General features: G+C 49.6%; 1 protein-coding gene across 1 annotated transcript; it reads left to right on the top strand.

Moving 5' to 3' along the window:
* The first annotated feature begins 45282 nt into the window (after positions 1 to 45282).
* Positions 45283 to 53582, top strand: LOC542244 (homologue of Arabidopsis gene AGAMOUS). Its single transcript, NM_001111851.2, has 9 exons — positions 45283 to 45463; positions 45570 to 45856; positions 51144 to 51228; positions 51975 to 52036; positions 52111 to 52210; positions 52316 to 52357; positions 52450 to 52491; positions 52634 to 52814; positions 53333 to 53582. The coding sequence occupies exons 1-9, from the start codon at positions 45413 to 45415 to the stop codon at positions 53341 to 53343; spliced, it is 861 nt and encodes a 286-aa protein (NP_001105321.1). The 5' UTR covers positions 45283 to 45412; the 3' UTR covers positions 53344 to 53582.
* Positions 53583 to 71690: the final 18108 nt, after the last annotated feature.

Here is a 71690-nt window from a genome sequence, read left to right on the forward strand (position 1 = left end):
ATGATTTGCACTAGGTGTAAGGATTTTGATATTGATGCTTGTAGTGAACACCTAGTTTCAATTTCTAGATTAAATGATGAAATAGCTAGTCTTAATGACCAACTTAAGACTAGCAAAAGTGATTTCGATAAGCTAAAATTTGCAAGGGATGCCTACACGATTGGTAGACACCCCTCAATTAAGGATGGACTTGGCTTCAAGAGGGAAGCCAAGGACTTAACAAGCCATAAGGCTCCCATCTCCACCAAGGAGAAAGGGAAGGCCCCTATGGCTATTAGTGCTAAAAAGAACCATGCTTTTATGTATCATGACAAGAGGCAATATAGAAATGCTTATAGGAGTTATAATGCATATGATGCTTTTGATTCTTATGCCATGTTTGCTTTTAGTTCTTCCTATGTGCATGATAGAAATGTTGGTAGGAAAAATGTTGTTCATAATATGCCTAGGAGAAATGTTGCTAATGTTCCTAGGAAAGTTAATGAACCGTCTACAATTTATCATGCTTTAAATGCTTCCTTTGCTATTTGTAGAAAGGATAGGAAGATAGTTGCTAGGAAATTAGGGGCAAAATGCAAGGGTGATAAAACTTGCATTTGGGTCCCTAAGACAATTTTGACTAACCTTGTAGGACCCAACAAGAGTTGGGTACCTAAGACCCAAGCCTAAATTTGCCTTGCAGGTTTATGCATCCGGGGGTTCAAGCTGGATTATCGACAGCGGATGCACAAACCATATGACAGGGGAGAAGAAGATGTTCACCTCCTACGTCAAGAATAAGGATCCCCAAGATTCAATCATATTCGGTGATGGGAACCAAGGCAAGGTGAAAGGTTTAGGCAAGATTGCAATATCTAATGAGCACTCTATCTCTAATGTGTTTTTAGTTGAGTCTCTTGGATATAATTTACTATCTGTTAGTCAATTATGTAATATGGGATACAATTGTCTATTTACAAATGTAGATGTGTCTGTCTTTAGAAGATGTGATGGTTCACTAGCTTTTAAGGGTGTACTAGACGACAAACTTTATTTAGTTGATTTTGCAAAAGAGGAGGCCGGTCTAGATGCATGCTTAATGGCTAATACTTGCATGTGCTGGTTGTGGCATCGCCGCTTAGCACATGTGGGGATGAAGAACCTCCACAAGCTTCTAAAGGGAGAACACATGATAGGTCTAACCAATGTACAATTCGAAAAAGATAGACCTTGTGCAGCTTGTCAAGCAGGTAAACAAGTGGGAGGAGCACATCACAGCAAGAATGTGATGACCACTTCAAGACCTCTGGAGCTGTTGCATATGGACCTCTTCGGACCCGTCGCCTATCTGAGCATAGGAGGAAGTATGGTCTAGTTATTGTTGATGACTTTTCCCGCTTCACTTGGGTGTTCTTTTTGCAGGATAAGTCTGAAACCCAAGGGACCCTCAAGCGCTTCCTCAGGAGAGCTCAAAATGAGTTTGAGCTCAAGGTGAAGAAGATAAGGAGCGACAACGGGTCCGAATTCAAGAATCTTCAAGTGGAGGAGTTCCTTGAGGAGGAAGGGATCAAGCACGAGTTCTCCTCTCCCTACACACCTCAGCAAAATGGTGTGGTAGAGAGGAAGAACAGGACGCTCATTGATATGGCGAGGACTATGCTTGGAGAATTCAAGCCCCCCGAGCGTTTTTGGTCGGAAGCCGTGAACACGGCTTGTCACGCCATCAACAGGGTCTATCTTCACCGCCTCCTCAAGAAGACCTCATACGAGCTGCTAACTGGTAACAAACCCAATGTATCGTACTTTCGTGTATTTGGGAGTAAATGCTACATTCTAGTGAAGAAGGGTAGGAACTCTAAATTTGCTCCCAAAGCTGTAGAAGGGTTTTTATTAGGTTATGATTCAAATACAAAGGCGTATAGGGTCTTCAACAAATCATCCGGTTTGGTTGAAGTCTCTAGCGACGTTGTATTTGATGAGACTAATGGCTCTCCAAGAGAGCAAGTTGTTGATCTTGATGATGTAGATGAAGAAGATGTTCCAACGGCCGTGATACGCACCATGGCAATTGGAGATGTACGGCCTCAGGAACAATTAGAGCAAGATCAACCGTCTTCCTCAACTATGGTGAATCCCCCAACCCAAGATGACGAACAGGTACCTCAAGTGGAGGCGCATGATCAAGGGGGAGCACAGGATGTTCAAGTTGAGGAGGAAGAAGCACCTCAGGCACCTCCAACCCAAGTTCGAGTGACGATCCAAAGGGATCATCCCGTCGACCAAATATTGGGAGATATTAGCAAGGGAGTAACTACTCGATCTCGATTAGTTAATTTTTGTGAGCATTACTCCTTTGTCTCTTCTATTGAGCCTTTCAGGGTAGAAGAGGCCTTGCTAAATTCGAACTGGGTGTTGGCCATGCAAGAGGAGCTCAACAACTTCAAGAGGAATGAAGTTTGGACGCTGGTGCCTCGTCCTAAGCAAAATGTTGTGGGAACCAAATGGGTGTTCCGCAACAAACAAGACGAGCACGGGGTGGTAACAAGGAACAAGGCTCGACTTGTGGCAAAAGGTTATGCCCAAGTCGCAGGTTTGGACTTTGAGGAGACTTTTGCTCCTGTGGCTAGGCTAGAGTCCATTCGTATTTTGCTAGCATATGCCGCTCACCATTCTTTCAGGTTGTACCAAATGGATGTGAAGAGCGCTTTCCTCAACGGGCCAATCAAGGAGGAGGTGTACGTGGAGCAACCCCCTGGCTTCGAGGATGAACGGTACCCCGACCACGCGTGTAAGCTCTCTAAGGCGCTCTATGGACTTAAGCAAGCCCCAAGAGCGTGGTATGAATGCATTAGAGACTTTTTAATTTCTAATGCTTTCAAGGTTGGAAAAGCCGATCCAACTCTTTTTACTAAGACTTGCGATGGTGATCTCTTTGTGTGCCAAATTTATGTCGATGACATAATATTTGGTTCTACTAATCAAAAGTCTTGTGAAGAGTTTAGCAGGATGATGACGCAGAAATTCGAAATGTCGATGATGGGCGAGTTGAACTACTTCCTTGGGTTCCAAGTGAAGCAACTCAAGGACGGCACTTTCATCTCCCAAACGAAGTACACGCAAGACTTGCTAAAGCGGTTTGGGATGAAGGACGCCAAGCCCGCAAAGACGCCAATGGGAACTGACGGACACACCGACCTCAACAAAGGAGGTAAGTCCGTTGATCAAAAAGCATACCGGTCCATGATAGGTTCTTTGCTTTATTTATGTGCTAGTAGACCGGATATTATGCTTAGCGTATGCATGTGTGCTAGATTTCAATCCGATCCTAAGGAGTGTCACTTAGTAGCAGTGAAGCGAATTCTTAGATATTTGGTTGCTACGCCTTGCTTCGGGATCTGGTATCCAAAGGGGTCTACCTTTGACTTGATTGGATATTCAGATTCTGACTATGCTGGATGTAAGGTCGATAGGAAGAGTAGATCGGGGACGTGCCAATTTTTAGGAAGGTCCCTGGTGTCATGGAATTCTAAGAAACAAACTTCAGTTGCCCTATCCACCGCTGAGGCCGAGTACGTTGCCGTAGGACAGTGTTGCGCGCAACTACTTTGGATGAGGCAAACCCTCCGGGACTTTGGCTACAATCTGAGCAAAGTCCCACTCCTATGTGATAATGAGAGTGCTATCCGAATAGCGGAAAATCCTGTTGAGCACAGCCGCACAAAGCACATTGACATCCGGCATCACTTTTTGAGAGACCACCAGCAAAAGGGAGATATCGAAGTGTTTCATGTTAGCACCGAGAACCAGCTAGCCGATATCTTTACCAAGCCTCTAGATGAGAAGACCTTTTGCAGGCTGCGTAGTGAGCTAAATGTCTTAGATTCGCGGAACTTGGATTGAATTGTAGCATACATGTGTTTATGGCTTTGATCATGTTCATTCTGCATTTTGTTGCTTATTGTGGTGCTCAAGTTGTACAAACACTCTCTGGACCTCACAAGTCCTTTTTGCAAGTGATGCACATATTTAGGGGGAGCTGTGCTACAACTTGACCCTTTGAGACTAACCCTATGCTTGAGTTTGCTTGTTTTAGTCTCAAAGGAGGTTTGAAAGGGAAAAGGTGGACTTGGACCATGAAAGACTTCCACTGCACTCCGATGAGAGGGTAACTTATTCCAAGTTCATCTCATGTACTCTTATTGCCTTTGTGTTCTTATTTGAAGATTTTGGTGAGGCAATGGGGTTAAAGGGCCAAGATTGATCCCGTTTTGGTGCTTGATGCCAAAGGGGGAGAAAATAAAGACCAAAGCGATAAATGGATCAGCTACCACTTGAGAGATTTTGAAAATAGTAGAATAAAGCTTTTGGTTTATCAAAACTCTTTTAGTGTCTCTCTTGTCAAAAGTTGGCTTCTTGTGGGGAGAAGTATTGATTATGGGAAAAGGGGAGTTTTTGAAATCTTGAATCAATTTCTCTTGGAATGACTCTCTTTATGTCTTAACATGTGTGGTTGACTTAGAGATAGAAATTTGAGTTTGATTTACAAAAACAAACCAAGTGGTGGCATAGAGTGATCCATATATGTCAAATTTGAATCAAAACAATTTTGAGTTCTTAGTTGAATTGATTTTGTACTTGTTCTACTTGCTTTATGTTGTGTTGGCATAAATCACCAAAAAGGGGGAGATTGAAAGGGAAATGTGCCCTTGGGCCATTTCTAAGTATTTTGGTGATTTAGTGTCCAACACAAGTGCCTAAGTGTAAAAAGGTGGACAAAGTACAAATCAAGGATAAAGGTATGTTTCTCAGACTTAGTACATTGTTTTATGGACTAATGTATTGTGTCTAAGTGCTGGAAACAGGAAAAATCCAATTGTAAATGTCTTCGCTCGAGCAGCCAAGACTCTGCTGAGTCTGGGAGCACCGGACTGTCCGGTGGTGCACCGGACAGTGTCCGGTGCGCCAGGCTAGGCTCGAGCGAAGTGGCCGCTCTCGGGAATTCACCAGCGACGTACGGCTATAATTCACCGGACTGTCCGGTGTGCACCGGACTGTCCGGTGAGCCAACGGTCGGTCGGGCCAACGGTCGGCCGCGCGATCGGCGTGGGACACGTGACCAAGCCAACGGCTAGAAGGGGGCACCGGACTGTCCGGTGTGCACCGGACATGTCCGGTGCGCCAACGGCTCTCAGGCTGCCAACGGTCGACTGCGCCATTTATGGAAGGAAATCGGGCACCGGACAGTGTCCGGTGTGCACCGGACTGTCCGGTGCGCCAGTCGACAGAAGGCAAGATCAGCCTTCCTAGATTGCTCTCAACGGCTCCTAGCTGCCTTGGGGCTATAAAAGGGACCCCTAGGCGCATGGAGGAAAACACCAAGCATTCCTACAACATTCCTAAGCACCAAGACATCGATTTCGCGCATTCGTTTCATTGTGACAGCATATAGAGCTCTAGTGGAGTTGTGAACTCATTGAGTTGTGTTGCGAGCTCTTGTTGCGACTTGTGTGCGTGTTGACACTCTGATTCTTGTGTCTTGTGTGCGTTGCTAATCCCTCCCTTGCTCCGTGTTCTTTGTGAACTTCAAGTGTAAGGGCGAGAGGCTCCAAGTTGTGGAGATTCCTCGCAAACGGGATTGAGAAAAAGCAAGCAAAACACCGTGGTATTCAAGTGGGTCTTTGGACCGCTTGAGAGGGGTTGATTGCAACCCTCGTCCATTGGGACGCCACAACGTGGAGTAGGCAAGCGTTGGTCTTGGCCGAACCACGGGATAACCACCGTGCCATCTCTGTGATTGATCCTTGTTGGTTATTGTGTTTTGTTGAGACTTCTCTCTAGCCACTTGGCATTTACTGTGCTAACGCTTAACCAAGTTTTTGTGGCTTAAGTTAATCAAGTTTTACAGGATCACCTATTCACCCCCCCCCCTCTAGGTGCTCTCAGGGACGTCGGTCTTGTTTCCCGTAGCCTGAGTCAGCTTGGGGTAGGGTAATGATGGCGCCTCTTGTTGACGTGGCCGGTCCGCGCCCTAGGTTGGGCGATGTGGAGGCTCCTCCGAGGTCGAGGTCGAGTCTGTCTTCCGAGGCCGAGGTCGAGTCCGAGCCCCTAGGTCGGGCGAGGCGGAGACCGTCGGCTGAGGCTAGGGCTGAGTCCGTGCCCTGGGGTCGGGCGAAGCGGAGTTTGCCGTCTTCCAGGGCTTAGCCTGAGTCCGAGCCCTGGGTCGGGCGAAGCGGAGTTCGCCGTCTTCCGGGGATTAGCCCGAGTCCGAGCCCTGGGTCGGGCGAAGCGGAGTTCGCCGTCTTCCGGGGCTTAGCCCGAGTCCGAGCCCTGGGTCGGGCGGAGCGGAGTTCGCCGTCTTCCGGGGCTTAGCCTGAGTCCGAGCCCTGGGTCGGTCGGACCGGAGTTCGCCGTCTTCCGGGGCTTAGCCCGAGTCCGAGCCCTAGGTCGGGCGGAGCGGAGTTCGCCGTCTTCTGAGGCTTAGCCCGAGTCCGAGCCCTAGGTCGGGTGGAGCGGAGTTCGCCGTCTTCCGGGGCTTAGCCCGAGTCCGAGCCCTGGGTCGGGCGAAGCGGAGTTTCCTATGGTGCCTGAGGCCGGGCCTGGCTGCCTGTCAGCCTCGCTCTGTCGAGTGGCATAGCAGTCAGAGCGGCGCAGGCGGCGCTGTCCTTCTGTCAGGCCGGTCAGTGGAGCGGCGAAGTGACTGCGGTCACTTCGGCTCTGTCGACTGAAGGGTGCGCGTCAGGATAAAGGTGTCAGGCCACCTTTGCATTAAATGCTCCTGCGATTTGGTCGGTTGGCGCGGCGATTTGGTCAGGGTTGCTTCTTAGCGAAGACAGGGCCTCGGGCGAGCCGGAAGTATGTTCGTCGCTGGAGGGGGGCCTCGGGCGAGACGGAGATCCTCCGGGGTCGGCTGCCCTTGCCCGAGGCTAGGCTCGGGCGAGGCGTGATCGAGTCCCTCGAATGGACCGATCCCTGACTTAATCGCACCCATCAGGCCTTCGCAGCTTTGTGCCGATGGGGGTTACCAGCTGAGAATTAGGAGTCTTGAGGGTACCCCTAATTATGGTCCCCGACAGTAGCCCCCGAGCCTTGAAGGGAGTGTTAACACTCGCTTGGAGGCTTTTGTCGCACTTTTTTGCAAGGGGACCAGCCTTTCTCGGTTGCGTTTTGTTCCGGTGGGTGCGCGCGAGCGCACCCGCCGGGTGTAGCCCCCGAGGCCTCGGAGGAGTGGTTTGACTCCTCCGAGGGCTTAATGCCTCGTGCAATGCTTCGGCTGGCCTGGTTATTCCCTCATGCGAGCTGGCCGTAGCCCGGGCGCACGGTCGGGTCCCAAGTTCTCGGGCTGGTATGTTGACGCTGTCAACGGTTTGGCCGGAGCCGGGTTTGCGAGAGCAGCCCCCGAGCCTCCGCACAGGGCGAGAGGACGGTCAGGGACAGACTCGACTTTTTGACATACGCCCCTGCGTCGCCTTTTCGCAAGGAGGAGGGGGGAAGCGCCATGTTGCCCTCGGAGGGCGCCGAACATGGTGTCTCCGGTGAGCTACTGGCGGGTAATCCGAGCGGACGTCCATGCCCCATTTGTTAGGGGTCGGCTAGAGGCCTAGAGGCGCGCCCAAAAGTACCTGCGGGTGATCTGCCGGACCCGGTCCCCTATCGACAGGGTCCGAGGGCTCGATGCCTCCCTCTGATGGGATTCCATTACAAGATCGTTCCCGCTGGTCTCGGAAATGTCCTAGGGTACCTCAGGAGCGTAGCCCGAGCCTTGGTTATGTATCGAACGTACCCAGGGTCATCCCTCGCTCTATGTCTGAGGCGGCTGTGAACCCTTCGAGGGCCAGCCTTCGAACCCCTGATCAGTAGTGGGCGCGGAGCCCGAGTGGCCTGAGGCGGCCGTTGAACCCTTCCGAGGGGCCGGCCTTCGAACCTCTGACCAGTAGTGGGTGTGCAGCCCACGCGCTCTGAGGCGGCTGTTAAACCCCTCCGAGGGGCCAGCCTTCGAACCTCTGATCAGTAGGGAGGCTCGGAGCCTATTTCCTTCACGGAGAAGGATCCTTTTCGGGGTATCCCCCTTTCCCGGTCCCTGTTGTAAGAGAGAGAAAGAGGAAAAAGGAAAAGGATACGAAATCGAATGACGTGGCGTACCTTTTTTGACGCGGTCATTATGGCGAAGGCGAAGCGTCGCTCGCTTCCCCTGCCAGAGGCGCCGCTTGTCCCGCCGCGGAGTTAATGTGATGGGGCGAGTGGTTCGTGGGGCGGCCGTTGCGCGTGCGTGAGTCATTCGAGGAACGGGACACGGGCGCGCCGTCTTCACGCCGTGAGAGAGGGTTCCCTCACTGCCCCAGGATGGGACGCAAGCCTGGCTGGCGACGTGACCGCCGCTCCCGCCTGCCTGCCACCGCCATTACTGCCGGCCCATTTTTAGCCGCATTGACCGTCGCGCCAGGCTGGCGCTGCTGGGTCGCGCGCTGGGTCGCCTCGAGTCGCGGTACTGATTCTGCAATCGAGGAGGCGCGGTGGTGGCGCGAGTGGCGGTGCAGTTGCTTGCACGTAGCGACCGGCGCGCCGGTTGCATGACGCGTGGGCGTGGGCTTCCATGCTGGGCGCGTTGGAAGTCGGAGAGGTGCGCCCACTTGGTGCGGTTGCATGCCGCCTGCATGGCTGCCCGCCCTTTCACTCGCTGGTCTGTGCGAAAGTGGAGGGACGCTTGTAACCACTGGACGGTTGCATGCACCGCGCGCGGCGGTTTGGCTTCTTCTGCCCTGGGCCGGCTTGCATGACGCGTGGGACCCAGCCCCCGCGCCGTAGGGGGAGGACCTTGGAGCGTGTTGGAGAAGACTCAGCCCGTGACGGCTGGGGACGCAAGTAGGGAGAGTCGCCTTTAAAAGGAGGGTGACCCCCTTGAAAGGCGACCATGTCTTCACGCTCCCTTATGCATCGTGTCTTTCCACCTTCCGTGCCCCCGGATGGGGGATACCCGCAGTCCTTCCGCCTTGTCGTTGGAGGAACGCAACTCCGTGGGAGTTGGTACCTTTCAGCCATCGTTCGGCTTCAAAAATTTTCATCATGCAGCCCGGCTGTACCCCTCCGCCGGTGGTCACCCAAGACGGGGACCTCCAGTTTGATGGCAGGGGAAAGCAAGCCGGGCTGCGGCCTCTGCCCCTCCCTCAGCCTCAAGGATTTTCATCATCAGTGCTGGGGAGGGGAGTGTGCCGAGTTGGGGTCGGCCCCTGTGTGGGCGGTGGCCCGCTCCTTCCCTCAGTGATCGGGGGGAAGGGCGTTCGCCGTTCGTGGCGCCGGCAGCTGCTGCGTGCCCGGCTCTCGGACCCGAGTGGCTTCAGAGCCACTCCCGGCGCCGCCTTCCGCCACGGCAGCTGGAAGAGGTTCTTCCGCCGACGAGATAGCCGGGGCCGCCCACGGACCGACCTCCAAGTCTACGGCCTTCTGCCCGTCCTTGCCTCACGAGTTTGGGCACGGGCGGGGGCCTCCTGGCAGCAGCATCCGCCCTGAGGTCATCGCTGCTGCTGTTCGGCCCCCCGGAGCAGAAGTCGTCGTCGTCGCCGCTGCTGGAGCGGGTGACGGCGTGCCGTTCGTCGGTCTTCTGTTGCTCCGCAGGCCCCCCTCATCAAGTGGGGTTGTTCATACCTACGGAGGTGGAACCGGAGTTCCGTTTGTAATGGCACCTTGAGTGCCGGTCTTTTGTTCATTGTGGCTGTCGGGGCCCGAACGTATATGTATTTTTGGTGCGGAGCCGTGTTTTTTCCTCATTTTCGAGCACTAAGACTCGCCTGTTGGTTGTCTGAACCGCTTCACCAAGCGTGAGTCGCCCCGTGAAAAGGTGACGAGTGAGGTATCCATATCCCGGAGGCGTAGGAGTCCCCCGGCTCGGTCGGCCTTGCTGTCCGAGGCTTCTCTTGCTTAGTTAAAGGAACCCCTCGGCCGCTCTTCGATGAGCCGAGGCTAGGGGTAGCGGTGTCAGCACGAACAGAGGCAGAGTTGGCTCGAAAAGAAGACTTGGTCGGCCGGAGCCTGGCCAGGTCGTCCGTTAGCGGGACCGACGCAGGAGTTGATCTGCCGAGGCCTCGGGCCGGGCTGATGTCTTCGGGGGACAGCTGGCCGAGGCCTCGGGGTGACCAGCTGAGCTGCCTGCTCGAGCCGGATTCTTGGAGGAGACCCAGGCGGCGATGGCCCGGGCGTGATGGTGAAGTCGTCCTTCAGAGTGGAGACCCTCGGACCGTGTCGCCGTCGGAGGCTAGGTCGGACCTCGCCGAAGGTGTAGTTGACGCCGAGGGTGCTGCTGTTCCCTTCAACTGTCGAGATCCGAGCCTGCAGGATTGTGTTATCTTGTAGTGTGTGTTTTCTGCGGCCGCCGAGGCCCAAACACACCCTCGCCGTGTTGTAAAGCTGTGTTTCTTTTCCCCTTGTTTCGAGTATCTGGACTTTGTTCGTCGGTAACAGAATTGTCTTGTGCGAGCGAGAGTTGCTTTTCACGGAAGGCGATGAGTGAGGTATTCGTATACCGGAGGCGTAGGAATCCCTCGGCTCGGTCGGCCTTGCCGCTTACGCGCGCTATTGCCCGTCCATGGGGTTCTGTCACCGACGTAGTCGAGAAGGCTCGAAGAATCACTTCGGCAGAGGAGCTTTCGAACGTGAAGACTTGTTCGGTCCGCGGAATCACTTATCCGAACGTGAGTTACTTATCGCAGAAGGTGATGAGTGAGGTATCCGTATCCCGGAGGCGTAGGAGTCCCTCGGCTCGGTCAGCCTTGGCTGCTTACGTGTACTCCGTCGTTTTCAGGATCCACTTTCGAAGTAGTCGAAAAGCACGAAAGACATTCTGGCAGAAAGGATCTTTTTTCGAGGAAAAAATTTGAAGCAGAGGGGGTTCCCTCTTTTAGCCCCCGAGGGAGGGTCGGGCTTTGCCGAGGCAAGGCCGACCCTTCCTTGATGACTAAACTTTGCGTGGGAGCGAGGTATATGAACAACTTGAAAACATCTTAAGGGTAGAAGCGACGTAGCTGTTGGATGTTCCAAGCGTTGTTGTAGACCTCGCCTTGGCTGTTGGCCAGCTTGTATGTTCTGGGCTTCAGAACTTTGGCGATGACGAACGACCCTTCCCAGGGAGGCGTGAGCTTGTGCCGCCCTCGGGTGTCTTGTCGCAGCTGAAGCACCAGGTCGCCCACCTGGAGGTCTCGGGACCGGACCCCTCGGGCGTGGTAGCATCGCAGGGACTGCTGGTACCGCGCCGAGTGTAGCAAGGCCATGTCCCGAGCCTCTTCCAGCTGGTCCAGCGAGTCTTCTCGATTAGCCTGGTTGCTTTGGTCAGCATAGGCCCTCGTCCTCGGGGAACCGTATTCTAAGTCTGTGGGCAAGATGGCCTCGGCCCCATAGACTAGAAAGAACGGCGTGAAGCCCGTGGCTCGGCTCGGTGTTGTCCTCAGACTCCAGACCACCGAGGGGAGTTCCTTCATCCATCGCTTGCCGAACTTGTTGAGGTCGTTGTAGATCCGAGGCTTGAGTCCTTGTAGAATCATGCCGTTGGCACGCTCTACTTGCCCATTCGTCATGGGGTGAGCCACGGCGGCCCAGTCCACCCGGATGTGGTGATCCTCGCAGAAGTCCAGGAACTTTCTGCCGGTGAACTGGGTGCCGTTGTTGGTGATGATGGAGTTCGGGACCCCGAAACGATGGATGATGTTGGTGAAGAACGCCACCGCCTGCTCGGACCTGATGCTGTTTAGGGGTCGGACCTCGATCCACTTGGAGAATTTGTCGATGGTGACCAACAGGTGCGTGTAGCCCCCGGGTGCCTTCTGCAAGGGGCCGACGAGGTCCATACCCCACACAGCAAAAGGCCAGGTGATGGGCATCGTCTGTAGAGCCTGAGCAGGCAGGTGGGTCTGCCTTGCGTAGAACTGACACCCTTCGCAGGTGCGGACAATTCTAGTGGCGTCGGCCACCGCCGTCGGCCAGTAGAAACCTTGTCGGAAGGCGTTTCCAACAAGGGCTCGAGGTGCTGTGTGATGGCCGCAAGCCCCCGAGTGTATCTCTCGTAAGAGCTCCTGGCCTTCAGCGACGGAAATGCATCGCTGGAGGATGCCTGAGGGGCTGCGGTGGTAGAGCTCCTTCCCATCTCCTAGCAAGACGAATGACTTGGCGCGCCGCGCCAACCGCCGAGCTTCGGCTCGGTCGAGGGGTAGCTCTCCTCGGTGGAGATATTGCAGGTATGGGGCCTGCCAGTTTTGATTAGGCGTGACCCCGCTTCGCTCCTCCTCGACGCGCAGTGCCTCACCCTCGGGGGCCGAGGGTGCCTCGGGCTGAATCGAGGGTGCCTCAGGCCGAGCTGAGGGTGCCTCGGGCCGGGCCGAGGGTGCCTCGGACTGAGCCGAGGGTACCTCGGGCTGGGCCGAGGGTGCCTCGGGCTCGGGCGTGTCGTCGATCTTGACGGAGGGTTGATGCAGGTCTCGAGAGAAGACGTCCGGGGGAACCGTTGTTCGCCCCGAGGCTATTTTAGCCAGCTCGTCCGCAGTCTCGTTGTAGCGCGGGGCGATGTGGTTGAGCTCGAGCCCGTAGAACTTGTCTTCCAGGCGCCGAACCTCATCGCAGTAGGCCTCCATCTTCGGGTCGCGGCAGTGGGAGTTCTTCATGACTTGGTCGATGACGAGCTGCGAGTCATCGCGAGCGTCGAGGCGTCGGACCCCTAGCTCGATGGCGATCCGCAACCCGTTGACCAGAGCCTCGTACTCAGCCACATTGTTGGACGCCGGGAAATGGAGGTGTAGCACGTAGCGTAGGTGCTTCCCGAGGGGCGAGATGAAGAGTAGGCCTGCGCCGGCTCCTGTCTTCATCAGCGACTCGTCGAAGAACATGGTCCAGATCTCCGGTTGGATCGGAGCTGTTGGGAGCTGGGTGTCGACCCATTCAGCCACGAAGTCCGCCAAGACCTGGGACTTGATGGCCTTCCGAGGGGCGAACGAGATTGTTTCGCCCATGATTTCCACCGCCCACTTTGCGATTCTACCCGAGGCCTCTCGGCACTGGATGATCTCCCCCAGGGGGAAGGATGACACCACAATTACTGGATGAGACTCGAAGTAGTGTCGCAGCTTCCGCCGCGTCAGGATCACCGCGTATAGCAGCTTCTGAACTTGTGGGTAGCGGATTTTGGTCTCGGACAGTACCTCGCTGACGAAGTAGACTGGCCTCTGGACGGGCAATGTATGCCCCTCTTCTCGTCTCTCAACCACAATCGCGGCGCTAACCACCTGAGTGGTCGCGGCGACGTAGATCAAGAGGGTTTCTCCGGCAGTGGGGGCACCAAGATGGGCGCATTTGTGAGGAGCGCCTTCAAGTTCTCGAGGGCTTCCTCGGCCTCAGGGGTCCAAGTGAAGCACTCGGCCTTCCTTAAGAGGCGGTACAGAGGCAGGCCTCTTTCGCCGAGGCGTGAGATGAAGCGGCTCAGAGCCGCAAGACATCCCATGACTCTCTGTACGCCTTTTAAGTCCTTGATGGGCCCCATGCTGGTGATGGCTGCGATCTTCTCCAGGTTGGCTTCGATGCCCCGCTCGGAGACGATGAACCCCAAGAGCATGCCTCGGGGCACCCCGAAGACACACTTTTCGGGATTGAGCTTCGCGCCTTTCGCCTTGAGACATCGGAATGTCACTTCAAGGTCGGAAAGGAGGTCGGAGGCTTTCCTCATCTTGACTACGATGTCATCGACGTAGGCCTCGACCATCCGGCCAATGTGTTGGCCGAACACATGGTTCATGCACCGCTGGTACGTCGCGCCCGCATTCCTCAAGCCGAACGGCATGGTGACATAGCAGTACATGCCGAAGGGCATGATGAAAGAAGTCGCGAGCTGGTCGGACTCCTTCATCCTGATTTGGTGATACCCTGAGTAGGCATCGAGGAAAGACAGGGTTTCGCACCCAGCAGTGGAATCCACGATTTGATCGATGCGAGGCAGAGGGTAGGAACCTTCGGACATGCTTTGTTTAGACCAGTGTAGTCTACACACATCCGCCATTTCCCTCCTTTCTTTCTCACAAGCACAGGGTTGGCAAGCCATTCAGGATGGAATACCTCTTTGATGAACCCTGCCGCCATTAGCTTGTGGATCTCCTCGCCTATGGCTCTGCGCTTTTCTTCGTCGAATCGGCGCAGAGGCTGCTTGACGGGTCGGGCTCCGGCTCAGATGTCCAGTGAGTGCTCGGCGACATCCTTCAGTATGCCGGGCATGTCCGAGGAACTCCACGCGAAGACGTCGGCATTCGCGCGGAGAAAGTCGACGAGCACTGCTTCCTATTTGGGATCGAGCTCGGAGCCGATCCGGATCTGCTTGGAGGCGTCGCTGCTGGGGTCGAGGGGGACGGACTTAACCATCTCCGCTGGCTCGAAGTTGCTGGGGTCTGGGACCTCCTTAGAGAGGCTCTCCAGGTCGGCGATGAGGGCCTCGGATTCGGCGAGGGCCTCGGCATACTCCACGCACTCCACGTCGCATTCGAACGCGTGTTTGTACGTGGGGCCGACGGTGATGACCCCGTTGGGGCCCGACATCTTGAGCTTGAGGTAGGTGTAGTTGGGGACGACCATGAACTTCGCGTAGCATGGCCTCCCCAGTACCGCATGGTAGGTTCCTCGGAACCCAACCACCTCGAACGTGAGGGTCTCCCTTCGGAAGTTAGAGGGTGTTCCGAAGCAGACGGGAAGGTTGAGTTGTCCGAGGGGCTGGACGCGCTTTCTGGGGATGATCCCGTGGAAAGGCGCAGCGCCTGCCCGGACCGAGGACAGATCAACACGCAGGAGCCCGAGGGTCTCGGCGTAGATGATGTTGAGGCTGCTGCCTCCATCCATGAGGACCTTGGTGAGCCTGACGTCGCCAATGACGGGGTCGACGACGAGCGGGTATTTCCCCGGGCTCGGCACGTGGTCGGGGTGGTCGGCTTGGTCGAAGGTGATGGGCTTGTCGGACCAGTCTAGGTAGACTGGCGCCGCCACCTTCACCGAATAGACCTCCCGACGCTCTTGCTTGCGGTGCCGAGCCGAGGCGTTCGCCGCTTGCCCACCGTAGATCATGAAGCAGTCGCGGACCTCGGGGAACTCCCCTGCCTGGTGATCTTCCTTCTTGTCGTCGTCGCGAGCCCTGCCACCCTCCGCGGGTGGCCCGGCCCTGTGGAAGTGGCGTCGAAGCATGGCGCACTCCTCAAGGGTGTGCTTGAAGGGCCCCTGGTGATAGGGGCACGACTCCTTGAGCATCTTGTCAAAGAGGTTGGCACCTCCGGGGGGTTTCCGAGGGTTCTTGTACTCGGCGGCGGCGACAAGGTCCGCGTCGGCGGCGTCGCGTTTCGCTTGCGACTTCTTCTTGCCCTTCTTCTTGGCACCGTGCTGAGTTGACGCCTCGGGGGCATCTTCCGGTGGGCGGCCCTGGGGCTGCTTGTCCTTCCAGAAGATAGCCTCAACTGCCTCCTGGCCAGAGGCAAACTTGGTGGCGATGTCCATCAGCTCGCTCGCTCTGGTGGGGGTCTTGCGACCCAGCTTGCTCACCAGGTCGCGGCAGGTGGTGCCGGCGAGGAATGCGCCAATGACATCCGAGTCAGTGATGTTGGGAAGCTCGGTGCGCTGCTTCGAGAATCGCCGGATGTAGTCCCGGAGAGACTCTCCCGGCTGCTGCCGGCAGCTTCGGAGGTCCCAGGAGTTTCCAGGGCGTACGTACGTGCCCTGGAAATTGCCGGCGAAGGCTTGGACCAGGTCGTCCCAGTTGGAGATCTGCCCCGGAGGCAGGTGCTCCAACCAGGCGCGAGCGATGTCGGAGAGGAACAGGGGAAGGTTGCGGATGATGAGGTTGTCATCGTCCGTTCCACCCAGTTGGCAGGCCAGCCGGTAGTCCGCGAGCCACAGTTCCGGTCTCGTCTCCCCCAAGTACTTTGTGATAGTAGTCGGGGGTCGGAACCGGGTCGGGAATGGCGCCCGTCGTATGGCGCGGCTGAAAGCCTGCGGACCGGGTGGTTCAGGCGAGGGACTCCGATCCTCCCCGCTGTCGTAGCGTCCTCCACGCCTGGGGTGGTAGCCTCGGCGCACCCTCTCGTCGAGATGGGCCCGACGGTCGCGGTGATGGTGCTCGTTGCCGAGGCGACCCGGGGCCGCAGGCGCTGTGTTGCACGTGCGCCCGGTGTGGACCGAGGCTTCCCGCATGAATCGGGAAGTCGCGGCGCAATGTTCCGAGGGGTACCCCTGCCTTCGGGAGGCGGAGCTTTCGGCCCGTCGGACCGCGGCGCCCTCTAGGAGATTCTTGAGCTCTCCCTGGATTCGCTGCCCCTCGGTGGTTGATGGCTCCGGCATCGCGCGGAGAAGCATTGCCGCTACAGCCAGGTTCTGGCCGACCCCACTGGAAGCGGGTGGCGGCCTTACCCTGACATCGTCGGCGATGCGGTGCTAGATACCCTGGGGTAGATGACGCATTTCTCCGGCCGGGGGCTGGCCCGCCCATTCCTACCCGACGTCCCGGCGGATCGGCTCAAGTGCTCCTGCTCCCTCGTCGAGCCTGGCCTGCACCCCGCGGATTTGCTCAAGCTGTGGGTCATGACCCCCCGCCTGAACGGGGACCACAGCTAGCTCCCGTAGGATGTCAACGCGAGGCACAGGCCTAGGGAGATCACCGTTCTCCGGCATACCGAGATGGTTGCCTTCGGAGGGACCCCCTAGATCGACGTGGAAACATTCACGACTTGGGCCGCAGTCCTCGTCGTCGAGGCTGCGGCTACCGTCGGAACAGTCGGAAAGGCAGTAGTCGCATGCGGTCATGAAGTCCCGCATGGCACTAGGGTTACCAAGTCCGGAGAAATCCCAACAGAAGTCGAGCTCGTCATCTTCCTCGGACCCCGAGGGCCCGTAGGTCGAGACGTCCGTCAGCCGGTCCCAGGGTGACCGCATACGATACCCCAGAGGGTTTGGACTCGCCTCTACAAGAGCGTCCGCCGAAGCGAAGCCGCTTGGCGGGTCGAGGCTGGATCCAAGGGGCGTGAGATGGGAATCGGTCGGTACCTCTTGGTTGACGGGCGGTGATGAAGTCACGTCAGGGACTGACTGCACCGTCGTCTCATGCACGAGGGTGACGCCTAGCAAGCCTTTCGCGAGCGTGCTAGCGTCGTCCGTTTGCTCGGAATTGGCGTGTTGCGGGGAGACGGCGCTCGTCTTCGTCTCAAACGTGAGGTCGATGCCTGACGCGCTCCCCGTTGGGGCGCCGGCGCCGTCGACTTGCTCGACAGCCGACGAGGGGCCGTCTCCTACTTGGCCTTGGTTGCCCCGCCTCCTCCTCCGTCGGCGGGGGAGAGGGCGGGGTGAGCTCGAATGTTGTTCTTCCACCACGCGGGGAAGACGTCGTCTGTTGGGGACTTGTTCTCAAATGCTAAGAGTTAAGAACAAGGCAACATAAAAAGTGTTAAGTGTTAAAGTCCTTCGTCCTTCGAAGCATTATGCCCCTTCGGGAAATAATGAGCTTCGGACGAAGGTCATAAGAGACATACCTTCGTGAACATAACAAGTAATGACGAAGGATTCATATAAAGTATGAAATATAATATAAGCATCATCATAGAATCATTTCTATTTTATTAACATGGAAAAATAGAAATGATTTCAAATTACAAATGTACCTTCGGTCCCGAGAGAAGATAAAAAGTACAAGCGTGACGCAAAAGCAAATGCCAAGTCAGCGTGAACAGTACGGGGGTACTGTTCACCTATTTATAGGCACGGGATACAACCCATACAAAATTACATACATGCCCTTTACATTTGGTGATAATTCCATAGCAATCTATCGAGGTCTAAATGGCCTTTTCATCTTTAAGTCGGTTCCCTTTTCTGCGAACATGCCGAAGCTTTCCTGCTTCACAGCTTCGGCACTGCCAACCTTCATATCTTTTGAGGTTCTCCCTCTTTGACATAAGTCCGAAGGTACCTGTTCACACATTACACTCTAGAAACACTGTTAAATCATGTTTTTGAGGACCTTCGGAAGCCGAAGGCCCCCAACAGTAGCCCCTCGCAATATTAATTTGTTTGAAATAATAAATTCAGATTGCGATATGAACGAAGGCTTTATGCCGAAGGTCCGAAAAAACACCTTCCCTTTGCTAGAATAGCAACATTCAATGACAAGTGGGGTCTTTCAACTTTCAACGCATCAAGCGTATAAATACGGCCATACCGCAAACTTATTTTGCACGCTTTCTGGCCAACCACTCCTGCTCACTCATTTTTTAGCTCTTGTGCACTGTGATCTGCTAAGTTTTTAGCTTTGAAGCTTCGGCTTTTAAAAACAGTTTTTTAGTGTTTCCGAAGATGTCTGAAGCTGCTAAGAAGGCTGCTGCTGAGATGAAGCTGAGTCTTGATGAAGAGAAGAACTTAGGGTTTCTTATAGCAATGTCGAAGACCAACACAGAAAAGATCACCAGGGAAATTCTGGAAGGGCTGTCTGAAGATACTGGTGACAGTGAAAGTTATGATGTGGACAGCGGTGGCGAAGACTCCGAAGATCGCCCCTGGCGACCAAGCCATTCAGTTTATGGTAAATCAACTATCAAAGAGAATCATCTTGTTAATATGAGAGGAAGGTATTTCCGGGATCTGTCCATTGTGAGGGCGGACGAAGGGGAAAAAACTTGTCCACACCCTGAAGAAAATGAAGTTGTGGTGTATCGAAGCTTTTTGAAAGCTGGATTGCGATTCCCCTTGAGCAGCTTCGTCGTGGAGGTGTTGAAAATCTTCGAAGTCTATCTTCATCAACTTACTCCCGAGGCAATTATAAGGCTAAATATCTTCGTGTGGGCCGCGAGAAGCCAAGGTCTGAAGCCTGACGCCAGAAGCTTCTGTAATGTTCATGAATTATTATATGAAACAAAGCCTTGGGGCAAAGAACAGTACCATAACAACTTTGGCTGCTACAGCTTCGTCTCTCGGTCCGGGGCAAGCTGTCCCGTACCAACCTTTCGGAAGAGATGGCCCGGGGATTGGATGACAGAATGGTTTTATGTGAAGAATGACTTATCAGCACGAGAAGACATCAAAGGTATAATTATGCGTCCTATTTGGCAAAGCTTCGGCCTTCGGAGGCCGAAGGTTGAAATGAACGAAGCCGCCGAAGAGTGCCAAAGAGCCTTCGGCGTTGTCTGCTCTTTTATAGGAACAAGGGACTTAGTACAAGAGCATATTGCCTTCAGGGTGTGGCCGCTTGCGGAGAAATGGGAAATGCCACAAGAAACCGTTAAAGAGGCCGATGAAGGTGGACTTGTCAGGTTTAAGTACACTTTTAAATTTGAAGATAAATTTATTGAGCCAGACGATGAGTGGTTGAAAAGCATTGACAATTTAAGTGATGAGCTGCTTGGGACATACTCGAAGGCCGAAGATACTGCAATGTCAGCAGCCTTCGGAGGCCGAAAAAAGAAAAGGCTGAATCGGGTATTTGATGCCATCGGGTTTGTCTACCCTGACTATTGCTACCCCATTCGAAGGCAGAAGAGAAAAAATACAACCTCTGCAAAAGAAGAAACTGCAGCTGCTCCTAGCGAGCCAGAACCGAAAAGGAAGAAGATAAAGGTTCTTACTTATCGACCGCGTTATATTGAACCAGCTTCGGTGCCTGAGTTTACCGGAGAGACTTCTTCGGCCACCGAAGCTGAAAAACCAGCCGAGCCAACTTTGCTGCCAGAAGTCACAGAAACAGCCGAAATACCAACGAAGACAAAATTGGAGCAATCAAAAATTTTGTTACCAGAAACGAAAGAGAAGGCCGAAGCGCCATTCACAGAAAAAATGGAAGAGGTAAAGGAAGCAACCGAGGACTCCAAAACATCAGAAGTTTTGAGTCCTGTGGCAAACATTGAAACAGTAAGTAATCAAAAAGTGCCAGCAGTGACTCCGAAAAGAAGGAGAATGGCTAATGTGCTAGATGTGCTGGAAACGATCAAATCTTCAAGCACCTCTCCGAAGAAGGCTGCCGTCACTCCTGAAACAACAGTCGAAGCTTCGGGTTCTAAAGCTCCAGAGCAAGATACTGAAGCCGAAGCTGGGCCCTCAGAGCCCTCAAAGGCAAAAACCTTGGAAAGTGAGGCAGAAAAAATAACAAAGCCAACTTTTGCTGAAGGAACTGGTGTTGTTACCCCCGAAGCATCCAAAATTCGTGATTATATTTTTCGTCATGCTTCGGGGAAAAAATTAACAGAAAAAGAAGAACAAGAGGCCCAACACTATGCCCAAAAGTTGAAATATCCAAAGGGGGCGTTGATATTTAATGGCAGTGGAGAAGAAGATTTCTTGTATTGCCTCCCCGACAGCAAGGAAATTTCTGTCTGTCGGGAGATGAGCAGAAGCTTCGGATTTCCAACTTTAGAAGACGGACTTTCGGTGCTGTCAAAGAACGATCTGGCTGACAGCCCAGCTTACAACAGTTTAAAGGTGCGACAAATGGAATTCTTATATTTTTGTTGAATTCAAAATTTTCCGTTTGTTTAAAACTATTGACACAGACATATTCCTGTCTGCAGGGCCTGATACTCAGCAATGCCCTCAGAGCACAGAAAGATGCTGAGGACGAAGGATGTACTATAGCCCTGAGCAACCTTCGTTCCGAAGTAATTGAACTGAGGAACGAAGGTCTCGAAAAAGACAAAATATTATACTCATTGATAGATAAAATAAAGGAGGACGAAGCTGCTTTCAAAAGTCAAGCTGAAGCTCAGAAACGCGAAATTGAAGACCTTCGGAAACAACTGGCCAGAGCCAAAGAAGAACGTATACTTGAAGAAACAAAGCGTGAACTCAGCGATCAATGGGCAGATCATCTAGAAGTGACTGTTGAAGAGCTTCGTTCGTCCAAAAAGAAATGCTACAATAAATCTGTAGATTGTGTTAAAAAATTAAAGGCTAGCTTCGCCAAAGTCGGCGCATTCTCAAGTGAAGAAAATTTTTTGAGGGGCAATCCCGAAAGTGTCATTGAATGGATTGACCACGAAGCTGAAGCCTTCGAAGAAATTTTAAATAGCCGAGGAGATATATGTGCCTTCTCTGGCGCCAGAGGGATTGCCACCATTTTAGAGAAGAAGGGCTGTGAGCATGTGAAAATTTTAGCACAGTCCGAAGCTGCTTTGTCCTTTGAAGATACAAAAGATCCTTCGGCCGAAGCTAGCATAATTGGTGGAAAGTTTTTTACTGATATCTGGGATAACGGTGGCCGAGAAATGGCAAGAGAAATTATTCAGAGAAGTGAAAGGGGCATCCATGATGCTAGAGAAGTGGCTAAGGCTGCTAAAAAGAGCACAGAGCCCGAAGGTCAATTAGGTACTAAATAATAGTTTTTACCGTGTTGTAATCTTTAGGCTTTTAAGATCTGTTTGCGATTTATAATAGTAATGTAGTCGTGTCCCGTCCTCACTCAGATCCTACTCAAGCATCTTCGGGCCCTCAGCCTAAAGATGACGACGAAATTAAAAAGATGGCCGAAGCTATCATGGATCAGGTTGTCGATCGACTGCTGAACGAAGCTGCAGAGATAGTACTTAGGGAAGACTAAGTGCTATTGCAAAAAACATTTGATATATGATTTGTGTAATATTCTGTAATCCTGTATGTAATATACTTGTTTTATGATTCAATTCTTTACGATGCATGAAACTTTAAACACGTACCATTTTTGAGTCTTCGACGAAAAAACACCTTCCCTTCTTTTCATGCTTCGTGAAGAAGAATTTATCATTTATCACGACAATATCCATAGTGTTCTGATAAGAAATATCCAAGCTTCGTAAAAATAATCTCCGAAGCTATACCTCGAAAATCAATATTGTTTCTCCCTGTAACTTGGCATGATTTGCCCCTTTTCAAAGCATTTTCCGAAGATCGATAACATGCCCCCTTCTTGTGCCACATGCAGCATGATGTATGATGATTATGCTATGCAAAATGATGTGATGATGTTATGTTATGCAAAATGATATTTTGTGCCGAAGATACACACATTCCTGCAATGGGGCACAATCTTTTGTATCAATACTGACTTTTTCATTATAAGCCTCCCTTAGGAGCTTCTTCGCCTTTTACTTCAGCGGAATCAGCGTTTATTTTTCGCTGTAAGTTCTGCATCCCCTTAGGAACGTCTTTGGAACTTCTTCGCCTTTTACTTAGGCGGTATAAGCTCTGCATTCCCTTAGGAACGTCTTTGGAGCTTCTTCGCCTTTTACTTAGGCGGTATCAGCGTTGACTTTTCGCTGTATGCTCTGCATTCCTTTTGGAACGACTTTGGAGCAGAAAACTTACACTGCGCTCCCTTCGGAACGACTTTTTGTGACTTCGTCAGACTTACTCTGCGTTCCTTGGAACGACTTTTTGTTGCTTCGAAGGATTTTCGATAGTCCGAAGGTCCTTTTTATTATCACAAACCTGTGAAGAAAACATATTTTTCTTGTAGGAATCAACGAAACTAATTACATGAAACCTAAACAATGTCCTTTATTAGAAAAAATAAAACTGAATGAAAAAGATTGCTATTAAGGTAGGATATTTGTCAATAGATGTGTTTTGACTCTGGCACGGTGCTGTTGACCGTGCGAGCTTCGGACTGTTCTCTGAAGTCCCTTTGATGTGGAGCATATTGGCTCCCTTCTGGCTGCTGGCCTTGTTGCAACGGAGGTGGAGGCGGGGGCTGTTGCCAGGAAGCTGAAGGCTGACTTGCCGAAGCAGCAGAGACTACAGGATGGTTGCCCACATATTCTGGGATGTAGGGCGAATGATACGAAGCAGTGTGCATAACCTGCTTCGGCTGAGCCTGTTGCGCGGCAGCTTCGGCTATCTCTTTTTGCTTCTGAATGGTAACATGACACATCCTGGTAGTATGACCTTTGTTTTCACCACAGAATAAGCAAAATATTCTTCTGGGTTGATCCCCGAATCTTCCGCCGAAGCCCCTGGCGCCTCTGCCTCTTGGAGCTGGTGGTCGAAAGGAGCTTTGCTGTTGCCCCGAAGTCTGTGAGGAGTACTGTGGCCTTTGCTGCTGGCTCCCCTTATCATCATTTTGATTGGAATTATGAATTGATCTGACATGCTTCGGATAGAATCTTCCTCCGAAGCCCCTGGTCATCTGTAACGCCCCGAATTTTGCAGTTGAATTTTTTCTTTTCTTTACTCGCCAAAATTCGGGCGTTACCTTTCCCTTTTCTTTTTCCCTTCGCTAAACCTTGACCTTTTCCAAAGTTCTAAGCGGGATTCGGTTTGGAATTCCCGTGTAAGAGAAACCCTAAATACTTTATGTTGTTTGATGCACCATGCCGAACCTTGCATTTCTTTTGATTGCTTTGAAAGCGCAATTGCATTCATGTAGAAAGATCGGATTTCGAAAATGTGGAGAAGATCTTTTCTTTCTTTTTTCTCCCTCTCTTTTTCTCTCCTTTTTTTCTCTCTCTCCCGCGCCGTGGGCCGACCCCGGCCGGCCCAGCCGCCCCTGGCGCCCCCCCCCTTGGGCCCAATAGGCCCATGCCGCCCCCACCTCCCCTTTTTCCCCAAACCCTCTCCCTCTCCCTCTCATTTTTTTCCCTCTCTCATTCTCTCCCTAGCCGCCGCCCCTACCCGCCCCCTGCCCTAGCGCCGCCCCTACCCTAGGCCGCCGCGCCGCCCCCTGCCGCCGGCCGCCCCTCGCCGTCGATCCCCGCCGGTGAGCCCCCTCCCCCTCCTCCCTCTCCTCCCTCCCCTCTTCTCTCCCCACCCCCGCGCGCCCCCTGGCCGCGCCGGCAGCCGCCCCAGCCCCGCCGTGGCCTCTGGCCGCCGCTGGCCGGCCCTCGGCCGCGCCCAGCCGCGCCCCGCCCGGCCGCCGCTGGCCCGCCCCGGCCGCCTGGCCCCCTGGCCGCGCCCCCCTGTCCCGGGCCGGTTCAGCCGGCCTCGGCCCCGGCTCAACCGCCCCCGGCCCCAGCTCGGCCGCCCCCCGCGCTCGGCCGCCCCAGCTCGGCCGCCTGCCCCCGGGCCGGTTCAACCGCCCCTAGGGCCGGTTCAACCGCCCCCCCCTCTGTTTTTTTTATTTTTTTTATTTTATTTTATTTACTTTCTGTGATCATAATTACTGTATTTTAAGTAGGCTAATCACTGTTCATGCTATGGGAAAATAGGAAGTTTAATTTAAAATTCCGTTATGTTATTGATTCACGTAGTTAATTGTTTACCCTGTGCAATGTTGATCAACTAAAAGTGATTAGGTTTCCATCAGTATATATAAATATATATAACAGAATTATTTTGTTAAAAAACCAATTGTGTCATTAGTGCATAAGATTTAACCCCCTGCGAGACCTTTCCCGTTTCTTTCTAACCATAACAAATGCGTTATCGAATGTCATACTTGGTGCATATTCACTTTATTTGTTATCTTGTATGGTGTACTGTTCTTTTGTATTAAATATGTGGATGGATGTATGTATGTTTGCGCTCGCATAGAGAACGATCCGGTCGAAGAGCCCGAGGAATTCGCAGGAGAAGCCCCTGAGCAGCAGTCGGTTGGTGGAGGCAAGTGTCCTTTGACCTATCTCTGTCCTATTCATTCTTTAATTCACCTCCCGCATTACACATTTATACCTAAGGATTGACTAGCTTTTGTTATCCATGTCCTTGTTTACCTATTTGGGTCGGATTATTACTACTTAGTCTGATGCTATTGCTCAACTCTAATCAATGAACATGATGTGATTATCTATGATACGCTGTTTTCCCGTTCTTCTTTATGATTATACTTGTGGTTTTCAAGGGGACTCGAGCGGTTTCTCGAGTGCCTCTCCGTAAGGACCTGTTCTATGGATGACCGCCCGGGAAAACAGTGCAACCATGAGGGTGGAATGGGGTGCCCTTAGCTGAATAATTAGAGGATCCGGGATGTAGTTCACTTAGCCGTCGTGCCGTCAATGGGGCTCGGTGTATGCGGCTCGCTCTGCCAAGTTTGGGTTCGCCCCTTGGGGAGGAGTGCGGTGCATTTAGGAAACCTAACGGGTGGCTACAGCCCCGGGGAATCTTTGTAAAGGCTACGTAGTGAAACCCTGCCTATTCACCTTGGTAGTGTTTAAGGGTTTGATCGGCCCGAGGCAAGAGGGAATCACGGCTTGTGGGTAAAGTGCACAACCTCTGCAGAGTGTTATGAAACTGATATATCAGTCGTGCTCACGGTTATGAGCGGCCAAGGGAGCTCCAGAGATTAGTGATACTTGATCAGAGACATTGTGGTACAGGTGGCAATGAGATTGATGGATCTGGTTATGATTATGGTATTGGTAAGTGGTATTCTTTCCGTTTGGAAAGGATACATTGGGTTAATAACTTGGGTTAATGTTAAAACCTGGCTTTCTACTAGTAAGTAATAACCTGACCAACTAAAAGCAACTGCTTGACTTATCCCCACATAAAGCTAGTCCACTACAGCCAAACGGGATGCTTGCTGAGTATGTTGATGTGTACTCACCCTTGCTCTACACACCAAACCCCCCCCCAGGTTGTCAGCATTGCAACCACTGCTCAGGAGAAGATGAAGCTGTGGAAGGAGACTTCCAGGAGTTCCAAGATTACGACGAGTTCTAGGTGTGGGTTAGCGGCAACCCCCAGTCGGCTGCCTGTGAAGGCCGCGTTATCTACGTTTCTTTTCGCACTTTGATTTATTGTAAGAACTATATGGACGTCTCAGACGTATGATGTAATCGACTATTTCCCTTATTAATACTATTTTGAGCACTGTGTGATGATGTCCATATTATGTAACTGCTGTGTACGTGAATAACTGATCCTGGCACGTACATGGTTCGCATTCGGTTTGCCTTCTAAAACCGGGTGTGACATAAGTGGTATCAAAGCCGTGCTGACTGTAGGACCGCTAACCTAGAGTAGAATGGTCGTTCTAAGGACTATAGACCTCTGTCCCTGCCTTGACTTTGATATCCCTTCAAAAGTTGGTCATACCGACCAAACCTATGTTCTACTATATATAATACCTTGCTGAAAATCATGTTTTATTCTAATCCTTCATTTACTTGTGGTTCATTACTTGCTGGTCATATTAATTCTGTTCTCACCCTTTTGCTTGCGATGTCTTTTGTAGATGGCTCGACTTAGACACACTGCACGAAAGTCAGTCATCCCCTTCTTACCCTCCCGCCTTGCTGAGCGTCCGCTTCGCCGTCCCGTGGCCGGACAGTCCAGCCACTTGGAGAGACTACACCACCGCCTGCGTGAGGAGCAGGAACGTCGACGACAGGAGCAGCAGAGCTCTTCCTTCTCGCTCCACCAGGAGATAGAGTCTGTGAGGAGCTGCTCTCCTGTGCTTTCTCTGGAGCCGCCCCCTGCACCACCACTGGGCGTCCCAGCTTCTGGAGTAGCTGCTGGAGGAGACCCAGACGACGGAGGTGGCGACGACAGCTCGAGCCACGACACCGACTTCTCTGCTAACCCTGAGCCGGAAGGATGGGTTGCTCGACCCATCACTCGCGACGCTGCTCGCGGGTGTCACTTCCACGATGCGCTCGACACCCTGCTACGTCGGGCATTTGACCGGCATACTTGGTCCGTCGAGTATCGCTGTGTGGTCTACCAGCACAGTCGCGGGGTCTACCCGGACCGCTGGGAGGCAACTTGCTTGGTGCGCTGCCCGGAGAACAGTCTCCAGGGTGCAGAGGCCTGCTCAGAGCACTATTCTATCTCTGAGCGGGACTCAGCTGAGGCAGCCATGCAAGATGCTGCACGGCGTGCGCTTTCGCACTACTGCTCGGTTTTCGGTGGGGCAGCTGACGGCCTTGACCTGAAGTATTACCCCCGCCGTTCATCTGGCAGCACAGGAGGCGTGATTGTCTCACCTGTCGGTGAGGGCAATCCTAGGTTGAGCAGCACAGTCAACCTAGCCGCCGTGCTAAACATGGAGCTGGACCATGCATTAGACGAGCTGAGTAGGGCTCGTGCTGAGATCGCCCTGCTGCGGGCTGAGCGCGCGGAACGCCGTTATTTGGATGGTGGTTCCCCCGCTCCCGTTGGGACTCAGCACCCGTACCGCTCACCTCAGCGTGGACACCAGTCTTATGGCAATCCCGACTGCAAGACCAAGATAAATCTAGAACCATAGATCGTTAGAGTTGGATCTTGTAATTAATACGAAATAAATATATACATGGAAGCTTCAGTCTTAGCGTTAGTCTCGGTCTTAGTTAGTTTTAGTTAGACAGGGCAGTTTGCTATATCCTGTGCATTTATGTTTGTCATGATGAACTATGTTTGGTTTGGATCTTTGTAATGATTGTCACCAGAGTGTGGGTATCCCCTGCATTTTGGTTTACATACTATGTCAATAAAGTTAGTTATATAGTTGGGAAAACCTTTATTCTACTTTCCTCTTTATCTGAGAAGCTGTATGGTCTGTGTTGGAGATCAGTGAAGATGCTCATCTGTTCAGTGCTGTTGGAGAATTCTATACTCTTTTCTTATGCTGCAAGCTTTGCCAGATCAGTTCTGATGTGTGGTTGCGTTCTGCAGATGTCAGAGAACAGGCGCAGAGGAGGAAGGCGTGCTCAGCAGGAGCGAGCCGGTCAGCAAGATGAGGCGCCCCAGCAGCAGCAGCTGCCGCCCCCGCCCCCGATGTCGATTGAGCAGATGTTTCTGATGCAGACTCAGGCAGTTCAAGCCATCGGTCAGACTCTGGCCGCCATTTAGCAGCAGCAGCAGCAGCAGGCTCCACCCCAGCCTCAGATGCCTCAGATGCCTAGAGATAAGCGTGCTGAATTCATGAGAGGTCATCCACCAACGTTCGCTCATTCTTCTGACCCCATGGATGCTGAAGATTGGCTGCGCACTGTGGAGCAGGAGTTGCATACCGCTCAGTGCGATGACAGGGAGAAAGTTCTGTATGGTCCCCGTCTGTTGAGAGGAGCAGCCCAGTCATGGTGGGAGTCTTACCTCGCCACCCATGCCAACCCCGACACCATCACTTGGGAAGAGTTCAGAGGTAGCTTTCGTCAGTACCATGTTCCTGCGGGTCTGATGACAGTGAAGAAGGAGGAGTTCCTGGCCCTTAAGCAAGGGTCATCGTCTGTCAGTGAGTATCGAGACAGGTTTCTGCAATTGTCTCGCTATGCTCCTGAAGATGTCAACACCGACGCTAAGCGACAATACCGTTTTCTGAGAGGCTTGGTTGACCCTCTGCAGTATCAGCTGATGAATCACACCTTCCCGACATTCCAGCACCTGATTGACAGAGCAATCATGACAGAAAGGAAGCGTAAGGAGATGGAAGATCGTAAGCGCAAGATCAGTGGACCCCAGCCTGGAAGCAGCAGCCGTCCCCGTTTCTCAGGCAATCAACCTCAGCAGTTCAGGCAGAACCAGCGTCCACCTCAGCAGCATCAGCAGCGTCAGCAGTATCAGCAGTTCCAAAGGCAGTATCCTCAGCATCAGTACCAGAATCGTCAGAGCAATCAGTCAGGAGGAGGTCAGTTTCAGAAGCAGAATCAGCAAGCACCTCGTCTTCCTGCCCCAGCAAATCAGCAGAACAGTCAGGCAGCACCAGCTCAAGTTGGAAACAGGGCATGTTTCCACTGTGGAGAGCAAGGCCACTGGGTGATGCAATGTCCGAAGAAGGCAGCCCAGCAGCAGTCAGGCCCCAATGCCCCAGCAAAGCAGAATGTGTCTCAGCCTGGAGCAGGCAACCGCTCTCAGCAGCGCTATAATCATGGAAGACTGAACCACTTGGAGGCCGAAGCAGTTCAGGAGACCCCCGGCATGACAGTAGGTATGTTCCCAGTCGACTCCCATATTGCAGAAGTGTTATTTGATACTGGAGCAACGCATTCTTTCATTACTGCATCATGGGTAGAAGCACATAATCTTCCAACTACTACCATGTCAACCCCTATTCAAATTGACTCAGCCGGTGGTAGAATTCGAGCTGATAGCATTTGTTTAAATGTAAGTGTGGAAATAAGGGGGATAGCGTTTCCCGCCAACCTTATAGTAATGGGTACTCAGGGAATAGATGTCATCCTAGGGATGAATTGGTTAGATAAGTATCAGGCAGTTATCAGTTGTGATAAAAGGACAATCAAGTTGGTGTCCCCACTAGGAGAGGAAGTGGTGACCGAGTTAGTCCCGCCTGAGCCAAAGAAAGGAAGTTGTTATCAGATGGCTGTCGATAGCAGTGAAGCAGACCCAATTGAGAGTATCAAGGTTGTGTCTGAATTCCCAGATGTGTTTCCAAAGGATTTACCGGGTATGCCACCAGAGCGGAAAGTTGAATTTGCTATAGAGCTTCTTCCTGGAACCGCCCCCATCTCTAAGAGAGCTTACAGAATATCTGGACCAGAGTTGGTTGAGCTTAAGAAGCAGATTGATGAGCTGTCAGAGAAAGGTTACATCCGGCCAAGCACCTCGCCTTGGGCCGCCCCTGTCTTGTTTGTGGAGAAGAAAGATGGCACCAAGAGGATGTGTATCGATTATCGAGCTTTGAATGAAGTCACGATCAAGAACAAGTATCCTTTGCCCAGAATAGAAGATCTGTTCGACCAGTTGAGAGGAGCCAGTGTGTTCTCCAAGATCGATCTGAGGTCAGGTTATCATCAGCTCAGGATCCGACCTTCGGACATTCCGAAGACGGCATTCATTACCAAGTATGGTTTATATGAGTTCACAGTGATGTCTTTTGGTTTGACCAATGCGCCAGCATTCTTCATGAACTTGATGAACAGTGTATTCATGGATTATCTTGATAAGTTTGTGGTGGTATTCATTGATGACATTCTGGTTTATTCTCAAAGTGAAGAAGAGCATGCAGATCATTTGAGGCTGGTATTGCAGAGATTGCGAGAGCACCAGTTGTATGCAAAGTTGAGCAAGTGTGAGTTCTGGATCAGTGAAGTCCTGTTCTTGGGTCACATAATCAACAAAGAAGGATTGGCTGTGGATCCGAAGAAAGTGGCAGACATTCTAAACTGGAAAGCGCCAACAGATGCTCGAGGAATCAAGAGTTTCATTGGAATGGCCGGATATTATCGGCGATTCATTGAAGGGTTTTCGAAGATTGCGAAACCAATGACAGCGTTGCTAGGCAACAAGGTTGAGTTCAAGTGGACCCAGAAATGCCAAGAGGCCTTTGAAGCGCTGAAAGAGAAGTTGACAACAGCGCCTGTCCTAGTCTTGCCCGATGTGCACAAGCCCTTCTCGGTGTATTGCGATGCTTGCTACACAGGTTTGGGATGTGTGTTGATGCAAGAGGGAAGAGTTGTGGCTTACTCGTCCCGACAGCTGAAGGTTCATGAGAAGAACTACCCAATCCATGATCTAGAGTTGGCAGCAGTGGTTCACGCACTGAAGACATGGAGGCACTATCTGTATGGACAGAAATGTGATGTTTACACAGACCACAAGAGTCTGAAGTACATATTCACTCAGTCAGAATTGAACATGAGGCAACGAAGATGGTTAGAATTGATCAAAGACTATGAGTTGGAGATTCATTACCATCCAGGAAAAGCGAACGTAGTGGCAGATGCTTTGAGCAGAAAGAGTCAAGTCAATCTGATGGTCGCTCGTCCGATGCCTTATGAGTTGGCCAAAGAGTTTGACAGGTTGAGTCTCGGGTTTCTGAACAATTCGCGAAGAGTCACAGTTGAATTGGAACCTACCTTGGAGCGCGAAATCAAAGAAGCGCAGAAAAATGATGAGAAGATCAGTGAGATTCGGCGATTGATTCTAGATGGCAGAGGCAAAGACTTTCGAGAAGATGCAGAAGGCGTGATATGGTTCAAAGACCGCTTGTGTGTTCCCAATGTCCAGTCTATTCGGGAGTTGATTCTTAAGGAAGCTCATGAGACAGCTTATTCGATTCACCCTGGCAGTGAGAAGATGTATCAGGATCTGAAGAAGAAATTCTGGTGGTACGGAATGAAAAGAGAAATCGCAGAGCATGTGGCTATGTGCGATAGTTGTCGAAGAATTAAGGCAGAACACCAGAGACCAGCTGGATTGTTGCAACCGTTGCAGATCCCTCAGTGGAAATGGGATGAAATTGGTATGGATTTCATAGTCGGATTGCCTCGCACTCGAGCCGGCTACGATTCCATTTGGGTAGTAGTGGACCGCTTGACCAAGTCAGCCCACTTCATACCTGTCAAGACCAACTACAACAGTGCAGTATTGGCAGAATTGTATATGTCTCGGATCGTTAGTCTTCATGGTGTGCCAAAGAAGATAGTGTCAGACAGAGGAACGCAGTTCACCTCTCATTTCTGGCAGCAGTTGCATGAAGCCTTGGGCACGCATCTGAATTTCAGTTCAGCTTATCACCCGCAGACAGATGGTCAGACTGAAAGAACCAATCAAATTCTTGAAGATATGTTGAGAGCCTGTGTGTTGCAAGATCAGTCCGGATGGGACAAGCGATTGCCTTATGCAGAATTTTCCTATAACAACAGTTACCAGGCCAGTTTGAAGATGTCACCGTTTCAAGCGCTGTATGGAAGGAGTTGCAGAACTCCGTTGCAATGGGATCAGCCTGGAGAGAAGCAGGTGTTTGGGCCAGATATTTTGCTCGAAGCCGAAGAGAACATCAAGATGGTTCGAGAGAATCTGAAGATAGCGCAATCGAGGCAGCGAAGCTATGCAGACACAAGAAGAAGAGAGCTGAGTTTCGAAGTCGGAGACTTTGTCTATCTGAAAGTGTCACCGATCAGAGGAGTCAGAAGATTCGGAGTGAAAGGCAAGCTAGCACCCCGCTACATTGGTCCGTATCAAATTCTCTCAAAGCGTGGAGAAGTGGCTTATCAGCTCAGCCTGCCAGAGAATTTGTCTGCTGTGCATGATGTCTTTCATGTGTCTCAATTGAAGAAGTGTTTGCGTGTGCCAGAAGAGCAGTTGCCAGTGGAAGGTCTTGAAGTCCAGGAGGACTTGACCTATATTGAGAAGCCAGCTCAGATCCTTGAGGTTGCAGATAGAGTCACCCGAAGGAAGACCGTCAGAATGTGCAAAGTCAGATGGAGTCACCACTCTGAGGAAGAAGCAACCTGGGAGCGTGAAGATGATCTGATGGCCAAGTACCCGGAGCTCTTTGCTAGCCAGCCCTGAATCTCGAGGGCGAGATTCTTTTAAGGGGGATAGGTTTGTAACGCCCCGAATTTTGCAGTTGAATTTTTTCTTTTCTTTACTCGCCAAAATTCGGGCGTTACCTTTCCCTTTTCTTTTTCCCTTCGCTAAACCTTGACCTTTTCCAAAGTTCTAAGCGGGATTCGGTTTGGAATTCCCGTGTAAGAGAAACCCTAAATACTTTATGTTGTTTGATGCACCATGCCGAACCTTGCATTTCTTTTGATTGCTTTGAAAGCGCAATTGCATTCATGTAGAAAGATCGGATTTCGAAAATGTGGAGAAGATCTTTTCTTTCTTTTTTCTCCCTCTCTTTTTCTCTCCTTTTTTTCTCTCTCTCCCGCGCCGTGGGCCGACCCCGGCCGGCCCAGCCGCCCCTGGCGCCCCCCCCTTGGGCCCAATAGGCCCATGCCGCCCCCACCTCCCCTTTTTCCCCAAACCCTCTCCCTCTCCCTCTCATTTTTTCCCTCTCTCATTCTCTCCCTAGCCGCCGCCCCTACCCGCCCCCTGCCCTAGCGCCGCCCCTACCCTAGGCCGCCGCGCCGCCCCCTGCCGCCGGCCGCCCCTCGCCGTCGATCCCCGCCGGTGAGCCCCCTCCCCCTCCTCCCTCTCCTCCCTCCCCTCTTCTCTCCCCACCCCCGCGCGCCCCCTGGCCGCGCCGGCAGCCGCCCCAGCCCCGCCGTGGCCTCTGGCCGTCGCTGGCCGGCCCTCGGCCGCGCCCAGCCGCGCCCCGCCCGGCCGCCGCTGGCCCGCCCCGGCCGCCTGGCCCCCTGGCCGCACCCCCCTGTCCCGGGCCGGTTCAGCCGGCCTCGGCCCCGGCTCAACCGCCCCCGGCCCCAGCTCGGCCGCCCCCCGCGCTCGGCCGCCCCAGCTCGGCCGCCTGCCCCCGGGCCGGTTCAACCGCCCCTAGGGCCGGTTCAACCGCCCCCCCCCCCTCTGTTTTTTTTATTTTTTTTATTTTATTTTATTTACTTTCTGTGATCATAATTACTGTATTTTAAGTAGGCTAATCACTGTTCATGCTATGGGAAAATAGGAAGTTTAATTTAAAATTCCGTTATGTTATTGATTCACGTAGTTAATTGTTTACCCTATGCAATGTTGATCAACTAAAAGTGATTAGGTTTCCATCAGTATATATAAATATATATAACAGAATTATTTTGTTAAAAAACCAATTGTGTCATTAGTGCATAAGATTTAACCCCCTGCGAGACCTTTCCCGTTTCTTTCTAACCATAACAAATGCGTTATCGAATGTCATACTTGGTGCATATTCACTTTATTTGTTATCTTGTATGGTGTACTGTTCTTTTGTATTAAATATGTGGATGGATGTATGTATGTTTGCGCTCGCATAGAGAACGATCCGGTCGAAGAGCCCGAGGAATTCGCAGGAGAAGCCCCTGAGCAGCAGTCGGTTGGTGGAGGCAAGTGTCCTTTGACCTATCTCTGTCCTATTCATTCTTTAATTCACCTCCCGCATTACACATTTATACCTAAGGATTGACTAGCTTTTGTTATCCATGTCCTTGTTTACCTATTTGGGTCGGATTATTACTACTTAGTCTGATGCTATTGCTCAACTCTAATCAATGAACATGATGTGATTATCTATGATACGCTGTTTTCCCGTTCTTCTTTATGATTATACTTGTGGTTTTCAAGGGGACTCGAGCGGTTTCTCGAGTGCCTCTCCGTAAGGACCTGTTCTATGGATGACCGCCCGGGAAAACAGTGCAACCATGAGGGTGGAATGGGGTGCCCTTAGCTGAATAATTAGAGGATCCGGGATGTAGTTCACTTAGCCGTCGTGCCGTCAATGGGGCTCGGTGTATGCGGCTCGCTCTGCCAAGTTTGGGTTCGCCCCTTGGGGAGGAGTGCGGTGCATTTAGGAAACCTAACGGGTGGCTACAGCCCCGGGGAATCTTTGTAAAGGCTACGTAGTGAAACCCTGCCTATTCACCTTGGTAGTGTTTAAGGGTTTGATCGGCCCGAGGCAAGAGGGAATCACGGCTTGTGGGTAAAGTGCACAACCTCTGCAGAGTGTTATGAAACTGATATATCAGCCGTGCTCACGGTTATGAGCGGCCAAGGGAGCTCCAGAGATTAGTGATACTTGATCAGAGACATTGTGGTACAGGTGGCAATGAGATTGATGGATCTGGTTATGATTATGGTATTGGTAAGTGGTATTCTTTCCGTTTGGAAAGGATACATTGGGTTAATAACTTGGGTTAATGTTAAAACCTGGCTTTCTACTAGTAAGTAATAACCTGACCAACTAAAAGCAACTGCTTGACTTATCCCCACATAAAGCTAGTCCACTACAGCCAAACGGGATGCTTGCTGAGTATGTTGATGTGTACTCACCCTTGCTCTACACACCAAACCCCCCCCCCAGGTTGTCAGCATTGCAACCACTGCTCAGGAGAAGATGAAGCTGTGGAAGGAGACTTCCAGGAGTTCCAAGATTACGACGAGTTCTAGGTGTGGGTTAGCGGCAACCCCCAGTCGGCTGCCTGTGAAGGCCGCGTTATCTACGTTTCTTTTCGCACTTTGATTTATTGTAAGAACTATATGGACGTCTCAGACGTATGATGTAATCGACTATTTCCCTTATTAATACTATTTTGAGCACTGTGTGATGATGTCCATATTATGTAACTGCTGTGTACGTGAATAACTGATCCTGGCACGTACATGGTTCGCATTCGGTTTGCCTTCTAAAACCGGGTGTGACATCATCTCAGAAAATCTGAAGGCCTCCTCCCTTCTTTGGCGAAAATCATTGTCAGCTCGAATATATTCATCCATCTTCTGGAGCAGCTTCTCCAGCGTTTGTGGTGGCTTCCTGGCAAAATACTGCGCTGATGGCCCTGGCCGAAGCCCCTTGATCATGGCCTCAATGACAATCTCATTGGGCACTGTCGGCGCCTGTGCCCTTAGACGCAGAAACCTTCGGACATATGCCTGAAGGTATTCTTCGTGGTCCTGAGTGCACTGGAACAGAGCCTGAGCAGTGACCGGCTTCGTCTGAAATCCTTGAAAACTGGTTAACAACAAATCCTTCAGCTTCTGCCATGAAGTGATCGTTCCTGGTCGAAGGGAGGAATACCAGGTTTGAGCAACACTTCTGACAGCCATAACGAAAGATTTGGCCATGACTGAAGCATTGCCACCGTACGAAGACACTGTTGCTTCGTAGCTCATCAAGAACTGCTTCGGGTCTGAATGGCCATCAAATACGGGGAGCTGAGGCGGCTTGTAGGACGGAGGCCAAGGTGTAGCCTGTAACTCAGCGGACAGGGGAGAAGTATCATCAAAAACAAAATTCCCACGATGGAAATTGTCATACCAGTCGTCTTCGTTGTGAAAGCCCTCCTGATGAAGGTCTTGATGCTGAGGCCTTCGGTGTTGCTCATCCTGAGCAAGATGACGAACTTCTTCAGAGGCTTCATCTATCTGCCTCTGCAGTTCAGCTAGCCTGGCCATCTTCTCCTTCCTGCGTTGAACCTGCTGCTGAAGGATTTCCAGATTCTGAATCTCCTGATCTAGATCATCCTCCGGATGTGTTGGACTGGTAGCCTTCCTCTTCTGGCTTCGTGCCTCTCTGAGAGAAAGGACGTCTTGATTGGGGTCCAGCGGCTGCAGCGTGCCAGCCCCTGGTGCTGAAGCCTTCTTCGGCGGCATGACGAAGCTGATGCTTGCCGAAGGTGTCGAAAAGCTCAGGAAATGGAAGTGAGTTCACCGGAGGTGGGCGCCAATGTTGGGGACTTGTTCTCAAATGCTAAGAGTTAAGAACAAGGCAACATAAAAAGTGTTAAGTGTTAAAGTCCTTCGTCCTTCGAAGCATTATGCCCCTTCGGGAAATAATGAGCTTCGGACGAAGGTCATAAGAGACATACCTTCGTGAACATAACAAGTAATGACGAAGGATTCATATAAAGTATGAAATATAATATAAGCATCATCATAGAATCATTTCTATTTTATTAACATGGAAAAATAGAAATGATTTCAAATTACAAATGTACCTTCGGTCCCGAGAGAAGATAAAAAGTACAAGCGTGACGCAAAAGCAAATGCCAAGTCAGCGTGAACAGTACGGGGGTACTGTTCACCTATTTATAGGCACGGGATACAACCCATACAAAATTACATACATGCCCTTTACATTTGGTGATAATTCCATAGCAATCTATCGAGGTCTAAATGGCCTTTTCATCTTTAAGTCGGTTCCCTTTTCTGCGAACATGCCGAAGCTTTCCTGCTTCACAGCTTCGGCACTGCCAACCTTCGTATCTTTTGAGGTTCTCCCTCTTTGACATAAGTCCGAAGGTACCTGTTCACACATTACACTCTAGAAACACTGTTAAATCATGTTTTTGAGGACCTTCGGAAGCCGAAGGCCCCCAACATCGTCGATTCCGCCGCCGGCGGGCGGGCTGTCGGTCGCCATTGTCGCTGTTGCACGGCGGGGGAAGGAGTATCATGTCGTAGCTGTCGTCGAGGGACATGAACTCAAGACTCCCGAAACGGAGCACCGTCACGGGCTGGAGAGGTTGCTGGAGACTGCCCATCTGGAGCTTGACGGGAAGCTATTCGTCAACACGCAGCAGGCCCCTACCTGGCGCGCCAACTGTCGGCGTTTCGAGACCGGGGGGTCCCTGGGCCGACGAGTGAAATGTCGCCGCGTGCCCCAGCCCAGATGGGTCGGTGCGAGGCCGAGCGCGAAGGGGGGAAAAGGCGACCGGAGACGGGCGTGAGAGAGGTGGAAATCCCGCGGCCTTCGTGTTCGTCCCGCGCCCAGGTCGGGTGCGCTTGCAGTAGGGGGTTACAAGCGTCCACGCGGGAGAGTGAGCGAGCGGCCTCACGCGAGCGCCTGTCTCGTCCTCGTCCTCGCGCGGCCAACCTTCTGTAAGAGGGCCCTGGTCCTTCCTTTTATAGGCGTAAGGAGAGGTTCCAGGTGTACAATGGGGGTGTAGCAGAGTGCTAACGTGTCTAGCGGAGGAGAGCTAGCGCCCTAAGTACATGCCATCGTGGCAGCCGGAGAGGTTTTGGCACCCGGTTTGTGTGGTGTCGTGGCCGTCGGAGGAGCGTTGAAGCCTGGCGGAAGGACAGCTGTCGGGGCTGTCGAGTCCTTGCTGACGTCCTCTTGCTTCCGTAAGGGGGCTGAGAGCCGCCATCGTCATAGAGCGTGCGGGGCGCCATCATTACTTTGTCTGGCGGAGCGAGCCAGATGGGACGCCGGTCTTGTTTCTCGTAGCCTGAGTCAGCTTGGGGTAGGGTAATGATGGCGCCTCTTGTTGACGTGGTCGGTCCGCGCCCTAGGTTGGGCGATGTGGAGGCTCCTCCGAGGTCGAGGTCGAGTCTGTCTTCCGAGGCCGAGGTCGAGTCCAAGCCCCTGGGTCGGGCGAGGCGGAGACCGTCGGCTGAGGCCAGGGCTGAGTCCGTGCCCTAGGGTCGGGCGAAGCGGAGTTCGCCGTCTTCCGGGGCTTAGCCCGAGTCCGAGCCCTGGGTCGAGCGGAGCGGAGTTCGCCGTCTTTCGGGGCTTAGCCCGAGTCCGAGCCCTGGGTCGGGCGGAGCGGAGTTCGCCGTCTTCCGGGGCTTAGCCTGAGTCCGAGCCCTGGGTCGGGCACAGCGGAGTTCGCCGTCTTCCGGGGCTTAGCCCGAGTCCGAGCCCTGGGTCAGGCGGAGCGGAGTTCGCCGTCTTCCGGGGCTTAGCCCGAGTCCGAGCCCTAGGTCGGGCGGAGCGGAGTTCGCCGTCTTCCGGGGCTTAGCCCGAGTCCGAGCCCTGGGTCGGGCGAAGCGGAGTTTCCTATGGTGCCTGAGGCCGGGCCTGGCTGCCTGTCAGCCTCGCTCCGTCGAGTGGCACAGCAGTCGGAGCGGCGCAGGCGGCGCTGTCCTTCTGTCAGGCCGGTCAGTGGAGCGGCGAAGTGACTGCGGTCACTTCAGCTCTGTCGACTGAAGGGCGCGCATCAGGATAAAGGTGTCAGGCCACCTTTGCATTAAATGCTCCTGCGATTTGGTCGGTTGGCGCGGCGATTTGGTCAGGGTTGCTTCTTGGCGAAGACAGGGCCTCGGGCGAGCCGGAAGTATGTTCGTCGCTGGAGGGGGGCCTCGGGTGAGACGGAGATCCTCCGGGGTCGGCTGCCCTTGCCCGAGGCTAGGCTCGGGCGAGGCGTGATCGAGTCCCTCGAATGGACCGATCCCTAACTTAATCGCACCCATCAGGCCTTCGCAGCTTTGTGCTGATGGGGGTTACCAGCTGAGAATTAGGAGTCTTGAGGGTACCCCTAATTATGGTCCCCGACAGATTCATACTCGAGAATCATTACGTCTTAAAACCAATATCTCGATATACAAGAATGAGGATGTTCCTCCTAAATTTGTGAATGGGAGGCCGTTCTTGACGACGGTGCAACTTTCTAAGTTGTCGACTCTGGAGATTAGAATGCATGAGTGGTACATGGTGGCTAGCAACAAATACAAACTCGAGGACTTCACATTTGTTGTGCCAGAAGATGCATTTTGGAGCAATGATAATATAGATCCTGTGCGACATTTATTCTTTGACGATCTCTGGTCGTTGTACCACCGACAAAGGATGGAAACCAACTACTTAACCCTCTTTTGCTTGTAAGTACCTCTAAACTTTCATATTTGTTAGTTTTGTACACGCACACATAAACGAGAGTCTAAGGATTAACACTTTTACACGTAGGATGCAATACATGGATGGTAAGAAGAAACAACTTAAGACATGGTTTCTTGACCCGTTGATGATATCCCAAGCTCGCTACAAAGAAGTTGCTCGAAGACATGGAGAAGAATACAAAGACTTGGATGATGTTGAATTTGAGAAAGCCGTCAAACAGAATCAGAGAAAGAAAATGAAGGTAATGGCGGCATACATTGGACGAGCCATGTATAATCATGTACAACATGGCAAGGACTTAATAATAGCTCCGCACCACTTTAAGTAAGTTCTCGACATGGTTTTGAACTATAAATTATGGCAATCGTGATCTTAACATGTGTTTTCGTCTATGTCTATATAGTGACCACTACATTTGTATCATGATCTTTCCAAAGCACGGTAAAGTCGTGGTCTTCGACTCACTGAGAATGGAAAAGGCTACGTATAATGACTTCTTGAAGATTTTAGATAAGTATGATTATTATTGCACACTTGTACTTATTACAACTTAACAAATGTATTCTTAATCTCACAATGCTATTCTTATATGCAGTGCATACCGTTTTTATTGGAAAGGTCTTGGCGGCGAACATCCAGAGGACAAGCCTAATTTGTCAATATCATTATTTCCATATGGTGATAAACAACCTCCGGGTACTGTCCTGTGCGGTTATTATGTATGCGATTGGTGTCGTGTCACCTTTCATTACATGGTCAATCGTGAGGATGTAAGTTCGCTATCATTGTCTATGTTGCAATTTTTATGTTATATTGTTGCTCATCACATTACTCTTCACTACCGGAATCGCGTTCTTTGCCGAGTGTCTAAGACACTCGGCAAAGGCTATTTTACACTCGGCAAAGGCTTTGCCGAGTGTAACACTCGGCAAAGAACACTCGGCAAAGATTTCATCGGCAAAGGGTTCTTTGCCGAGTGCTTTTTTTCGGACACTCGGCAAAGACTTTGCCGAGTGTCAAAAAGCACTCGGCAAAGAAAAACACTCGGCAAATTAAGAATCGAAAATTTTAAAAAAAAACAGCAAAATATTTTTTAAATTCTAGGAACAACTCTCCAACCCTAACCTATTACCTTACCCGTTGCCCTATCATTTTTCACTATTATTTTGAATCAAACTTATATGTTTTGTAAATGGTGAGATTCGAACTCGCAACCTCTCTCTCGCGCATACCCTCCTATACCACTACACTACTACACCAATTATATTTATATTACGATTTTCATTCCCCATGTACTATAACAAATCGAGAGTATTTTGATTATTTAAGACACTAAATGAGTTCATTTGAAAATGTGACCAACTATAAAGTTGCATAACTTTTTGAGATCTAAAAGTTTTATTTTAATAGTTTCTACATCCGAGACCGTTTATAAAATTTGAATTTTAAATTTTAAAACTTCACACGAAATTTTCAATGATAAGATGATTTCAAATCAAAAAATTGTCAACTACAAAGTTTCATTACATTTCAAGACCTACAACTTTTATTTTGGTGGTTTTTCCATCCGAGACAGTTTGAAAAATTCAAATTTCAAAATTCAAACATAGTTTTGCATAACAAGATGATTTCAAACTAAAACATTGTCAACTACAAAGTTTCATAACTCTTCAATACCTACAACTTTCATGTTGGTGGTTTTTCCTTTCAAAGTCGTTTTCAAAATTCAAATTTTAAATTTTTTAAATTCAGACGTAGTTTTCGTTGACAATATGACTTCAAATGAAAAAGTTGTCAACTATAAACTTCTATAACTTGTCAAGATCTACAAAGTTTATTTTGGTTGTTTGGTAATTTGTTTATCTCAGATGATGGTTCTAACAATATGCACAAATTTTATACGTCTCTCTCGTAGTTTCATAAACTACGAGAGAGATATAGGTTTTATGAACAAATTTATTTTTATTTTGTCATATGAAGAAATGTTCAATATATAAATTGTACATCATGATGAGTTATACAAATTTGTAGTTGAAAACTTTTTCATTTGAATTAATTTACTACTTTAAAATGCGATTTTTAAATTGTCTTTGCCTAGTGTTGGAGAAAAAACACTCGGCAAAGAGCTCTTTGCCGAGTGTTGTATTTGTGACACTCGGCAAAGAGCCCTTTGCCGAGTGTCAAAAAAAGACACTCGACAAAGAAATTCTTTGCCGAGTGTCAAAAATAAAACACTCGGCAAAGAGCTTCTTCGCCGAGTGTTTTATTTTACCGAGGGTTTTTTGTGTGGCACTCGGCAAAGAGCTCTTTGCCGAGTGCCCGAAATAAAACACTCGGCAAAGAATATGACACTCGGCAAAGAGCCAAATTCCGGTAGTGCTTAGTACTGCTTGCTTTTTGCTTTCATTGCAGGTTCCTAAATCCAAGATCAATGCTAAATGGTTAGAAAGAGATATGGTTTCCGTCGGCGTGGCTAAGGTTGTAAAAGACCTGCTTTACTTTATGCGTCGTGAAGTTCTTCATCAACAAGGGCTATTCTACAATACAAATGGAAATTTGCAACAATTCCCAGAACTAAGTTTGTACACGATATCACACAGTGTTTAAATCTTTAGTTAGGAAGTTTAGATGTTTAGTTGTCTATGGAACTTTGAGATGTTGAGTTGTTATGCAACTTGATATGTGTATAAATCTGTGTATGATGGAACTTGATATGTGGATGAATATGTGTATGGAACCTGTTATGGAACTTATTAGGTATAAATCTGTGTATTATGAATCTGTGTATGGAATCTGTGTTTGAATCTGTGTGTTGAATCTGTTATTAATTCTGTATATGAATCTGGAATCGAAATATGAATCTGGAATCTGTATATTGAAATGCAGTCGAACTTATATTTAAAACCGCCTGTGATGTGTGTCTATCACAGGCGGTTCTTTTAAACTGGACCACCTGTGATGTGTTTCTATCACAGGCGGTTCTTTTAAGCCGGACCGCCTGTGATGTGTTTCTATCACAGACGATTTTCGATTGACCACCTGTGATGTTGTTTTACATCACAGTCGGTGCACCACAAGCGGTTCCTGGAACCGCCTGTGTAGAGGCTAACCGGACCGCCTGTACAGAGGTTTACTGTAGTAGTGCACGGAGTGATGCAGGGAAGGAGTCGCCCCTGCAAGCTGCAGCGAGGTCGCGGACCGTCTACGCACGCCACATAGGGCACCGCTAGACTGTACACCTCTAGTGTTTGGTGACCAAATCAGTGGAGTCCCCAAAAGTGTGTCCTATACATAGAAAAAAAAAACAATCTGAAATACATGGCAGGAGGAACAAGTAAAAAGGAAACAAAGCAATCAAGATAATCTATGTAGCCTTCTTGCACAAGGAGAAGAAAACCGATCATAAAAAAATGGCACACACGGTTCCTTCACACACCGATCGAGCACACCAGGTAAATATTTCACCAAATCATGCACCATGCCATGCATTAGTAGATCTCATTACTCTTCCAGCATAGTATGAAACTAGTTTTCTCTCCAATTCAATACTAGTACATGCGAGCTGGTACGCGCTACTCGTACGCCGCTACTACGATACACTAGCTAGGCAGCTAGCTAGTTGCAGCTAGCCTTGCACGGGCCGGGAGGTACCTGTATATGTCACTAACTCCTCCATGCCAGTATATAATAACGATGTGTGCATGTGCATGTGACACAGGCACCACCACACACACGTCCACACCATGAGCTCTGATTGCTCCGTTTCACCGGCCGGCCGGCCGGGTGCGCCGCTCATGCGCGCGCGGCACCGTCACCCTGTCGTCCCTGCAGCTGCAGGCCAGCCAGCCCGGAACGGCGCGCGTCCCGGCCTCGATCGCAAGCAAACCGCCCACCCTGACCTCGCTCGACAGCTAGGTGTAGCCCCCGATTCGCCGATCGTCCATCGAGACCGCTGTGCGAGTACATGTGCTTGCCAGACGTACGTACGTGTACGTACGCACGCAGCAAAGCCGCCGTACGCGTGCCGGGCGGTACGGTCGATCGAGCTAGCGCAGCAGCCCCCGGCCGGCCGGCCCCACGGAGGAGGGTGAAGGGCATGCAATGCATGCACGGAGACGGCGAGACCCAACGGGCCCAGCGACGGCGCCAGACGCAAAGGCGAAGAGATGGGGTAAAGACTGATGGTACGCGTGCTGTTGACATCTGCGCGCGTGTGTGCCCAGCCAGAGCCAGGACACGACACAGGGCTCACATGGGATGGGAAGGGCCCATTCATCCGGCCGTCCGTGAATGTGATGTGCCTTGCTTTGTTCTCGTTTCATCACCAGCAGTCACCACTCAAACAATAATACACGTTTGTCAGTCATGCATCAATACTACTCGCTCCAAGCAACTAATTAACATTCATATGACAATAATACATAGTTTAAAAATTACAAATATTCCAAAACGGAGGTAGTATGAAAAAAATAGCCCTCCTCTGATATGCATGCCTAGTTACTAGTTGGGCTAAAGTAACCCAATTTGGTTATGGTTACCTAGCTATATAGTTAGTTAGTTAGCTATCAAGTAGTTCCAACACTTGCATACAAAAAATAGCCCTCCTCTAGTTTAAATGCCCCAAAGCTAATTTAGGTTAGTTTTGAGCTACCTAGCAATTAGTACGATCCAAACAGGCTCTAAGCCTATTATTGATATATATACACATAATTAAGATGGGCTATTGGCAGTGCAGGGGATCTAGGCTTGATTGGCAGGTGGTGAATGAGGTCTAGGAGAGTATTAAGCAATGCAAGTGTCTCTATATATGCATGGGGGCAGCTCGCGTACTTGGTGGTAGAGAGGGCACCGACCGTCAGAAGAAGAACCTAAGGGTCAACCACAGACGACGAGAGTTTATATCGTCATTAGGTTTTACAATGTCGTTTGCAGCTTCAGCGCGCCTTGGAAAACTCGGCAAGCGATAATTTCGTTGCAACTTGATAAAAAAATGCTATGGAAGTTCATCGGATGCCTTATTAGCTTGAGAAAACTATTTGCTATACTATACTATTTCTGTTTAAATTCTTAGCTTACAAATTTAATTAATGCACTACCGGAAACGAGTGCTTTGCCGAGTGTCCGAAGTACTCGGCAAAGCCTTAAAAACACTCGACAAAGGTTTTACCGAGTGTCACACTCGGCAAAGAAGGCTCGGCAAACAGTGCATCGTCAAAGCCTTTTTTGCCGAGTACTTTTTCTCGGGCACTCGGCAAAGCTTTCTCGGGCACTCGGCAAACAATACATGTTTGCCGAGTGTTTGACACTCGGCAAACATGTCTTTGCCGATTGTGGTCATGTGCTGAGTGTCCTGCGCTCGGTAAATCAGCTCGTTATCGAGAGCCGTACTTTGCCGAGTGCGGCTATCGGCAAAGCCTTCTTTGCCGAGTGCCCGACAAAAGGCACTCGACAAAGAGTCCGACACTCGGCAAAGCCTCGGATTTCGATAGTAATGGTGAAATTATAAATAGAATGTTATAGGATTCACTTAAAGAACAAAAAAAGTATCTTCATTATTTCTTTATGTAGTAATCCGTATACTTGCTTTGCCTATAAATTAGAGTGTATTCTCGCTTCCTGATAAGTTCAAATATTTTTTTGACATTGACCAAACATATACAAAACATTATTAATATTTCTGATAAATAATAAGTATCGTTGCATTAATAGTTACTTATTTGAATATGTAAACATTACCAATATTTTTTTGAACTTCACCAAACAAGTTACAGCCACCAAATAAGTTGCTTTGTACCAAAAAAGTTGCAGCCGCCAGACTTAACACTGCACACCATCAAAATCAACGTTTCAGACCGTTAGATAACCAATATCCTTTACTCATTCAAATTCAATAGACAATACTATTTGGATTATCTCTCTCCCTCACGTCCTCGGCGCCCCTCTCCCTCACTCGCACCACCGTTGTCGCCGTCGGCACCACCGTCAACCCCTTCCCTCGCACCGCCACCGGTATTGTCGACCTCTTCCCTCATCTCTACGGGATCATAGCGTTAGCACAAACTATATGCTAGTAGATTTAATGATCTAGTGTAGTCAAATTAAAAAAAATTAGTGAGTTACTTTGGTAACCAATAGCCTCCTTTTCTAGTATCTGTACTTCCCTAGAGCCTAGACAAGGTGCAAGAGGAAACCAATAAACGACTCCCAAATTTTTCCAAAAGGTTTGCACAGCTCCCAAGTAAAAGCTCAGTTTTAGTACCCGTGCAAGTTCCACGTAGGAATTTAACAGCAAATTTTTTTTTGATTCTTTAACAACAAATAAATAATAAAATTAGTCCATCTAGACCCTGTACAGTTCCCACACGTTTCAAACGGACGAAATTAATAATTACCTAAAAATGTGCAGGTCGTAGCAAAGTATAATTAAATTAATACGAAAGAATAGGCACGGAAATGCCGGTACCAAAGATATAAAAAAGGGTAGAGGGGAATGGAAGAGTCCAGGAGCAAGAAACACTCAGAAGCTGCCCAGAGCTACCACCCTTCTTATCCCCACCCCTCCTCCTCCTACCTTTTCTCCTTCAGACCTCAAAATCTGTGTGTCTCCTGCCGCGGCTAGCTGATAGGAACAAGAGCATGCACATCCGAGAAGAGGAGGCTACACCATCCACAGTAACAGGCATCATGGTGATTTCTTGTTCTTCCCATTGGCTTCTTTAATTTGGAGCAGATCCACCTCTCTGTGTCGTTGTCGTCTCCTAGCAATTCTTGAGCGTGGTTCTCTTGTGTGCAGTCGACCCTGACTTCGGCGGGGCAGCAGAAGCTGAAGGAGCCCATATCCCCTGGTGGCGGCTCCGCGTCGGTCGCTGGGTCCGCTGCGGAGAGGAACAACGGCGGCAGGGGCAAGGGCAAGACTGAGATCAAGCGCATCGAGAACACGACCAACAGGCAGGTCACCTTCTGCAAGCGCCGCAACGGCCTCCTCAAGAAGGCGTACGAGCTCTCCGTGCTCTGCGACGCCGAGGTCGCGCTCATCGTCTTCTCCAGCCGCGGCCGCCTCTACGAGTACGCCAACAACAGGTCTCTTCTTTCTCTCCCCAGCTCTGTGCATCTCTCTCTCTGTGTGGTACTAGCTAGCTAGTACCGCAATATAATGGTAGTAGGCGCTACTACGACGAATCACCTTCGCTCCAAGAAATGGTAGGCTACATATATAAGTGATGAGTTTGTCGTCCCGTCTAGCTAGCTAGACACATGATGTGTATTTCGACGACGCTCTCCGAGAATTGAAGCAGCAAGTTAGCTCCCAGCTTTCTTGCTTGCAAAGAGGAAAGCTGCATCTCGTTTGCTGCTACGACTACATGCGTTCTGTTTATTAACTGTCTTGCTTATTTTTTGTGCTACCGCGGAGAGGGGCGAAAGAAATCGCAACGGTTTCTTTGCGCGCGTGCGTGCTCCGTCATCCTTTCCGGTTTCTCTTGTGTTCCTGTGAGGTGAGCTAGATGTCTAGATAGATTCAGCGCAGGGGTATGCTTTGTGAGGTGAGCTTTTCTAGTGCGCGTGCGTGCAATGGGCGGGTGCCTTGCGGTTGCTTTGGTTTGGTGTGGTGGTCCGCTTCTTTTCTTGCTCCATTTAATTATTTCTTTCCTTTCTATGATCTATATATCCCTGAGGAATATCAGTGAAGACTTATTAGATCTCTCATACCTCATGATACATAGCAAGCATTGTTCTCACACAAGGAAAAAAAACTTTTTGTTGCTTTGGTCATGTATATATGTGCAGATCTAGTAATTATTATCCTTCGCTCTTAGATTTGGGTCACTAGCTGGATGTGCGCGCGTGCAGTAACTCGGTAACTGGATGCAAACTTGTGAATGTGAGTGAGGGGAGGTAAGCATTTGAGACGTAAAAAGATGCCAGGCGCGCATCCTGTCCTGCTAGTGCTATATGATGTTAGGGTTAGGGTTCCATCCCATGTGCGTCCGTCGTCATCATCACCATCTGGCCTCTCTCTCTCTCTTCTCTCTCTCTCTCTCTCTCTCTCTCTCTCTCTCTCTCTCTCATGCTGTCATACATTGTGTTTTCTGTAGATGTTACTGTTGTCCCTGCGTGTGTGGTGGTTCTGCAGGTCTCCTCGTCACAGCCATGTATATCTGCGCGCGCGCTGTGCACTGTGCTGCATATGCATATGCTAAAGTGATGCGCAACTGCCCATCACGGGAGCTCTGTCCTCTCTGCCACCACATAGCACTGTAGTTTTTAGGACTGGCAGGAAATAAAAGGGGGGTAATGTAATGCAGAAGGAAACGATAACATCAAATTGAAAACAAAGAAGCAACCTAGAAACAGCGTGATAGCAAATTAAATTTCCTTAGGCATTTGTGCTTATTTTTTAAGATTTCTTTATCACATCCTTATGTTGCACACGTACATGCAATGCAAGTGGCATGAGTGAACGAATATATAGATTCATTACAGCTTTGACAAATTGGAACCACTCCATCTGATTGAATGCGTTTGACTTGTAAACTCAAAGGACAATATGTGTTGTGTTTCTTCGCAGAAATTTGAGCATTATGATTGGGTTCTCGTATCTTCAAGTGAATATTTACTGTTAATAGTAATAGTAGTGTTCATCACACTGAACCATAAATTTGAGAGAAACACCATTTTGTAAGTAATCAAATTACTTTTCTTGAACAGATTCCAAAAGAATCAAAATTTCATCTATATTGTTGCAATATTGAAACTAAAAAGTAGCTCGGATGCATTAGTCAACATGGTATTGCAAATATTTGTACAATAAAATCATAGTTTTGAAACTGTTGTATCTATATGGTGTTTGATTGGTTACTTGTGTTTGCAATGTATTCAGGCAGTGCAGATTGGTTGTATTTGGTTTGCCAGACATATATAGTCTCTTATTCATGCTTGCACTTTGCTCAAAGAAAGCACAATAATGCATATTAGCTAGTATGCCAGATTTGGTCGTACTTAGACAAGGTTTGCACAATCTGATGGGATGGTCATACAAAAATAAAACAACCTCTTCCCTTTACATATACTAAAAATATGAGAACTCAAATAGAACATGGATCGGAGGTAGCAATAAAGTGTGAAGAACCAAACATATTTTTTATACACTGCATGTGTTTCTGATCGACTCAGGTTGCATTGCATAAGGTCTAATGCAGAGAAGACTAATGCAAGCAAACAATTAGAGCCATAACATCTTATAATTGATATAAAAGTATACCTATCTATTTCATGATAATTTTAAATATAAAAGGTTTGCTCAAATAAAAATGCAAACTATAATTGATTTTTTTTTTGCTCAAAGCTCGACGGAAGCCAGATGTTCGAACGGGTGTAGCTGCAATTCATAGAGATAAAACACTGTAGAAATATTAGAGCGACCTGTACGAATTAAAGTCAATCGACGCTATAGATATATATTTGGTCTTTGAGGGCGTACGGGGCAACTGAAATGTGTGCCAATTTGTTTGTGTGATGTGAATGCTCTGTATACGGAACCAGTAGCATGACCAGTTTTCCTTGCCACTGCCAGAGTTGTATCGGGGGACTACAAGGGGAAGAAAGCTGGCAATGCAAGCTGGTGTTGGTCAGAAGGGTTATGGCACCCAACGGTAGGGCTGACCAGTTGGGTAACAGCTGAGTCCATGTCTTATCTATGCAGCACTCCTTTGTGACCAATGGGTAGTAGATGTCCACTGCTTGCAGGCAATCATGTTGTGGGTAATGCATGGCTACTGCCAAGCATGCTCGAGGATGCTAAGGTTTTTGCTATGTTCACCTACAGAGTACAGAACAGCAGTACCTTTGAAATTGGTAGCCATCCGTCTCAAAATTCGTTCTCATTTTCGAAAATGCAACCATTTTAAACTTACAAATATATATAATAAAATATTAATATTACATAATTAGTATCGTTAGAAGATCTTTGAATCTATTTTCATAACAAATATTTTTAAAGATACAAATATTACAAATATTTTTTTATAAATTTAAATCAGTCTTGACAAACTTTGACCTGCACGAAATGACTTAGACAACTATTTTAGAATGGAGAGAGCATATAAATTATGTGAGTCAAAGAGTTTCTTAGAAATAATGGTTGGCACTAAGTGGGTTCTACATTATTGCCCCCATAAATATTTCTTTGAAGCACTGCTATTAAAATGCTTGGCCTCCGCGATGGATGTTATGAGTTCCAAAAAAAGTGACGAGTTCCTGTTAATCTGTGTATGGCAACTGCAAAATTGGCATGTTTAGAAAATACATATCTCGTGTAAGCATAGGGTTCAAATTTGAGTCAAGATGCATGATTCATGTCTCATATTTCTTTTAGCTAGAATAAAAGTGGTATTTACATTTCCTTTTTGAACGTAAGACATTTACATGGATATGTCATCTTTTTCTGACAAATATTTAGACAACTGTTTTTTACCATCAAAGCTAATTAATGTGAATAACACATCATTTTTTAGATTAGATTGTTTAATTTTTTGCAATGAAAAAATCATTCCTTTGAAGAATCATGTGATCCATCTTTCTCCTTTCACTTCCGTTGCACCATTAACATAAGTTATTTAACAATACAATCCATATGTTCCTTTAAATTTGTTTATGTCCTATTTAGTAAAAATATCCACTTAAGCAACACAAAGAGAGCTGGCTCAACTTAACTGTGAATGCATCGAATCCACTAACTATTGCGCTTTTGGTTATTATCAACAACAAATATTTTTATTAATATATCAAGATAATCTATATTTTATCAGTTTCTCAATGTTTCAAGATTTAAAAATATAGGTCTTGAGTTTTTTTTCTTGAGAGGGTAATTTTACCAGGATGTTTTTTGGTTCAGTTCAAAATTTAATTCAATCCTAATGTTTAGATCTAGACCCCCTTTTTTTAAACAGTTCTTGTAGGATTTGACTTTGTTGAAGAAAACAAGGATGAATTTTTTTGCTATGCTAGCTTAGGAGTTCCGATTTTCTTAAAAAGAACTGTAGTAGTTATTAGGTGTGGTATTACATAGGTTCAAACTCCATGTATGTGCACTACAAACATATTATGGGTCTGTTTGGTTTAGCTGTAGATTCCTAAAACTCTGATTCTAGCTATGAGCTGTGAGAAAGCTACTATGAACTGACAATTATGAGAAAACTGAAATTAATTTGGCTGAAACAACTGTCAACTATAGATTCTATAAGAGCATGACAGCTTGTAACATAGACATCATGAATCCATAAAATCTAGGGTAGGAGGTGATTCTGAATTGAACTAGAGGAATCTATAGTTTATCTATTCTACTATTGTATATGTTTGATTGAGATTTCAGATTTTGGACAGCAAATCTAGTTCAGAAAGCTAAACCAAACATACCATATAAGAACTCAAGTTCTATGTAGATGCATCAGTATTTATTAGAATGCTAACTCAATGGCAGTTAGGATTTGATTATGCTGGCAATGCGATAGTATACAATATTAGACTATTAGTGAAGAGTGAAGCAGTAATGTAAGCAATGCATGTGCTTACTAAAACGTGATAAATCATTGTTGCACCGAATATTAATACACAACATTAGGATGTGCTTGCACTTCCTGTTATTATCTGTAGCATTGACGAGGACCACTCTCTATTTTCACATGACACTAAATAATGTGTTAAAATCAACTACTTCTAAGTGATTGCAGCAGTATTTACCACACCAAATTAATATCACAAAATAGATTATGAAATATATTTTCATAATTTAACCATTTAGAGTCCTAGATGATGTTACTATTTAAGTGATTGCTGGGATGGCTTTACTTTAGCATGGAAGTATTAATAGTATTTTGGGACGATGCGTTAGAATATTGGTTACTTTATGTGCTGATTGTATTGACTTTCACTAATGGGGCTGTTCTGGCTAGATTATTAAAGCCGTTCGGACTGCTGCTGCCGTATAGACAAAATACTGTAGAAAAGGTAGAAGCCGGTGGATTAAAGCCGAAATACTGTAGAAAAAGTAGAAGCCGGTGGATTAAAGCCGCAACGGACAGGATGAATGTCAAATTGTAATCGACATACTTGCTAGAAGGCAATGTATCCATTATAATCGCTGGAAGATGTCAAATTTCAGTTATTGTATATGTTCTATGAATCTCCATTATAATTTATTATGCTTGTGACGATTGTTCTATTATCTGTTGTATTTTTTCAAGAAAAATATCTAGTTTTGCCCTGGAACAATTTTGTTTCATATTTTCATTCTTTCGGCACATACAATTATCTCACCTGATTGAATGTATGTGTACTAACTACTAACTACAGTATTATATTGTATGTACAGCGTGAAGGGCACCATTGAGAGGTACAAGAAGGCAACCAGTGACAACTCCAGCGCAGCTGGTACGATTGCAGAGGTCACCATTCAGGTAACATCATGTCGATCAGTCAACACATCGTTTCTGATCCTACAAGACCCTAGTCGTAGTGTTGGCTACCACAGGCTATGCTGTCTATTGATGACCCTAGTGTTGTACTATGCAACATTCCTTGCAACTGTGTGCTCTACACAGCCAAAATATTTTCTCTGGGCGAAATCTTCAGACTGGACATGCACCCTGTGGGTTCTGGGCATTACACGGCAGAAATTCCAGTGACGATACTAAGAGAACCTGCTTGGACCAGCATTTCATGTGGAGTTGTGCAGATATATAATTGTCCTCTCTGGATGTCTGGGTAGCTTTGGTTATTCCATGCTCCAAATGGTAGAGAGGATAGCATGCATGTTTTGGACAAAAACGAATAAAACCACTGAAGGCTAGTAGGAAAATTCTTCTTGATGGGTTTTCGTAAGATGTGGCAATTATAATATTCCTCTGATAAATATATATATGGCTAGTAGGAAACTTTATAAGTATATATATGGCAGTCAGTTTGGTGAAATGGAGTTTTAGTGTTGCACATATTTTCTTTTCCCTGAAATTGATTTCGATGAATAAATTAATTGGACTACTTTTGTTTTTTCTTGCAATTGAGAAATGAGTACACCATTTAATTCACATTTTGCAGTCGGACCTGTTTGTTATGAATGTCAATATGGAACATCCACTAACAATTTGGATAGAAACCAACAGCAGCATGAAATATTACTAAATGAACTTTTGCAAACTTGCAGCATTACAAGCAGGAATCTGCTAGGCTGAGGCAGCAGATCGTTAACTTGCAGAACTCCAACAGGTTCAGTTCTTATAGAAAATTATCATGTGCGCGAGAATACAGAAAGGTCATTTGATGAACTTATAAGTTTTCAGGGCCCTGATAGGTGATTCTATCACAACCATGAGCCACAAGGAACTTAAGCACTTGGAGACTAGGTTAGACAAAGCTCTCGGAAAGATTAGAGCAAAAAAGGTACTACGTGCTATATATCTATAATAATCATATTTACTGCATTATGTGTGGAAAAATAAATATAGTATTTCCTTTTACGCAATTAATGCGGATCAAACTCTGCAGAACGATGTGCTGTGTTCTGAAGTCGAGTACATGCAGAGAAGGGTAAACAGCAACAAGAACACATTTTTCCTCTCACGAACTTATTGATTTACTCGACATTGAACAAAATAAAAACAAGAATTTCGCATTTTCAGGAAATGGAGTTGCAGAATGACAACTTGTACTTAAGGAGCCGGGTAAGTAACCTGTAGTTGCTAATTAAGAAGGACAGTCTTAGAAGCAAAATATGGAACTGTAATTACTAAAATGCCAAGTTTACCTTAACTTTGAAAATAAAAAATAGTGTAACAATTTAACTGTCTCACAATGCAAGCATAGGTTGATGAGAATGAAAGGGCACAACAGACAGCGAACATGATGGGGGCACCATCGACAAGTGAGTATCAGCAGCACGGTTTTACTCCTTATGATCCAATAAGGAGCTTCCTGCAGTTCAACATCGTGCAGCAGCCTCAGTTCTATTCTCAGCAGGAGGACCGGAAAGACTTCAACGACCAAGGTAGATTTTTTTTTTATATCTACCACATTTATTTGAAATGTATTTAAATGGACACCCTAAGGTATTTCATAATACCATGTATATTTTTCTAAATGAAATAATAATCCCTCCATCTCAAATTATTATTCATTTTAATTCTTGGTTTTTAAGAATGATGATGAATCTAGACACATACATCAATTATTAACTGTACGAATCTATTAGAAGTTTAAAATGAATTTTAATTTGGGACAGAGACAATATTTATTAGTCATCACAAAACTTGGAAGCCATAGGGCTAGGAAAACAAAATCATTGCAGTTAGTTTTAAATAAAATGCCTAAACCTTCCACTTGGCTATATATATATATATATATATATATATATATATATATATATATATATATATATATATATATATATATATATATATATATATATATATATATATATATATATATATATATATATATATATATATATATAATTTCCTCTCCAAGTACATGTTCTGCTATTCTGATTCCTTTTAATGTCTTTAGGTGGAAGATAAATATTGGACCTCTCAAGCTTCAGTACTTATCCGTGATGATGCATGACTGCCAGTGAGAAACTGAGCTACATTACTGTGGAATTATATGTAAAGACTAGTACTACTGCTTCATATATGTGCATGTGCGCACACGCGCACGTAGTATGCACAATTTCATCCCACTATTATGGCTTGGCACCAACTATGTCTCCTTAATTATCATAGGAGAAAAATAAGTCACGCACAAAAAAATTCTAAAGATGAGGCGCAGTGTTGGATGACTGAAACTGAAAGATAGGATTCTCGTGGATGGCGGTGGTCATATATATGTCATGCACATCTGATCTCTGTTCCAAAATGCCACATCTTCTTTCCCAACCCACTCGAATCTACACCGAGAATATATATGTTTTATTCGTAATGTATAGACACTATTAGCAATGATACTGTGAACTATGGTTATGGTCCACAATAAGAAATGCATATTTACCTGTGGTTTCATAGTAGAAATCATGTATTTATGTTGATGATCTTCATAAAAAATGTTAGGAAAAATCAAATTTCACCAACAAAGATGTATTTCTAAAGATGGGTTTGAAAGAAAAGTGGACCGTGACTATTTGATAGTTAAAATTTTGATGTTTGATGATCAAGCACAACCATTTAGACTAACATTATCGGCTAGTTTTTTTTAATTTAAGGGATGCAACATGGACATGGACTGAGATAAAGTGGTGATCAACACTACGGGAAAGCGGGCCACTATGGACGCCCTACATAACTTCCAACGGCCGACTCACAGTCTGTCAGAAATTAACTAACTTCCTACGGCTAGATGATAGACCATCATAAATTAACTAACTTCCAACGACTGGCTGACAGGTCGTACTTTCCGACGACCTATCAGTCAGCCACTAGAGTCAACCACTAGACGTTGGTTAATTACCAACGGTCTAGCAACCAACAGTTCACTACCGGAATCACAGGCTTTGCCGAGTGCAGTACGCTTTGCCGAGTGCCTTTTGTCGGGCACTCGGCAAAGAAGGCTTTGCCGAGTGCCGCACTCGGTAAAGTTAGGAACTCGGCAAAGAGCCCCTTTACCGAGTGCTGAACACTCGGCACAGGGGGCTCTCGGCAAAGACACGTTTTGCCGAGTGTCAAACACTCGGCAAAGGGGGCTCTCGGCAAAGGGCCGTCAACGGCCGTCCCAAAGCTGACGGCCGTTAGTCGTTGCCGAGAGCCTACGGCTGGCACTCGGCAAAGAGGATTCTTTGCCGAGTGTCATCTCTAGACACTCGGCAAAGTATATTTTTATTTTTTTATTTTGTCTCCCAATTTTTTTGTGGTATGTTCCTACACTGTGTAGACCTACATGTATCATTTGTGCACAATTTTAACAAAGTTTTCAATCGTTAGTAGATTTAGTTCGTTTATTTGAATTTCTTCGGAAAATGTAGATTTGAACTGCAGGTCACTCGAAACTTGGAAAACCGTGCATGCAAAAATGATATTCATGTTACTTAGCATAAGTTACGACCGATTCCAGGAGCGGACCGGAAACTTCGAGCAACATGCTCACTAAACATGGCCGTGAACTTGCCATCCACATGTTTAAAAATTGTATAAAACACAAACAAAGTCAGAAAATCCTGAAACTTGTCCACGTGTCATGATATCATATGTACATGCTGCGATAAAAATTTTAGAATGTTTGGAGAAAGTTGTGGGACACTATGTGTAGAAACCTAAGAGAACTACACATGAAATCATAGAGTTTCAATGTGGATCTCTTAGGTTTGTACACATAGTGGTTGGAAGTTGATTAATTTTCGATGGCCTATTAGCCAGTCTTCGAAAGTTAGTCGCGGGCCGTTAATTCTTCGCCAGTCTTCTTCACGCGCATGCCCAATTGCATGTCCCCTTTGCCTTCCACTATCACAAGGAAAGCCCACACGAGAGTCAAGCTTCAGGTCAGATAACTCCAAAGATAATCATAGGCCTTCTCCATGTATAAGTGGTGTTTTGGTTACGACCTCTCTCGAATGCCCCCTATTGTCTTCACTATCAAGTTTTCAGCTAAAACACTGCAAGCCTTATTTTCTCCACTATATAGTGGCAGTCATACCAAAAATACAATTAGTGTGATCTCACATGATTCACATCCCCTATTGTTACTGAAAGTCGGCTAGAGGGGGTGGATAGGCGGAAACTGAAATTTACAAACTTTAAGCACACTTCAAGCCGAGGTTAGCGTTAGAATAAAAGTTAAGTCCGAGAGAGAGGGCGAAAACAAATCAACCAAGAAATAATGCGGATGACACGGTGATTTGTTTTACCGAGGTTCGGTTCTTGAGAACCTAGTCCCCGTTGAGGTGGTCACAAAGATCGAGTCTCTTTGAACCCTTTCCCTCTCTCAAACGGTCACTTAGACCGAGTGAGGCTTCTCCTTAATCAAACGGGTCACTTAGAACCCACAAGGACAACCACACTCTTGGTGTCTCTTGCTTTGATTACAAGTCACTTAGAGAATAAGAATGAGGAAAAAGAAAGCCAACCAAACAAACAAGAGCACAAGAAAACACAAATGATCCTCTCATAAGTCTAAATGCGCTAGAGTTGATTTTGAGACTTTGAGCGGATCGATCTCTTGAATTGTGTCTTTGGAGTGTTGTGTATTGCTCTTGTATTGAATGAGAAGGAGTGAATGCTTGGATCGTTGGAGTGGAAGTGGTTATGGGGTATTTATAGCCCCCAACCACCAATTCAACCGTTGGGGCAGGCTGCTGTCAATGGGCGCACCGGACAGTCCGGTGCGCCAGCCACGTCACCCAACCGTTAGGGTTTTGACCGTTGGAGCTTTTTCTTCTAGTGGCACCGGATAGTCCGGTGCTGCACCGGACATGCACTGTTCACTGTCTGGTGCGCCTTCTTGCGGCTGCTCTGACTCTGCGGGAACTGTCCGTGCACTGTAGCTTCTGTAGGCGACCGTTGGAGTCGACCGTTGCGCTTCCTAGCAGTTGCTTCGCTGGTGCACCGGATAGTCCGGTGAATTATAGCGGAGCACGACCTCTGAAACCAGAAGGTGAAGAGTTTGAAGTCGATCAACCTTGGTGCACTGGACACAGTCCGGTGGCACACCGGACAGTCCGGTGCGCCAGACCAGGGTTCTCTTCGGTTTCTTTTTGCTCCTTTCTTTTGAACCCTAACTTGATCTTTATATTGGTTTGTGTTGAACCTTTAGCACCTGTAGAATATATAATCTAGAGCAAACTAGTTAGTCCAGTTATTTGTGTTGGGCATTCAACCACCAAAATCATTTGTAGGAAAAGGTTAAACCCTATTTCCCTTTCAATCTCCCCCTTTTTGGTGATTGATGCCAACACAAACCAAAGCAAATATATAAGTGCAGAATTGAACTAGTTTGCATAAGATAAGTGTAAAGGTTGCTTGGAGTTAAACCAATTTATACTTCTATTAGATATGCATGGTTGGTTTCTTTTATTTAACATTTTGGACCACGCTTGCACAACTTGTTTTGTTTTTGCAAATTCTTTTGGAAAATCTTTTCAAAGTCTTTTGCAAATAGTCAAAGGTATATGAATAAGATTGTAAGAAGCATTTTCAAGATTTGAGATTTTCTCCCCGTGTTTCAAATGCTTTTCCTTTGACTTAACAAAACCCCCCCTGAATCAAATGCTCCTCTTAGTGTTCAAGAGGATTTTACCAATTTTTGTAAATACCAAATAAGATCAAATACATTTAGATACCAATTTTGAAATAATTCTTGAAGATAAACATACCCAAAATATATCAATTGAAAATTTTTAAATTGGTGGTGGTGCAGTCCTTTTGCTTTGGGCTTAATATTTCTCCCCCTTTGGCATGAATCGCCAAAAACAGAGACTTTTGAGAGCCCTTTTGCTTTCTCTCCCATTGGTACAAGTAAATATGAGTGAAGATTTATACCAATGTGAGAGTGATGTAGAGTGACGGTGAAGGGTAAAAGATACCGATAGAGTGGAGTGGAAGCCTTGTCTTCGTCGAAGACTCCATTTCCCTTTCAATCTACGACTTAGCATAGTATACACTTGAAAACACATTAGTCATAGACATAAAACAGATATGATCAAAGGTATATAAATGTGCTATGTGTGCAATGTTTCAATCAAAGTTCTGACAATCAAGTATATTTAGCTCATGCCTAAGTTTGGTAAAGGTTTTCTCATCTAATGGCTTGGTAAAGTATCGGCTAATTGTTCTTTGGTGCTAACATAAGCTATCTCGATATCCCCCCTTTGTTGGTGATCCCTCAAAAAAGTGATAATGAATGTCTATGTGCTTAGTGCGGCTATGTTCAACGGGATTATCCGCCATGCAGATTGCACTCTCATTATCACATAGGAGAGGGACTTTGCTCAACTTGTAGCCATAGTCCCTAAGGGTTTGCCTCATCCAAAGCAATTGCGCGCAACAATGGCCTGCAGCAATATACTCGGCTTCGGCGGTAGAAAGAGCTACTGAATTTTGTTTCTTTGAAGCCCAAGACACCAGGGATCTCCTCAGAAACTGACAAGTCCCTGATGTGCTCTTTCTATCTATTTTACACCCTGCCCAATCAGCATCTGAATATCCTATTAAATCAAAGGTGGATCCCTTAGGGTACCAAAGACCAAACTTAGAAGTATAAACTAAATATCTCATGATTCTTTTTACGGCCCTAAGGTGAACTTACTTAGGATCGGCTTGGAACCTTGCACACATGCATACGGAAAACATAATATCTGGTCGAGATGCACATAAATAGAGTAAAGATCCTATCATCGACCGGTATACCTTTTGATCTACGGATTTACCTCCCGTGTCGAGGTCGAGATGCCCATTGGTTCCCATGGGTGTCTTGATGGGCTTGGCATCCTTCATTCCAAACTTGTTGAGTATGTCTTGAATATACTTGGTTTGGCTGATGAAGGTGCCCTTTTGGAGTTGCTTGACTTGAAATCCTAGGAAATACTTCAACTCCCCCATCATAGACACCTTGAATTTTTGGATCATGATCCTACTAAACTCTTCACAAGTAGATTTGTTAGTAGACCCAAAAATGATATTGAAAGACGCCTAGAGGGGGGTGGATAGGCGGAATCTGAAAGTTACAAACTTAAGCACACACTACAAGCCGGGGTTAGCGTTAGAATTAAATCCGAGTCCAAAAGAGAGGGAAAACAAATCAACCAAGTAATAAAGCGGATGGCACGGTGATTTGTTTTACCGAGGTTCGGTTCCAAAGAACCTAGTCCCCGTTGAGGTGGTCACAAAGACCGGGTCTCTTTCAACCCTTTCCCTCTCTCAAACGATCACTCAGACCGAGTGAGCTTTCTCCTTAATCAAACGGGTCACTTAGACCTCGCAAGGACCACCACACACTTGGTGTCTCTTGCTTTGATTACAAGTCACTTGAGAATAAGAATGGGAAGGAAGAAAGCACGATATGATTGCAAAAGCCAAGCGACAAGAGCGACAAATAACACACAGATCACTCTCTTTCTCAAGTCACTAATCACTAATGATCACTTGTCTCAATTGTGGAACTTGGAGAGATTGGAAGCTTTAATTGTGTCTTGGAATGGATTGCTAGCTCTTGTATTGAATGTGAAGGATTGGAATGCTTGGGTGAAGTGAATGGAGGTGGTTGGGGTTGTATTTATAGCCCCCAACCACTTCCTAGCCGTTGCTCCCTTTCTGTCGATCGCAGACAGTCCGCGCCCCTGGTCCGGACGGTCCGCCCCTGAACATCAACAGCTGAAATCACAACGGTCAGCAGTAACGACTATATCAACGGCTATATAGCATTTAATGCATCGTCAGATGTCAGATAAAGGCAGTCGCGGATGGTCAGGTCGTGCACCCCAAATGGTCCGCGAGGACGCTAAACATACATTTTACTGAACCCGTCACCTTCGGGTTTTTCTGGTTTTCACCGTCCGGACGGTCCGCGCTTGGTCTCGGACGGTGCTCGCTTCTACATCGGACGGTCCGTAGTGTAGACTTCTGTTTTTGCAGTGTTCCTGTCCGAGGGTCACTTTAGTGTCGCGGACGGTCCGCCGCAAGGGCCCGGACGGTCCACGCTTAGTCTGTTTTTCCAAAAAGCTTCTCCTGTCCGGAATAATCTACGGTATTCCAGACAGTCGATTTAGAATAGTTGTAGATGAATGTTGGGGCGAAGGCAAAGGCGCCACCCTTCGCTCGAAGTCTTCGCTGCAGCAGCTGAGCTAACAGAGACAAAACAGGCAGGGACACCCTTCGCATGTACCACACCAGACGAAGACTGGCGACGAAGGGCATCCCACAGCGCAGCCTCGTCCAGCTCAGAGGCCCACGTGTGATCCGGCCCATCGTTACGGGCCCCGCGTGGCCGCCGTGCGTTACGGGCCTAATTTGTAAAGACATCCTTGTAATTACGGTCTGTAACCCCGCTTTATGGGAATATTCTGGGGATAGTCTAGGTAGCTGAGGGCACATGCGTCCTTGGCTCTAGGCGCTGCGCACTCAGGTACCTATAAATACCCCTGTACAGTGCCCGTGAGAGGCCAGATGAACAGAGCTTTTGCCATCTAACGCGTGAGCCCTGTTGACACCACTGTTCACCCTTGTTGGATCCTCTTGCAACCGAGAGCAAGTTCCAACATTTGGCGCCCACCGTTCGTGCTACGAGAAAACCACCCGCGATGGCACCCAAGAGAGCTAACTCGAAGGCTGACGAGGCTGCGAAGGCAGCACTGCTCGCCGCAAGAAAGGGCAAGGCCCTCGCCCTCACCCACTCCACCCACCAAGAGGCCACTGAAGACAACGTTCCTCGCACCTGCGAAGACGACACCCTCCGCACCTGCGACCCTGAAGGACAATCACAGTTGCCCTCAGGCTTCGCACCACCGGAGGGCGCAGACCTCACCGATGACGGTGAAGTCCTCGGCGTCTCAGCAGAAGAACAGCTACAGCTCCGCGCCCTGCGCCTCAAGAACCGCAATCTCCAGAGGCAGAAGGAGATACTGGAGGCCAAGCGCCAGCGTGTGTCCGCACTAGCCAAAGTGCGGCAAATGATACGCGACGAAGAGCAGAAGGCCCAAGAACTCGAGCGGGAGATTGCGCTGATGCAGCGCGAAGGCCATTCCGGCCTGCAGCACGAGGCACCCCCCAGCAGCGCGCACAACTCGAAGACACGCGCGACGGCCACTTCGGCCTGCAGCATGGGCCCCCCTGCAACACCGCGCCCAACCGGAGGACCCGCGTTTCCCTCAGCGCGACTTCACCTTCCCGCACGCCGCGCCGTTCCAAGGGGTCAACTATCTCGATGAGCGAAGTCCCCTGGCGCCACACCTGCAAGTGACGCCTTGGCCAGCTAACTTCCGGACAGGGACTTATCCCAAGTATAACGGCAGCACCAAAGACTGCCCCGAAACGAAGGCTACCAGAGAGAGAATGGCACGGGCGCAGCCAGCCGACAACCCCAGAATTGTCGCGCACAATTACCAGCAACCTCGTCCACCATATATCCACGCTCCCGCCCCGCATCCACCGCACCACACTTACCAACACCATCAGGAAGTACAAATCGTACCTCCTCCACCCCCCACCACACCAGCAACATCAAAACATCCCCAATGCCCCAAAGCAGGAAGACTTCGCCGATCAACCTTATCGCGGAGTCATCCACATGATAACTGGGGGGTCCAGCACTGACTTCGACACCAAGCGGCAGAAGCGGGACCATTATCGCAGCATCAACCATGTCGCCGTCACGGGTCCAGTCGTGAAGACAAAGTGGTCCCACATACCGCTAACCTTCGACGCACGGGACGTCGACCTGTGCAGTGCCCCCCACTGCGACGCCATGGTGATCAATTGCAGCGTGGCAGGCTGGGACCTGCACAAAGTCCTAGTTGACAACGGCAGTCAGGCGGACATCATCTTCCTCCACGCCTTCGATCGCATGGGCATAAGCCACAACCTGCTTAAGCCTTCGGACAACCCGCTGTATGGCTTCGGTGGCAAGGGCACCTTCCCCGTCGGCAAAATAGAGCTGCCTCTCTCCTTCGGTGTAGCACCCAATGCCCGAAGCGAGCAAATAACCTTCGACATTGTGGACATGGTATATCCTTACAATGCCATCATGGGCCGGGGCTCCATTAATAAGTTCGAAGCAGCCATTCACGGACTATACCTATGCATGAAGATACCAGGTCCGTTAGGCGTCATCACAGTCTTCGGCAATCAACAGACTGCGCGCAACATAGAGCGGGACTTCGTGCCCGGTCAAAGAAACGTGCACTGCCTCACGGCCCAGCGCGAGGTCCCCGCGCCTGCCAGCCCAACCAATAAGCAGCACGACAAGGCCCAGCTGCAGAGCAACGACGGGACCAAGATTGTCCCCCTCGACCAGGCCACGCCCAGGCATACAGTTATTATCAGCGAAGACCTTACTTCGCATGAAGAAGAGAAGCTCCTCTGCTGCCTGGTCAAGAACAAAGATGTCTTCGCCTGGTCGGCCCTCGATCTGGTCGGGGTTAGCCGGTCAATAATTGAGCACAGTTTGGGAGTCGACCCTTCGGTACGGCCGAAAAAGCAGCGGCTTCGCAAGATGTCCAACGAGAAGATGGAGGCCGCCAAGGCAGAAGTGCACCGCCTCCTGGAAGCCAAATTCATCGAGCCGGTGGCTTACCCCACATGGCTCTCCAATGTCGTGATGGTGCAGAAAAAGAGCGGGAAGTGGCGAATGTGCATCGACTTCACCAGTCTCATTAAAGCCTGCCCAAAGGACAATTTCCCGCTGCCGCGGATCGACAAAATAGTCGATAGCGCGGCCGGATGCGAGGTCATGTCCCTCCTCGATTGCTTCGCTGGTTACCACCAGATATACATGAAGGAAGAAGACAAGGCTAGCACCAGCTTTATAACACCCTTCGGCACATATTGCTTCATCCGAATGCCGGAGGGACTCAAGAACGCCGGGTCCACCTTTTCCCGGCTCACCAAAACTGTGCTCGAGGGGCAAATCGGCAGAAACATATTTACATATGTGGACGACATCGTCGTCGCCAGCAAGAGCAAGGAGGACCACCTCGCCGACCTCGCTGAAACATTCGCGAACATGCGAGACGCACAACTCCGCCTAAACCCGGAAAAGTGCGTCTTTGGCATTCGCCAAGGCAAAATATTGGGCTACCTGGTATCACACCGCGGCATAGAGGCCAACCCAACCAAGATTTAGGCCATCTTAGACATGACGCCTCCGCAGTCCGTCAGGGACGTCCAGCGACTGACAGGCAGATTGGCCGCTCTCAACAGATTCATCTCTAGGTCCGCCGAGCGAAGTCTCCCCTTCCTCAAGACACTCTGTGGTGCAAAGGACTTCGCCTGGGGACCAGAGCAGGCGGTGGCCTTCGCCTCATTGAAACAGTACCTGACAGAGTTGGCCGTCCTCACCAGCCCCGACCCCTCGCTCCCCCTGCTGCTCTACGTCGCGGCTTCGCCACATGCGGTCAGCGCGGCACTAGTGCAGGAGCAGACTGTCGAGGGCGTGGTCCGGCAGTGCCCCGTATACTATGTCTCCGAAGTGCTGACACCGTCCAAGTGCAACATGACAGAGCTGGAGAAGATTGCCTACGCAGTCGTCATGTCGTCGCGCAAACTGCGCCATTACTTCGAAGCATTCAAGGTCCGAGTCACCTCAAACAGGGGACTCGACGAATTATTCAGAAACCCGGAGGCGTCGGTGAGGATTGCCAAGTGGGCGGCCGAACTCTCTGGCTACCACATCTGCTTCGAGCCCAGGATAGCTATCAAGTCTCAAGTCCTGGCAGACTTCGTCGTCGACTGGACTGGGCCAACAACACAGCCAGATCCATCCGCAGAGAAGGTCTGGACGATCCATTGCGACGGCGCATGGTGCCATGCGGGGGCAGGCGTCGCTGCAGTCATCACCTCACCAGTCGGGGTCAAGCACAGATATGCAGCACGACTCAGCTTCAATCTGGAATCCGACAGATGCACAAACAATATAGCAGAATACGAAGCAGTCATCCTCAGCCTCCGCAAGCTGAGGGCCCTCGGAGTCACCACCTGCATCATCAAAACAGACTCCAAGGTAGTTGCCGGCCAAGTCGAGAAAGACTATGCGGCAAAGGACCCCGCGCTCATGCAGTACCTCGCGGCCATCCGAAGTCTCGAGAGGCAATTCAAGGGGTTCACCTTGCAGCATGTGGATCGGCCCAAGAATGAAGAGACCGACGCATTGGCCAAGGCTGCCGCCAGGGGCGAAACTATGCCCTCCGACGTGTTCTTTCACATCATCGGCACGCCAGCCGTCCGAAGCCTCGAAGGGCTCCAAATAACCAACGACAGCGAGGGCCACCGCATAGTCAACCTTATCATGACCGAGGACTAGCGGGCACCAATAACCCTGTTCCTACAGGGGTATTATCATCCAGCCGACATCAGTGAGGCCAAGCGCCTCAAACATCGAAGCCGAGACTTCGCACTGATCGAAGGCCAACTCTACAAAAAAGGGGTCAGTCAGCCAATGCTTAAGTGCGTCACCGAAGCCGAAGGCATGCAGATCCTACGTGAAGTCCACAGTGGCACGTGCGGCTCACACGCAGGGCCAAGGGCCCTAGCTGCTAAGGTGATCCGCCAGGGTTTTTACTGGCCCGCAATGATCTGCGCCGCAAATCGGGTCACCCGGTCCTGCGAAGCCTGCCAGAAGTTTTCTCCTCGGTCGGGCAGCCCCTCGCAGTATACAAAGCTGATCGCCCATACATGGCCTCTCCAGCGCTGGGGCCTGGACATCGTCGGGCCCCTGCCCACCGCTCAGGGGAACCTTAAGTTCGCCTTCGTCGCTGTCGAGTACTTCACCAAATGGATCGAGGCGCGGGCTGTCTCTACAATAACATCAAAGACTGCCCAAAAATTCTTCTGGCAGAACATTGTTTGCCGCTTCGGAGTACCGTCCGAACTGACAGTTGACAACGACAAGCAATTTGATAACCAAGACTTCAAAGATTTTTGCTTCTCCATTGGCACCAAGCTTGCCTTCGCTTCAGTCTATCATCCACAGTCCAACGGGGTCGTGGAACGCGCCAACGGGAAAATCTTCACAGCTGTCAAGAAAATGCTCCTTGATGAAAAGAAGGGCAGATGGACCGATTTGCTACCTGAGGCAGTATGGGCACTAAACACGACTGAGTGCAGGGCGACCGATTTTACTCCCTTCCGCCTTCTATACGGATCGGAGGCCATGACCCCGCAAGAAATAAAGCATGGGTCCCCGCGAACAGTCCCGTCAGCCGTCCCCGACGTGGACGAGCCAACTTCAAAGGATCTCATTGACGGAGACCGAGTCTTCGCCCTACAGGCCCTGAACAAGTACCAAGCCCAGACCAAAGCATGGCGCGACCACTCAGTCATCCCGAGGGAGTTCAGCGAGGGGGACCTCGTACTCATCCGGACAGCTCAAACGGAGTCCAAGGGCAAGCTGGAGCCCAGGTGGGAGGGCCCCTTTATAGTCAAGACAAAAGCTTCCCCCAGTGCTTACAGGCTCACAACGCCAAGCGGCGAGGACCTGGAGCACTCCTGGAACATCGACAACCTCCGTAAATTTTTTGTTTGACTCCTCAGGGCTGATTTCGCCCTTGTAATTCGCAAAAACAATCTTGTATCGGCCCGCACTCTTTTCCTCCCGGGGGTTGAGGTTTTTAACGAGGCGGAGCCATGTAATATATGTGTGAAAAATCCCCCGCAAAAACATGCGTCGAAAAAAGACCGCGACGACGGTCTTCGACATTCGACCAACACAAGGTCACCGCGAGGCTAAGCGCTAGCAACCCTCGCGTGCGACAAAGCCGTGCAGAAGTCGCCTAAGGGTGTAGCCGGACTAGCACAACAAGTGCGAAAAAACCAGAGTCTATCGCGAAGACTATCCGCGCAGAAGTCGCCTAAGGGTGCAGCCGGACTAGCACAACAAGTGCGAAAAAACCAAAGTCTATCGCGAAGACTATCCGCGCAGAAGTCGCCTAAGGGTGCAGCCGGACTAGCACAACAAGTGCGAAAAAACCAGAGTCTATCGCGAAGACTAGCCGCGCAGAAGTCGCCTAAGGGTGCAGCCGGACTAGCACAACAAGTGCGAAAAAACCAGAGTCTATCGCGAAGACTATCCGCGCAGAAGTCGCCTAAGGGTGCAGCCGGACTAGCACAACAAGTGCGAAAAAACCAGAGTCTATCGCGAAGACTATCCGCGCAGAAGTCGCCTAAGGGTGCAGCTGGACTAGCACAACAAATGCGCAAAAACCAAAGTCTGCCGCGAGGACTATCCGCTCGGAAGTCGCCTAACAAAGGCAGAAACGACAACATCAAACCGTCCACGCCAAGACCAACTATAATCACATCAGCACAACAGAACAAACCAGACAAAGTACACAACGCCTTCGCACACGTACACAAGCGAGGGCACACAGCTTCATCATACAAGCCTCTACATACACAAGCGAGGGCACCACACTCTACATCGGCTCAACCTTAGGAATAATTCCCATCTCCCTATAATTAAATAACATTATCCTAAGCTCCTCACCCGCAAAAAGACTTCGCAGTTCCCCTTCACCTGTATTCACGGCGGCCGGCAAAGACAACAGTTCCTGTCGGCCAGCCCCACCCACACGAAGCCGAGCCCCCTCCGCCCCACTAACTCTACGTTTTGCAATCGCCCTTCGTCGTCGTCGCCCGGTACTAGGACCTGGCGCATCTCCTGCGTCCGCGACGCACGGCGAAGCCTCCGCCGCAGCCACATCCAAGGCTGCAAAATAGTCCAAGTCCTCCTCCGACGACTCCTCAGTCCACTCAACCGAGCTCCCAGAGTCAGCACAATTAAAACACTCAGATGCAGATCCACCACATTCATTACCATCTTCCACGGTCGAAGCCGCCAAAAATTTAGTAGTAGCGGTTGTGTGCGCAGGCCCAAAATCTTGAACCTGCGCAGCAACCAAAATTCAGCAACATATACAAATTTCCCTAACCCTCTACACCCACTACGCCACCTGCGACGGCCCTGACGTTGCTGGAGCCTCCACCGTTGATTCCGCCGTTGTTTTCGCTGCTGCTTCCGCCGCCACCGCTGCAGGATCTTCAGCACTCGGCGCAGCGGCTGCGAGGGCATCAGGCGCGCCTTCGGCGGCCTCCGGGGGCAGGTCTTCGCCGACCGCGGCGGATGCGGGGGCACCCGACGCGTCTTCCGCGGACCCCGGGGTCGGCTCCGGGTCAGACAGCATGCTGTTCAACGCCCCGAAGTCGTCCACCCTCTCGCCACGCAACGCCTAAGACAAAACACACAAAATTCAGCAAACACACACACAACCCACATCCAACAAACACCAAACAAACGAAAACGTTACCTGCGCCCTCGCTGTCTCGGCCCGCTCCCTGACCACCTCGCGACCATGCGGACCCCACATCCGGTCGTAGAGGGCTCCGGCGGATTCCTTCACTACGGGGTCCTCAACCTTAAAGATATCTCGCTCAAAATCTTCATCGGCTTGGTCGAAGACCTCGAAGTGCCGGCACCCTTCGTGGGAGAGCGCTTTTATCGCCCCCTCGCAGGTGACCAGGGAGGCATACGCCATAAATCCCTCCACGACAGTGGGGAGTGCTTGCAACTCCTCCTGCACCCACTCCAGGCAGCGAAGTCCGGGCTCCCGGTCCGGCACTTCGAACTCACCGGTCCCCGCGCCCAGCCCACGGTATGTATCCACAAGCAGCTGGCGCGTCCGCTCCGCCTTCGCGCGCGACATGGCCTCGGCCCTCTCCACGCGGCTCTCCAGGGCGGTGAGCCGCTCCTGCAGCTGCTCGGCGCGCTCCCTGGCAAGATTGCCCTCCGCCCGTGCTAGGTTAGCCTCCGCCTGCGCAGCCTGTGCCTTGACGAGGGCCTCGTTGGTCTCCCTCCTCTCCCCCGCCAACTGGCGCCGGAGGTCAGCCTTCTCTCCCTCCAGCGTGGCCACCTTGTCCGCCAGCTTGCGACACTTTCTGTCGGCGGCCGACTTCTCACGGACGGCGTCAGCGTGTTGTGTCCGAAGTCTCTCGACTTCGGCAGCCACAGCTGCCGTGAGGGCCCCCGACGCAGTGCGGCTGGCGAAGTCCGCCACCTGCACAGCAATCGTAAGACCGCGGCCCCAGCAAGCCGATAAAAAGAAGGGGGGACGAAGTCCAGCTCAGCGGACCTGACTCAGCGCCTCTGTCACCTCCTTCAGCCGGCGGGTCGCAGCGCCCACCTCATCCATGACAACCGCGAGGGCTGACACCTCGCCCCCGGCGCCGAGAGCCCCGCCCTTCGCCTTTGGCACTGCGGCAGCCGTCGTGGTCGCCGCGGCAGGCGCAACCATAGCAAGTTGGCCCTCGCCCGACCCTGCGACGTACCAACGAACAAATTTAAAAAAAATAATAATAATATAAAATATATAATAAATAAATAGAGCCAACGACTTACCACCAAGATAGTCCTCCACACTAATATCAGTGGCGAAGTCGGCGACACGATTGCCCGACAACGACAACGCTCGCGCCGCCTTCGCGACCTCCGCCACTCCGCCGGCCGGCGGCACCGCCTTCGCCGTTGCCTCCGGCGCCTTGCTAGCTGCAGGGACGCCTGACTTCGCCGCCGGCGGCGGCCGGCCTCCGCCAGGGGCCGCAGCCTTCGCAGACCCCCGCTGCCTCTTCGGCCTGGCTTCAACGAGCCTGACAGCCGCCTGGCGCTTTTGTGCAGCTCCCTGGCGATCCTTGTCCATCACTGCTGACACAACAGCAGCAATATTCTGCCCGTAAGGAAAAACCCTCTATTGACGAACCATGCGAGATGTAAAAAAGTCCCTGCCAGCCGCGCGGGGGATAGGAACATTCCTAGGCCAACAACCCCCGGTAACCCTCAGCATCCGAGCCGAAGACTCCCGGAGCTCGAGCGAAGACATCCTTTCCCCCGGGGCCGCGCACGTCCTCATCAACTCTCTAGCAAAACCATTAGAAACCCCAAGTCCTCCCATAGCAGTACCTCATTTTCTCTTTTTAGAGGATGGGGCGGCCGCCGGCGCAAGGTCGTCTCCAGTCTCCACCGCCGGTTTCTTCCCACGGCGGTCCGCATCGTCTTGACCAGGGTAGCCGTCATATGACAATTGATTTAATTCAAAAACACTGTTCAAACGGTCATTCGACCCGCGGATATCCCAGCTGCGCTGGCCCTCCGTCCTCGGCACGTAACGCCCAACAAGCCGCACCGCCCCATCCTCCGCCTCACGCACAAAGGCGGCCGGATCGCGGTTTTGCAGATTCAGGGCGAAGGCGGGACTCTGCACCACCCTACCGCCATGGAAAGGCATCTGGCGAGGGCACACTTCGCCCAACGCCCAGCCATGCGCCAAGGGCCACACCCCATACGCCACGAATTCTTCAACCAAGTCGCGCCCACTGCTCAGACCAGCGGCGCACCGAAGGGCCTCTTCGTCCACATCCTCCTCCGCCACTACAAAGGGCGGGTACGCTGAGTAAAAATGAGAGCACATCTCGGACACGGGGAGTCCCTCATGGCCTTCGACGGTGCCCTCAGCAACGTAAAACCAAAATTCATTCCAGTTGCCCCACTTGTTGCGGGCGCAAGGAACCAACTCCACTACTTGCATCGTGGTTTTGCCGGTCTTCGACATGAATGTGCAGGACCCAAACTGAGCGACTTCGTCTCCAATCATTCTCTTCTGCCAGTGCAAACAATAATACTTCGCAAAGACCTCGACTGATGGCTGTCCGCCGTACGAAGTCGTCGCCCAGACGTACTTCGACAGAGCCACTATGGCATTCGGTGTCAGCTGATGTATTTGAACGTTGAACTTGCGCAGGACTTCGCCAACAAATCGGTGCGCAGGCAAACGGAGTCCGGCGGCGAAGAATGCCTCGAAAACAACCAACTCGCCCTCCGGTTCGGGGACTTCCTCCGTCCCCGGGACTCGAGCAACTCCGCCGCCGAAGTAACCCAACCGCTGCATATCTTGCACGCGGACCGACGACATCCGCGATACGCCAAAGTCAACAGAATCGCCGGCGCGCAACTCCTCCGCCGATAAACTACTCAGCGTCTCAGACGAGGCGGCGGCCGGCGGCGAGGGAACGGCCGGCGGTGTAGCGGCAGCGGAAGAAGACGAGGACGGCATCGCTACGTACCGTCGGTGGCGGCGGGCGGTCTGCTTCACTCGAGCCAGATCTCCGGCGAACAAGAGCGCGGCGGGCAGACGAGCAGCAAGACGGCGGAAAAGGGCGACTAGGGTTTTCGCGGAGCGCGGAAGGTGAAGTTCAAAAAGCGCCGACCCCCGCCCCCTTTTATAGGCAGGGCGCAGCGCTTCGGGAAACCCGCAATCCAACAGTACGCCGTCAATCAACGGTCATATCAAAAACCCCCGCGGAACCACTTCGAGCGAGGGCAGCGTCTCCGCCATCTAGCGACATCTTCGGCACCAGGTGACTTTGTCGAACTGGTCCCTCAGAGGGCAAATGTTGGGGCGAAGGCAAAGGCGCCACCCTTCGCTTGAAGTCTTCGCTGCAGCAGCTGAGCTAACAGAGACAAAACAGGCAGGGACACCCTTCGCATGTACCGCACCAGACGAAGACTAGCGACGAAGGGCATCCCACAGCGCAGCCTCGTCCAGCTCAGAGGCCCACGTGTGATCCGGCCCATCGTTACGGGCCCCGCGTGGCCGCCGTGCGTTACGGGCCTAATTTGTAAAGACATCCTTGTAATTACGGTCTGTAACCCCGCTTTATGGGAATATTCTGGGGATAGTCTAGGTAGCTGAGGGCACATGCGTCCTTGGCTCTAGGCGCTGCGCGCTCAGGTACCTATAAATACCCCTGTACAGTGCCCGTGAGAGGCCAGATGAACAGAGCTTTTGCCATCTAACGCGTGAGCCCTGTTGACACCACTGTTCACCCTTGTTGGATCCTCTTGCAACCGAGAGCAAGTTCCAACAATGAACTTATGCACCTGTGAAATGATGAACTAGGCAAACTGGTTAGTCCACAAGGTTTGTGATGGTCGTCAAACACCAAAATTGATTATAGGAAATATTGAGACTATTTCCCCTTCAGATATCATCATCATAAATTTGGCATACAAACAAATCTTGTGCAATAGTTTTAGTAAAGAGTGTAGGATCGGCTTTACCGACTTTGAAGCCATTAGTGATAAGGAAATCTCAAGCATTCATACCATGCTCTTGGGGCTTGCTTGAGCCCATAAAGTGCCTTTGAGAGTTTATAAACATGATTAGGGTACTCACTATCTTCAAAGCTGGGAGGTTGCTCAACATACACCTCTTCCTTGATTGGTCCATTGAGGAAGGCACTTTTCACGTCCATTTGGTAAAGCTTAAAGCCATGGTGAGTAGCATAGGCAAGTAATATGCGAATTGACTCAAGCCTAGCTACGGGTTCATAGGTTTCACCGAAATCCAAACCTTCGACTTGTGAATATCCTTTGGCTACAAGTCGGGCTTTGTTCCTTGTCACCACACCATGCTCATCTTGCTTGTTATGGAATACCCACTTGGTTCCTACAACATTTTGATTAGGACGTGGAACTAAATGCCATACCTCATTCTTCGTGAAGTTGTTGAGCTCCTCTTGCATTGCCAGCACCCAATCCGAATCTCTTAGTGCATCCTTTACCCTGTATGGCTCAATAGAGGACACAAAAGAGTAATGTTCACAAAAATGAGCGACTTGAGATCAAGTAGTTACCCCCTTGTGAATATCACCGAGGATGGAGTTCACGGGGTGATCTCTTTTAATCGCCTGGTGGACTCTTGGGTGTGGCGGTCTTTGACCCTAAATCTCTTACTCGTCTTCCTTGTCTTTATCATTGTCATCTCCCCACTTGATCATTGTCCTCCTCTTGAGGTGGCTCATCTTCTTGATCTTCATCTTCATTGTCTTGAGCTTGATCCTTATCTTGAGTTGGAGGGGATGCTTGCATGGAAGATGATGGTTGATCTTGTGCTTGTGGAGGCTCTTCGGATTCCTTAGGACACACATCCCCAATAGACATGTTCCTTAGCGCGACGCACAGAGCCTCTTCATCATCTAGCTCATCAAGATCAACTTGCTCCACTTGGGAGCCATTAGTCTCATCAAACACAATGTCACAAGAAACCTCAACTAATCCAGTGGATTTGTTGAAGACTCTATATGCCCTTGTGTTTGAGTCATAACCAAGTAAAAAGCCTTCTACAACCTTAGGAGCAAATTTAGATTTTTTATCTCTTTTAACAAGAATAAAGCATTTGCTACCA

This window comes from Zea mays, chromosome 6, assembly GCF_902167145.1.
Source record: "Zea mays cultivar B73 chromosome 6, Zm-B73-REFERENCE-NAM-5.0, whole genome shotgun sequence".
Taxonomy (NCBI): Eukaryota; Viridiplantae; Streptophyta; class Magnoliopsida; order Poales; family Poaceae; genus Zea; species Zea mays.

Coding starts and splice junctions, on each gene's coding strand:
- LOC542244 (NM_001111851.2), top strand. CDS start 45,413: ATGCACATCCGAGAAGAGGAGGCTACACCATCCACAGTAACAGGCATC. Junction 51,229..51,974: donor TTGCAGAGGTCACCATTCAG/GTAACATCATGT, acceptor GCAAACTTGCAG/CATTACAAGCAGGAATCTGC. Junction 52,211..52,315: donor GAAAGATTAGAGCAAAAAAG/GTACTACGTGCT, acceptor CAAACTCTGCAG/AACGATGTGCTGTGTTCTGA.